Genomic DNA, 72,089 nt, shown 5'->3' with positions numbered 1-72,089 from the left:
ATGAGCCGAGGCCATGCCACTGCACTCCAGCCTGGGCGAAAGAGGAATTTAATGGAAAGATCTATTATCTGCTTACATTGAATTCTGTCATCCCTGTCATTATTTACTGAATATTTACAATACACATAACTAGCTATATGAGTTTGATTTTAAAGAGAAGAGAATGCTTTTTACATTTGATTCCTAGAAATCAGTACTGCTGCCTTAATTTATAATGAAAAAGAAAAATACCAATCAAAGGAAAGGTATATTTTCTTTTTTAGCAGAGCTGTGCAGAACAGTAACAGCCCAAGCGTAGAGTCTGGGCTCATAGCCTGAGGCATCCCATGTGGGGCCTGGGGCTGCCTATGAATGAACACCACACGCCTGAGGCCAGACCACACTCTTGTGCTTTATTTACACTTGTTAGTTCTCATGAACTATATCATAAATATATGTGGGTTTTCAGCCAATTTTTGGTAAGACACTTTGTGTTTCAGGGCATTTTATCTACAGAATTTGATTTAAACATTATCAGATATTTACACATTAAAAAAATTATATACGACACTAAGTAAAATGTAAAATACATCGAATTAATTCACTATCTTAGTTTAGAAATAGACTTGAACTGTTATGAATGCGAGTTGTCAGCTGCCAATGATAGGATGACTAACTCATTCTGGTTTTCGCACTGAAAGTCCCACGTCCCAGAACTCAAACCACGAGGTAATTCTGCCCATCAGAACTCAACAAGGAGCAGCTCAGGTTCAGATCCACATGCTGAGCTGTTTGCTACACTAGCTGTTAGAACTCAGTGTCTGACTGGGGCAGAAGTTCACGTAGCAAAGAGATCACTTGGAAAAGTGAATCATCCATGGTCATGACAATTGATAAAATATTAAGGTTGTACCAATCACAGTTTGCCCGTGAGTAGCGGAGAATATGAGAAAGGCAGAAAAGGCAGGTAGGAAGGTATGCAAAAAAGACTGGAGGAGGAGCTTAGGAGGCTTGACGTGATAGTTCTAGAGCTTCCAACTGTTTGTGTATTTGTAAAAGACAAACAGAGCAGACCGAAATAAAATGGTGAGATGGAAGTGTCTGATCTTCTGATATCCCACCCTTCCTTATCCTCATTATCTCTCTCCACACCTATGGTAAGGGACGATTCCAGTTAAAAATCCTCATGCATGACATTTTAACCTTTTTTCCTTCTTATGTACTATATTAGTCAGTTCTTACATTGCTATAAAGAAATACCTGAGACTGGGTAATTTATAAAGAAAAGAGGTTTCATTGGCTCATGGTTCTGCAGACTGTACAGGAAGCATAGTGGCTTCTGGGGAGGCCTCAAGAAACTTACAATCATGGCAGAGGGTGAAGGGGAAGCAGGCACATCTTACATGGCAGATGCAGGAGCAAGAGAGAAAAGGGGGGCTAGGCATGGTGGCTCATGCCTGTAATCCCAGCACTTTGGGAGGCCGAGGCAGGCAGATCACTTGAAGTCAGGAGTTTGAGACCAGCCTGGCCAACATGGTGAAACCCCATCTCTACTAAAAATACAAAAATTAATCAGCCAGGTGTGGCGGTGCATGCCTGTAGTCCCAGCTACTTAGGAGGCTGAGGCACAAGAATTGCTTGAACCCAGGAGGCAGAGGCTGCAGTGAGCCAAGATTGCGCCACTGCACTCCAGCCTGGGCAACAGAGTGAGACTCTGTCTCAAAAAAAAAAAAAAAAAAAGGGAGAGAGAGAAAAGGGGGAGGTGCTACATACTTTTAAACAACCAGATCTCGTGAGAACTTTATCACAAGAACAGCACTAGGGGAATGGTGCTAAGCCATTCATGAGAAACTGCCCCCATGACTCAATCACCTCCCACCAGGCCCCACCTTCAACACTGGGGATTACAATTCGACATGAGATTTGGGTGGGGACCCAGATCCAAACCATATCATGTACTATGTCCTATTAAGTTTTTTGTTAATGTTTTAAAATAAAATATTTCAAACGTACAGAAAAGTGGACAGAATTTTATAATGAATGCCCATATACCCACCACTTAGACTATAAAACTAACATTTTAATATACGTACCTAATTTATCCCGTATCTTCTATCTCTCCATCCATCAATCCATCTTATTTTTTGGATGCACTTCAAAGCAAGTAGCTTCAGCTCTAAACACTTGGACACGCATACCATTAACTACAGTTTAGTTTTTTTGGTGGGTTTTTTTTCTCTTGAGATAAAGTTTATACACAATGAAATATACAGATCTTAAGTGTATTTTCCCATGAGTTTTGACAAATGTATTCATGTGTATGACCCAAACCCATATCAAGATACAGGACACTATCATCACACCAGAAAGTTCTCCTCATGCCTTTTCCAAGTGAATCCCTATCAGGATCTCCATCTTCCACCTACTCCAGACAATTACTGTTCTCTGATTGTTTTCCACTACATATTACTTTCATCTGTTCTAGAACTTTGCATAATCAGAACCAGAGAGTATGTACTCTTTGGGGTCTGATTTTCTTTGCTCAGCATAATGTCTGTGAGATTCATTCATGTTCATGGTTATATCGGTAGTATTTCTGGCCAGCATTCCATGGTATGGATGTATCATAATTTGTTCATTTTCCTTTTAATGGACATTTGGTCAATTTGCAGTTTTTAAATATTATATATGAAGTTCCTATGGACCTAACTATACAAATATTTTAGTGTAAGGTTTTCATTTCTCTGGGGTAAATACCTAAGGAGTGGAATCCACAGCATTATTTTAAATAGTTTAGCAGAGGCTTATTAGAAGGTGGCATCATGCCTCTACCTCTCCATCCATCTTGTTTTTCTCCTTTTCTATTTTCTTCTTCCTATTACCCCCCCCCCCTTTTTTTTTTTTAGACAGAGTCTTGCTCTGTCACCCAGGCTGGAGTGCAGTGGCCCAATCTCAGCTCACTGCAACCTCCGCCTCCTGGGTTCAAGCAATTCTCTGCTTCAGCCTCCCAAGTAGCTGGGATTATAGGCTTCTGCCACCACGCCCAGCTAATTTTTTTTGTATTTTTAGTAGAGACGGGGTTTCACCATGTTGGCCAGGCTGGTCTTGAACTTCTGACCTCATGATCCACCTGTCTCAGCCTCCCAAAGTGCTGGGATTACAGGCGTGAGCCACCACACCTGGCCCCCTCTTCTTTTTTCTATAAGCCACTCATTTTCTTCCCTTTTGTCTCTCCTGACAGGGTATAATGTTTTGTTACTATTTTCTCACTGTCCTCAAAATTCTTCCAGAGAGAGGCAGCACAGTGTTGGTGAAAACGCCTTGACTGTTGGGCTACTTTCAAGATAAGCCTCTGCCGCTTTGTAGCAGGGTGAGTTATGTTACTTCTCTGGGTTCCAGGCTCCTTAACTGTTTGTTCATTCAAGAGGTTGGGGGAGATAACTCTGGAGTTCCCTTTCCAGCTCCATCACTCTGTAAATCTATGACCTCTTTTTCTAAGACACAAATCAGGCACAGAGAGATGAGATAGGAGGACAGAAAGATGAAGGTAGAGATGGAGAGGGCAAAAAAGAAAAACAAATAACTTCCTTCCTGCAACTTGGCCAAACAGTGACATGGTCTCTGGGGCCAGGTCAGTCCCCTCCCAAGGTCATCTTCCTTTCCTCACTCCTGGTTTCATGGTTAGGCACCCCAACTGGCCTTGCCTTGTCCTCTGCTGCTGTGTACCCCCATCTTCTCTGTTTCCCCAGTTAATATATATCAGTTTCATGTTCTGGATATGCTCATTGAGCCTCCAAAGAGAGCACTGTAAACCAATTTATGCCAATGAACCAATAAGGCAACCAAGAGAGGTCCCTTCTTACCAAGGTAAATATATTCAATTTAATAAGGGCTTTGTAGATATAATGCACTCATTTTCATTGTATAAGCTAGAGGAAGGACACTCATGTCAGGAGGTTTAGGTACAAGAAGTGAAGAAACATCATGGTGGGCTATATGAGGAGCCTCTTAAGTGCACGAGCTGCTGCATTTGAGATCTTCTTCATATGATACAGGTACCGAGACTATGAGAACTGAATTTTATTGTATTAAGTCTCAATTTAAAAATTTTATTCTGCTGCTCCCCAAAACAGCCTCATACTTATTGGAACACATATGCCAATTTTGGCTCAGAAAATGTGGTCTCTGTGCATGTTGATGGATATCATTTTCAGCACATGTGCTCTCTTGATACCTTGGGTATATCCTACCTTAGAGTAATTAGCATATACGTCATTTCAAAAAGGAAAAGTTTCATCTTGGATTTAGGGAAAGGTTAAATGAGGAGAGAAACTACTAAAGAAAGAGGAAGAGAAACATTAAAAAAAAGAGAGAAGTAGTGTAGAGTGAAAAGGAGTGGGAAAAGATGAGCCCGTGATGAACAGAAGATGAAGAAAAAAATGGGAAGAGTGCAACAAAAATGTAAAACCCTTAAAAAACACGATTTTATGGTAAAAAAAATTCATTCAAAATTTTGTCCCAAGCCAGAAGTAAGAGTAAAACGTAAACTTTGAGACATAGCGCCCCCTGGCATACCTAATTGCAACCTCATTGTCTTCAGATCTCTAGTGTATTTTGTTTTCTTTTTGTTTGTTTTTGCTTTTGAGATGGAGTCTTGCTCTGTTGCCCAGGCTAGAGTGCAATGGCATAATCTCGTCTCACTGCAACCTCTGCCTCCTGGGTTCAAGCAATTCTCCTGCCTCAGCCTCCTAAGTAGCTGGGATTACAGGCATGTGCCACCATGCCTGGCTAATTTTGGTATTTTTAGTAGAGATGGGATTTTGCCACGTTGGCCAGGCTGGTTCCAAACTCCTGACCTCAAGTGATTCACCTGCCTTAGCCTCCCAAAGTGCTGGAATTACAGGCGTGAGCCACCGCACCTGGCCTCTAATGTATTTTGATATACTCAAAATATACTCATATTTAACAACAAACCCAAATTAATTATAGTTCAGAAGGAACAGAGTTAGGCTTTCAATTCAAGCTGTAATAAATCATATTAGTGATTATTTTTCTGTTTCTAATATATCAATTAAGCTCATTAGATTCCAGCTAATTAAGTTACAAAGATAAGGGACTCATATCATACCCTAAGGATGGAATGAGCTCTAGCTTTTTTTTTTTTTTTTTTTTTTGAGACGGAGTCTCGCTCTGTCGCCCAGGCTGGAGTGCAGTGGCCGGATCTCAGCTCACTGCAAGCTCCGCCTCCCGGGTTCACGCCATTCTCCGGCCTCAGCCTCCCGAGTAGCTGGGACTACAGGCGCCCGCCACCTCGCCCGGCTAGTTTTTTTTTTGTATTTCTTAGTAGAGACGGGGTTTCACCGTGTTAGCCAGGATGGTCTCGATCTCCTGACCTCGTGATCCACCCGTCTCGGCCTCCCAAAGTGCTGGGATTACAGGCTTGAGCCACCGCGCCCGGCCGAGCTCTAGCTTTTAAATAATTATCTCTCTGAGGTTGAGGCTCTTCAGTTTCCTACGTTCTGCCAATAGATTGAGTTCAACAGTCATTTGCAGGAAAAGCAAAAGGCATTTAGAGAGTTCTAAGATTGTCCGTCCTCGTCAGACACTGGGTATGAGCACTGTAACTTTGAGACTCAGGGCCGTGCACCTGTGGGAGCTGGACCACACATATGCTGAAAAGAAGGCCAGCCACAGCTGAGAGCTATGCTATCCCCCTTATCACTGTCATCTAAAACCCTCTTCCAGCGAGGGAGGAGGACTGTAAGCTCCAGGTATATTTAGGAGCCACTTGATGTTTAACCCCTTAGAAGAAAGGCTTTGGAAGACAGAGCAAGCAAACAGAGATTCTAACTTTACAAGTTACCAAGTTTAAGATAAGGAGAAAGATCAAATAAATGAGGTCAGGGTCAAAATCCCTCAGAGCCAGGACTTGGGTATGAGGAGATGAAAAGGAAGAGAGGGCAGAACGTCTTGTTTTGAGGACCCAAACCAGCAAGGCTGGTGAACTGGGGTGGAGGGTGTGCATCCGCAGAGGTGGATTGAGGGAATCTTCAAGAGTTGGAAACATCTGCCCGTGTGGCCTTTCAAGTCAAACTTGGGTACAGAGATAACCACATCCCCTACTCTACTCTACCACAACTAATTAACAACTAACTAGCCCACTTCCTTGTTAAACCCTGAGAATGTCTACCAGAAATCTGCTTGAAGGGTTTTTTCTTTTCTTTTTTTTTTTCAGACGGAGTTTTGCTCTTGTTGCCCAGGCTTCAGGGCGATGGTGCGATCTCGGCTTACCACAGCTTCTGCCTCCTGGATTCAAGCAATTCTCTTGCCTCAGCCTCCCGAGTAGCTGGGATTACAGGTGCATGCCACCACGCCTGGCTAATTTTTTGTATTTTTAGTAGAGATGGGATTTCACTATGTTGGTCAGGCTGGTCTCAAACTCCTGACCTCAGGTGATCTGCCTGCCTTGGCCTCCCAAAGTGCTGGGATTATAGGTGTGAGCCACTGTGCCTGGCCTTTTTTTAAATTTTATTTATTTATTTATTTATTTATTTATTTATTTTTAATTCTTTAAAGAAGAGAAACTTTCAGTTTTGTTTTTTTTTTTTTAGACAGAGTCTCACTCTGTTGCCCAGGCTGCAGTGCAGTGGTGTGATCTCAGCTCACTGTAAGCTCCGCCTCCCAGGTTCATGCCATTTTCCTGCCTCAGCCTCCCGAGTAGCTGGGCCTACAGGCACTCACCACCATGTCTGGTTAATTTTTTTTTGTATTTTTAGTAGGGGTGGGGTTTCACCCTGTTAGCCAGGATGGTCTCGATTTCCTGACCTCATGATCTGCCTGCCTTGGCTCCCAAAGTGCTGGGATTACAGGCGTGAGCTACCACGCCTGGCCCACTTTCAATTTTTAAAAGACTAATAGCTATAAGCCAGTCACACTTGGCATGGGCTGCCCTGAGAAGAGATAGCAATGTTGAGCAAGGCAGTTTCCTGTGGTTAAGAGCAATGCCCAATAAGGAACAGAGTTGGAAGACTTTAGCAGCTTATATTTCAAGCAGCTAGAGGATAGATGCATGGTCCTGCAGAGGGAACCTGAGTGAGCTCCACAGTGTCCACTACAGTCCACCCCTTGAGTGACTTGGCTCCATTTACTTCCTATACAGTAGGAAGTTTGTCTTATCTGGAAACAGCTTATCTAGGATTCTGGTTGGTCCGGTTCCCTGAAGAACTTACAAGGGAAGTGTTAGTGGGATGTACTAGAGTACCTGCTGCTATAGTTGACCTCAAGGCTGTAGCTGATACTCCTCCTTCCCCTCCTCTGCTACTCATTCTAGATTTCTCTTTGCCTTGAGTAGCATTCCTGCCATTCTGTGAGGCTTGCCCAGTTAAGTAATTCTCATGCTCACCCCTGAAATGTGTAAGCCTCTGGTTACCTTGCTTATCTCAGGCTGTATCTTCTCTGCTTGTCCATTTACGTTTAAAACATGGCATGGGTATGCCAAGAGCTGTTCTGGTGGATTACCTGAGTGCCAAACATATGGCATATGTATGTAGCAGCAGACCTACCTACCTACCTACTTTCTACTGATGCTCAGAGGCAAATTCCCCTGCTAATATGATGACTCCTTTCCTTGTCTGCTGATCTCTTAGCACGAGGACTCTAAAGTGACCAGGCAGCAGCCATAGCTTAAAGTTCAGTGAAATTCTGAATGTGTCCCCAGGCAGAAGTGTTTCCACCACTGGTATAGGTACTTCAAGATTCACAATGCTTAAATTTGTAGGGTAGGAAGCACAAATTCCTCAAGTGGGTGATTGGGGGTGATGGTAAGTGGGGCCACTCCTATTTTTGCTCCTTGGTTCCTAGAACCATGCATTCTACCTACCAAGACCACAGGAACATAGAATGCTTGTTGATTTAGGATATGTAGCACATCATGGAGGATGATGTCCCACCCTTGCAAGGTGTCATCTTCAAGCTGGTGCCCCAGCTTGAAGAAAGCATCCACTGCTTTCAGAGGCCATTAAACAGCCTCTTAAATGGCCATATCTTTAAGAGGCCATTCTATTGCTTTATCAGGCCAGTGGCTTCTAGGAGATGTGGTTTGTGAGAGACCAGTGGGTCTCAGGTCATGTACCATTGCTGCAGCCCCTTTGGTAAGTGGATCTCAGGTGATGTACCATCGCTACAGCTTCTTTGCTGTAAGGTAGGACCTTTGGTTCTACTTTGTCATGAGAGATTTCATTTCAGAATAGTAGTGCTTCCCTAAGCCATAGAGGACTGGAAAGAAAAATCCATGTCTGGAATTTGTGTCACCTAGGCAAGATGAATTTCTGTCTTTCCCAGGATAAAAGGGGTCTAATGTAGTCAACCTGCTATAAAGTGATTGGTCTTTTCAAAGGGTAGGGCCACATTGTGGCTGGCAGTTTGGACATTCAGCAGCAGCAGGAACTAAGTCAGCACTGGTGGATGGGGAGCCAGGCACATACAGGATCCTACCCATCCAGATAAGAGTTGTCACTGTAGGAAAGCCATCATGGGGAGGCACAATGTTTGTGAGACTCATCTGTGTTGTTGGGTGTGTATCAGTAGTTTTTTCCATTTTATTGTTGCTGTGTTTTGTAGTATTCCACTCTATGACTGTATCATAGTTTGTCTGTTCATCTCTTGATGGACATTTAGGGTTTTTCCATTGTTTTGTCTATTAGGAACTTTCATGTCCAAGTGTTTTAGTGGGGGTACATCTTGGGAATCTGTATTTTTTTTTTTTAGGACAGAGTCTCACTCTGTCACCAGGCTGGAGTGCAGTGGCATGATCTTGGCTCACTGCAACCTCCATCTCCTAGGTTCAAGCGATTCTCCTGCCTCAGCCTCCCCAAGTAGCTGGGACTACAGGCGCACACCACCATGAATGGCTAATTTTTGTATTTTTAGTAGAGATGGGGTTTCACCATATTGGCCAGGATGATCTCGATCTCTTGACCTTGTGATTCACCCGCCTCAGCCTCCCAGAGTTCTGGGATTATAGGCGTGAGACACTGTGTCTGGCCAGGAATCTGTATTTTCAATGATTAATCTCAGGTGTTTCTTAAGCGTACTCAAGCTTGAGAATTTGCTGTTAGTATGGCTCCTGACATTTTCCGAGGCGATTGAGGAGATATGGTCTAATAGGCTGAGCCTGACTCGGCAGTCATATCTTGACATGGACTTGGACTTTACTTTCACTCACTTCTAGTTTGTTCCTCAGACTGAGGACCTACCGTGAAACCAGATTATAAGAGATAGGTGGTAGATTTGACTCTGAGTTTCTTGGTGATCAAGATGAAAAGCAGGTATATTTTGGAATGGAATTCTCATTGTCCTGGAGGGACAAACAAACAAACCATACCAGTGTCTTAGGAGAAACAAAGCAGGTCCCCAACCCTTAACTCTAAAGAAATTTTCTTCCTGACAGATGTGGCAAACACGTCCTCAAGAACATTCGTGTAGCAAATGCAGTTCTGGATGATTAGTGAGGTAAATGATAATTTGCAAAGGCTACTGTTTTAAAAATTAGTCAGACCTGGGCAGGCATGGTGGCTCATGCCTATAATCCCAGCACTTTGGGAGGCCGAGGTGGGTGGATCACGAGGTCAGGAGTTTGAGACCAGCCTGGCCAACATGGTGAAACCCCATCTCTACTAAAAATACAAAAATTAGCCAGGTGTGGTGGCAGTCGCCTATAATCCCAGCTACTCGAGAGGCTGAGGCAGGGGAATTGCTTGAACCTGGGAGGTGGAGATTGTAGTGAGCCGAGATCATGCCTCTGCACTCCAGCCTGGGTGACAGCAATACTCCGTCTCAGAAAAAAAAAAAAAAGGCCGGGCGCGGTGGCTCACGCCTGTAATCCCAGCACTTTGGGAGGCCGAGGCGGGCGGATCACGAGGTCAGGAGATCGAGACCATCCTGGCTAACACGGTGAAACCCCGTCTCTACTAAAAATGCAAAAAATTAGCCGGGCGAGGCGGCGGGCACCTGTAGTCGCAGCTACTCGGGAGGCTGAGGCAGGAGAATGGCGTGAACCCGGGAGGTGGAGCTTGCAGTGAGCCGAGATTGCGCCACTGCACTCCAGCCTGGGCGACTAAGCGAGACTCTGTCTCAAAAAAAAAAAAAAAAAAAAAAAATTAGTCAGACCTGAGTTTGAATCCCAATGTAAATTGCTTTTACCGCTTGGGTAATCTCCAGCAAGTTATCCTTCCACAACCCATATCATTCATTATTTAAACAATTATGTCAGTAATACATTGCCATCATAAATGGTTCTAGAAATATACGACTATAGGGTGAAATACAAACCTCTCCTCCTCCCATCCTTACCTTCCCCTGCTTCCCCCACACCTCCCCCCCTTGCCTGAGGTAACCACGGTTAACAGTTGAGCTACATCCTTTCCAGCTTTTAGAGCATATTTTTGTTTACATGTACATATTATCATGAAAGTTGCTTCTTTTGCTGAACAGTATATCTTGGAGGTAAGTATGGATTTATCTAACTCATTTTTAATATGGCTTAATATCCCATAATGTGGATATATTCTAATTTATTTAACCATATCCTCTTATGATGACTCAGATTTGTCACCCTTTCTTCCTTCCTTCTTTCCTATTCCTTTGCTAATACAGGGTTTTGCTTTCTTGCCGAGGCTGGAGTACAGTGGCGCCACCCTAGCTCACTGCAGCCTTGAACTTCTGGGCTCAAGCAATCCTTTGGCCTCAGCCTCCCAGGGACCACAGGCGTGAGCCACTGTACCCAGTAGTAAACCTTTCTTTAGGATAGATTCTAAAGAATGAATTGGGTCAGAGGATATGCATGTTTTAAATTCGGATTGATACTGCCAACCTGCCCTCTCAAATAACTTTTTAAATTTATATTTGGGCAAGTTATTTAATTTCTGTGACCCTTTGTTTCCTCAAGTATGCAAATTCAGTGTGGTCACATCTACTGCATGGGATTGGTGAGATGATTAAATGAGAAAAACAGTGTAACAACACTACTTGGAATGTGGGTGTTCCTTTCTTTCTTTCTTTTTTTTTTTTTTTTGAGATGGAGTTTCGCTCTTGTCACCCTGGCTGGAGTGCAGTGGTGCAATCTCAGCTCACTGCAACCTCTGCCTCCCGGGTTCAAGCGATTCTCCTGCATCAGCCCTCGAGTAGCTGGGATTACAGGCGCCCAGCACCATGCCCAGCTAATTTTTTGCATTTTTAGTAGACGGGGTTTCACCATGTTGGCCAGGCTGGTCTCGAACTCCTGACCTCAGGTGATCCACCCGCCTCGGCCTCCCAAAGTGCTAGGATAACAGGCGTGAGCCACCGCGCCCAGCCAGAATGTGGGTGGTTCTTATCATCCTTACACCTTAGAATCAGATAGAAGAAATCTATTTTCCTATAATGTTTAGTCTATTTGTTTGTGGAGACTGAGGAAGGTCACAACTCTCCTTGTGGGATGTCTTCATACTAAGTACGTTTCAGAGGCTAAACATTTTTGGAGATTACTAAACAAAATGATCCAACGCATAGAAGGTAGCCAAAAAGATAGTGGTGTGACTTTTATTGTTAGGCTAGGGTTTCACTAACAAGCCTATATAAGGATCACTTGACTCTCTTGGCAAATACAATTTGATTTAACTTCCTATTAGCTAATGAATAGGGCCCAGGCATTTTTACAACAAAAGTTAGATGTTAATATGTAATAAATTGATATAATAAAAATTATTTTTGTCTAATAATAATGCCAATTATTTCTGTTCACTAGAGAAAAAAACCCTAAAGATGATAGTTTATTGCTCTGTAGAACACTGATGAGTTTTAGTATTTAATAATTTTATTCTAGCTTTCTTCTCTTTGATAGAAAATATGTACATTCGTTTCTTGTATCTGCCTTTGAATCATTTTGACATTCTGTTTGTTCCCTCATTAACGAGCTAAAAATAACCTTGACATATGCTCTTCTGTATACGTGTTGTTTAACATTTTGAAAATTCTACTTTTAACAGTACTCAAGATCAGACCATGCTACTGCTTTCACTCCCTGCAGATGGTCATATTTTTGAGGCCTTCATTCATTTAATTGTCTCTTTTGTGTTGTCTCTAAATTCTCCATGGCTCTGGACAGTAATTAAACATAAAGGAGAGAAGTTCTCCCGCCGCCTCTGCGTCACTCCTTCAGTTCTCAGCTTAGATTTCCTCTCGTTTGGAAACTTTCATCGTCCTTCTGTCTTAACACCCCATGATTTCCCCCTTGCAATGTACTTATTACACTGTATTGAAATCGCTTCTTTCCTCTTGCTCTGTGAATTTCTTGAGAGCACAGTCTACATTTTGTTTAACTTTTTATCCCCAGCTTTCAGCACAGCGCCTGGCTGTAAGTACTCAATAAATATTTTGGATGAATACATTATGGGCTAAATGTTACATCAGTCTTATTTTGTGTGTTCAAGGGTGCTAAATAATAGTCACATATAATTTATTGTTCTAACAATAGCAGTGGCAATCTTTACCTTGTGTGCTCCTTGTAGACCGTCCTTTTGGGGATTGGTGGTGCATTTTTGCACAACCAGGTCTTCATCTTATATTAGTTGTTTTGGTCCCTTCCATAATATTTTCAGAATACTGCTCCTTTAAGACTGCGGAAAGCCTGCGGGTGGAGGAAGAGGTCCTGCCACTGAACAAAGTGTCTGTGTAGATTTAGCTACACCCATTTGATGTGCTTCTTAGTCTCGTTTAACTTGCCTATTCATATATCCCTGTCTCATTTGTTCTTAGATTTGTCACAAAGGCTCTGGTTTTTGGCTTGTCCTGGTTTGAACTTGGTGTATCTGGCTCTTGACTCATTTTCTGACCTCAGGCCATCCTTAAATCTGCTTTTCTACTTTGTACCAGGCTTTGGCATCTCCAAGTACCTGACCTCAGCTCAACCTGTCTTGGGTTTTCTTCTCCTCCCTGACATTGACAACCCAGCCCTCCTAGGCACAGAGAGATGGAGCTGAGTGTGGTTTTCCTGAAATAAAGCTTGCATTATGAGAGGGAATAAACAGGTACAAAGTGTTTTAGAAGGGAGCATTTTAACTTCATGTAGGCATTGTTTTCATGATAATTTTCTTTTGTTTCTCCTTTTGTTATGAAATATGCATTTTGCCAATATTAAATGGAATATTCCAGAAGTAAGAAAAAAATAGTAAGTAAAATCTTGGTTGCCTTTCAGTAAAATAAAGCTCTATTTTTAGTTTCTTTTCCAACTTCCTGTACGAAAAAAGGAAAACTTTAGATTTTGGGGGAAATTTGGAGCTAGCCTGTTGGTACTGTTGAGCTTAGTATATCTATAACTATATATTATTTTCATGTTTTATTCCCTAATATCTTAACAAATACTTTATACAGATATTTTCATAAATTACAGCAATCCTGGCTTTAGACGACTGAAAAATGGCCATTTTTAATCAAAGCTAATTTCTAGCTTTTTATGAGTTTGGTATTAAGCACAGTAGTTTCTTAGAAAGTCTCCAGGGAATGCATTTTGCAAAATAAAAATCAGCTAATGACCCAGGAAAGCCTCTTCACGCTTGTTTACAACTTTTTAAAAGTGGCTCTTTTCAAACGTCAGGGGTTTTTTTTTCAGTCGCTCGATGAAAAATTACAGAAACAGTCACATCCAGTCAATTGGTTGCTGTGATTCCAAAAGATTTAGACAAAGTGAAGAAAGCTTACCCACCGGAGGCCATGTGATGTCACGGGCATGTGGCGAGATGTGCATGTTTGTGGTGGGCCGGGTGCTTGATGTGAGAAGTGCTGGCAACCAGAAGTCAGCCTGGCCCAAATAACCACAAAAAACCCAGATTTCAGACAGGCAGCTTTACAGTTTCCCGCTTGTTCTTTCGCCAACTTCCAGCCACTTCTTTCTCTAGCACTGATCAAACAAAACAAACGATCATTCTGGAAATGTTCTGAAAATATAGGTCACTTGTTTCTTTTTGTTATCTTTAATCTGCTGTGTATTGACTTACCTTTCCACACTGATCCACTCAATTTACGTTTAAATAAAGCTTTCAAATTAACTGCCTAATAAAAAAATAAGCTAATTAGGGGGATGAAGGCTGTTAAAAAATGTCTTGTCTTTTCTTCATTGCGATAAAGATCGAGGTGACCAGCTTTTTTTTTTTTTTTTTTTTTTGGAAACGGAGTCTCACTTTGTCACCCAGCAGGCTGGAGTGCAGTGATGCCACTTCGGCTCACTGCAATCTCACCTCCCAGGTTGAAGTGATTCTCCTGCCTCAGCCTCCTGAGTAGCTGGGATTACAGGCTGCGCACCACCACGCCTGGCTAATGTTTGTTTGTTTGTTTGTTTGTTTGTTTTGGTAGAGACAGGGTTTCACTGTGTTGGCCAGGCTCGGGGGTGATCAGCTTTTACAAACAGCCTGTAAAATGTTTTTCATTTTAGCCACAGCCAGTTCTGATATTTTCCTGAAACCGTTGCTCAATATGTAGCACACCTGCCATAAATTTTTTAAATTTGATTTTTATTAGAAAATTCTGATTCGCATTCACAAGAATAAAAAAGAATCTGGAGCGAGTGTTTCAGTCTTCTTTCTTATTGATTTATTTCTCTCCCACGTGGCTGTATTTTCACAGCGGCACCATCTGTCAATTCAGCAACAGCTCTGCATAAGCAGTAAAACCAGAGGGCGTGCCTTGCCACAGGGGACGAGCTTGTTTGTTGAGGGACACGGGCTTTTGGAGAAGTAGCTTCTCATTCAGCCCTCAGGCTTTTGTGGGGAGTGCATTTTAAAACTGCAGACCGAGATGGAGAGCCGGAATTACAAAATGACAGTGTTTTGAGGATTCACTCCAGAATCTTTCTCTAGGGTATTTCTAACAATTTATTTCCTTTATTATTTCAAAAACAGAGTTTTCTTCTAGTCAACAATAATGCGTAATGCACTTAAAACATTTGTCAAGAAGGTAGAGCTCATGTTAAGTGTTCTTACCACAATAAAATATTTTAATAAAACGGTTTTTATTAAATTATTTTAAAATTTACTTTATCAAATATTGAATATACTCAAAATACCCTCTAATAAACAATATTGGAATAGATAACTTTATCCCTGATCATTTCACACTTATGTGGGAATATTCATAAAATCAATGTCTAGCAGTGGGACTGCTGGAACAAATGTACATGCATTACAATTTTGATAGATGCTGCTAAATTGCCACAGGCATTTGACCAATTTACATTTCCACCAACAATGTGTGAGAGGGTCTGTTTTTGATGGCCTTAGTGACAGGATATGTTACCAAGCTCTTAGATTTTTGCCAATTTGATAGGTGAAAGCGATGTTTCAGTGTAGTTTAACTGGCATTCGTATTTTATGAGGCTGAATATCTTTTTTTTTTTTTGAGATGGAGTCTCGCTCTGTCACCCAGGCTGCAGTGCAGTGATGCGATCACGGCTCACTGCAGCCTCCGCCTCCTGGGTTCAAGCAATTCTCCTGCCTCGGCCTCCTGAGTAGCTGGGATTACAGGTACCTGCCGCCATGGCCGGCTAATTTTTGTATTTTTAGTAGAGACGGGGTTTCACCATGTTGGCTAGGATGGTGTTGATCTCCTAACCTCGTGATCCACTTGTCTCAGCCTCCCAAAGTGCTGGGATTACAGGCGTGGGCCACTGCGCCCGGCCGAGGTTGAATATCTTTTATATGTTTTAGAGCTGTTTGTATTTTGTTTTTCGTAAACTGTTCATTCCTACGTATACGTTGCCAACTTTTTTATTGGGTTGTTGAGTTTTAAAAACTCATTTTGTAGCTGCTCATTGTATGTTAGTGAGCTTAACCCCTGGCCTGGGAAATAGAAAATGTACTCCATTCCTATACCCCTGACAAGATAGAGGAGAAAACAAATGCAGTTTCTCCTACTATGCTCTCACACCACAGATCACTTCTGACACAAGATGTGGAGACTGATTTGAGTGAGAATAAAACTCTGGTCTTGCACACAGCTGGCTCTGTGTGAATTACTCTTTCTCTTTGGTAATTCCCCTGTCTTGAGAAATTGGCTCTGTCTAGGCAGTGGACAAGGTGAATATGCTGGGCGGTTACACAGGAACCGCCATGTGTTTGGCCATCTGGAAGCTCTATCAACCTTTTTTTATTATTATTCTTTTTAAAAAATTCTTTTACTTTTACTTTCTCCTCTTTTGGGATTTTATGGAAACTTCATTACATAGGCATGATTGATTAAGTCATTGGCCACTAGTGACCAAAGTAACCTCTAGCCCCTCTTAGGAGGTGGGGGGTGGGGCTGGAAAGTCTGAACAAGGGGAGGAGGATAAAAATGCCAGGTGTCGCAGCACATGAAGTCACAAAAGATGTACACAGAACCAGGTGTGAGATAAAGGTCAGGGAGTTTCCGAACCAAATCTGTGAATGTCAGGTTTGTTCAAATGCCGATGTTACGAGCATACATGATAGCTTCAGTGAGCTCTGCGGGGCTGGACTATCTGTGAATGCCACATTTAACAGGACTGGAGAGAGGCTGGGTGCACACAACTCAAGGGGTGCTGAGGGCTGGTCAGACCCAACGAAGTGGGTGAATGTCGTGATCAGTGCTTTAATATCAGGAATATGTGCGTAGTTCAAGGAAGTGGTTGAAATCAGGCAGGCAGAAATCTGAAGGTTAATCAAGAGAGGCAGCAGGTCGAAGGTCAGATAACAGTCAGGAGCCAAGGACTTTCCAGGAACTAAAGGGCCAAGCCAGATGAGGCAAGGCAGTAAGTCAGCAGGAAGGTGAGTGAACAGCTAGCAGACTGGACCACACAACAGAGTGAGAACCAGATGAGGAGACTGGGCAACGCCCAGCTGAACGCTAAATTGACTCTTGGTCATCCCAGCCAGGAAGCCTCTACTGACATTTCTTACTAGAGCAGAAGCTAACTAACTATTGTGGCAGTGGGGTTTCACGGGAGACAGCAAAAAGATGAAGTGCTTGTGCTTGAGTCAAAGGGCAGCTGGAAGGGCGGATGCTGATCACAGCTCATCCACCAAGCAGCCTTCTCTCTCCTGGCATGCGCAGTTTCTGTTTCTCTAAGGGAGATCCTAGGGCTAAATGAGTTTGGTTTTGTTCCTGGGTGCCACTGGTGGCTCCAAGGAATGGCTTCCTCTTCTTAAGAGGTGTCAAGAATCTTCATCTGGGGAAATAGTACCCCAAGCTGATTTGGTTTGAAAAAGAATATGGGCCGAGTGCGGTGGCTCACGCCTGTAATCCCAGCACTTTGGGAGGCCGAGGCGGGTGGAACACGAGGTCAGGAGATTGAGACCAGTGGCTCATTGGCTAACATTAACTCATTGGCTAACACAGTGAAACCCCGTCTGTACTAAAAATACAAAAAATTAGCCAGGCATGGTGGCGGGTGCCTGTAGTCTCAGCTACTCAGGAGGCTGAGGCAGGAGCATGGTGGGAGGCAGAGCTTGCAGTGAGCCAAGATTGCGTCACTGCACTCCAGCCTGGGCGACAGAGCCAGACTCCGTCTCAAAAAAAAAAAAAAAAAAAAGAAAAGAAAAGAAAAAAAGAATATGGACAGTCTTGGATTACTCATTTACTAAGTTTTTATTTTGAAAAATTTCAAACCTACAGAAAAGCCTCAAGAATGGCAGAACAAACTTCTATAGACACATCAACAGATACTTAACCAAAAATATGTCCTATTTGTCCAAACCTCTTGCCAGATTGTAATATCAGAGGAACTGGAGAATCCCGAAATCTAGGACTCAGGGAAATCATTAACGGCAGATTCTGAGAAAAAGAAGCTTTTGCTGGGTTCAGGGGACAGAATAGCAGCTGCTGCTGCTGCTGCTTTTTTTTTTTTTTTTTTTTTTCTCACTCTGTCGCCCAGGCTGGAGTGCAGTGGCGAGATCTCAGCTCACTGCAACCTCTGCCCTCCCAGTTCAAGCGATTCTCCTGCCTCAGCCTTCCAAGTAGCTGGAATTACAGGCGCCTGCCACCACGCCCAGCTAATTTTTTGTATTTTTAATAGAGACGGGTTTTCACTATCTTGGCCAGGCTGAATCTTGAACTCCTAACCTTGTGATCCACCCCCCTTGGTCTCCCAAAGTGCTGGGATTATAGGCACGAGCCACCGCGCCTGGCCAGGAGCTGCTTCTTATATTGCAGGATGTAGGTTTCCAGGATGCTGGGGGTCCAAGAAGGGCTTCAGGAAAACAGGTGCATGGGTTTCCTGAGGCTTTAGGAGATGGAATAGACAGGTGTTCTCAAGTTTATGATATAGAAGGAGTAGACTTTACAGACATCCAGGGGTCAGGGGCCCCAGAAGGGATGAGTCTTTTCTTTCTTTTTGTTTTTTTGTTTTTTTGTTTTTTTTTTTGAGACAGAGTCTCACTCTGTCACCCAGGCTGGAGTGCAATGGCGTGATCTTGGCTCACTGCAGCCTCTGCCTGCCAGGTTCCCAGTGAATCTCCTGCCCCAGGCCCCCGAGTAGCTGGGATTACAGGCCTGTGCCACCAAGCCCAGTGAATTTTTGTATTTTTAGTAGAGATGGGGTTTCACCATGTTGGCCAGGATGGTCTCAAACTCCTGACCTCAGGTGATCGCCTGCTGCGGCCCCTCAAAGTGCTGGGATTATAGGCATGAGTCATTGCGCCCGGCTGGGATGAGTCTTTTCAACCAAAAGGAGTGATTTTCAGAGATCAGATACACATCTAGTAGGGGAGAGTGCAGCTGAACGTAGGCATGTAGGTCCTCAGTCTTCCTAGCAATGTTCCTTTAATGACTCGTAGAAGCCTCCAAACCCACAATTCCCCCTTTGCAGCAGATGACTTCGCGTCCTACTTCGTAGAGAAAATAAACGCTGTTAAAGAGACACTATTAGAGCACTCTAAACAAAACTGCATTTACAGGCAGCTAAAATGGGAGAAGCACGCCTTTTCCTCTGTAAGGGTCTAGTTCCATGCCGTTGACCTCACTGGGGAGACTGCTCCATACATGATCCATTTCTCCTCCTCTTTCTTTTTTCTTTTTTTCTCATTCTCTCTCTTTCTCCTTTCCTTTCCTTTCCTTACCTTCTTTTTCTTTCCTTCTTTCTTTCTTTCTCTCTTTCTTTCTCTCTTTCTTTCTCTCTTTCTTTCTCTCCTTCTTTCTCTCCTTCTTTCTCTCCTTCTTTCTCCTTTCTTTCTTTCTTTCTTTCTTTCTTTCTTTCTTTCTTTCTTTCTTTCTTTTTCTTTCTTTCTTTCTTTCTTTCTTTCTTTTCTTTTCTTTTCTTTTCTTTTCTTTCTTTCTTTTCTTTCCTCTCTCTCTTTCTTTCTTGACAGGTCTCACTCCCAATGCCCAGGCTGCAGTGCATTGGTGCAGTCTTGGCTTACTGCAGCCTCGATCTTTTGTGCTCAAGAGATCCTCCCATCTCAGCTTCCGAAGTAGCTGCGTTACAGGCGCCCACAACCACGCCTGTATAATTTTTGCATTTTTACTACAGAGGGTTTCACCATGTTGCCCAGATTGGTCTCAAACTCCCGAGCTCAAGTGATCTGCCCGCCTTGGTCTCCCAAAGTGCTGGGATTACAGGTGTGAGCCAGTGTGCCCAGCCTCCTCCTGTATCTTTCATCTCTACCTCTTCACCTTATTGACTTGAGCGATTAAATATGCTAATTTTTTCCATCCTAAAAAATTTTTTCCCATTGTACCCCCTGCAAGTAGAAGTTTCAACAACAGTAAAAACATTAGACATCTGCATTCTCAGAGATCCCAAAAGTCTACATCTAGGAACTTATTGAAAGGAAATCAGCATTGTAGATACTTTAAAGATCTGAAATACAATGATGTTCTTTGGTGATATGGTTTGGCTGTGTCCCCACCAAAATCTCATCTTGAATTGTAGTTCCCGTAATCCCCACGTGTTGTGGGAGGGACTAGGTGAGATAACTGAATCATGAGATCGGCTTCCCCCATCCTGCTCTCACGATAGTGAGTTCTGATGATACGTGATGGTTTTATAAGGGGTTTTTCCCCCTTTTGCTTGGCACTTCTCCTTCCTGCCACCATGTGAAGGACGTGTTTGTTTCCCCTTCCACCACAATTGTAAGTTTCCTGAGGCCTTCCCAGCCCTGCTGAACTGTGAGTCCATTAAACCTCTTTCCCTTTATAGATGACTCAGTCTTGCATATGTCTTTATAAGCAGTGTGAGAATCGGCTAACACAATAGGAAAGAACACAAATGTCCAATGAATGTGGATTGACTAAATAATGGTGCACCCATACAGCTGAATACAGTGCAGCCACTAAATAGTATGTTTCAAAGGAATGGCATGGAAGTAAGCTGACATCTTGTTAAGTGAAAAGCTAGTTATTAAACAGTTTGCAGTAGGTCAGACATTGTGGCTCACATCTGTAATCCCAGCACTTTGGGAGGCTGAGGAGGGTGGATCATCTGAGGTCAGGAGTTTGAGACCAGCCTGGCCAACATGGTGAAACCCCATCTCTACTAAAAATACAAAACTTAGCTGGGCATGCTGGTGTGCGCCTGTAATCCTAGCCACCCTGAAGGCTGAGGCAGGAGGATTGCTTGAGCCTGGGAGGTGGAGGTTGCAGTGAGCCGAGATCATGCCCTTGCACTCCAGCCTGGGTGACAGAGCGAGAATTTGTCTCAAAAACTACCACCACAACAAAAACCAGTTTGACTCCATATTCTAGGACATAAGGACACACATAAAAAATAGTTTACTAATTTGGGGTTGGTGAGTATGGTTAGAATTAAAAACAAAAATTCTGTTTGGTTGCTTGAGCCCCATGCACTGTAGTAGCAGGAAACCCAGCCTTTCTGTACTGTGGTCCCTGGTATCCTTTCCTTCTTTCTCCCTCCTCCCTTCTTTCTCCTTTCTCTCCTTGCATGAATCGATCAAGCGCCTTGAGCTTGCCTGGGTTCAAGTCGCACATTCTAGCTGTGCATGACCCTAAGCTCGTTTTTGGGCTCCTCATCCGTAAAATAGGACCTCTCTTTTAGGACTGTTGTCCTAGAAGATTAATGAAATAATACATGTAAGAACTTAGGACAGTGCCTGCCACACAGCTATCTCTGGAAGTTGTTGTTGTTATTATTATTACATAATGCTATCACTGTTGCTATGGTTTGTCTCTGTGTCCCCACCCAAACCTCACCTCTAATTGTAATCCCCACATGTTGAGGGAGGGCCCTGTAATTCCCATGTGTTGAGGGAGGGAGGTGATTGGATTGTGGGACAATTCCCCCATGCTCTTCTCATGATAGTGAGTTCTCATGAGAGCTGACTGTTTTAAAGTGTGGCACTTCCTCTTTTTTGCATGCCCTCTCTCTTCTGTCGCCTTGTGAAGAAGATGACTGCTTCCCCTTCCGCCATAACTGTAAGCTTCCTGAGGCCTCCCCTGCCGTGTGGAACTGTGAGTCAATGAAACCTCTTTCCTTTATAAATTACCCAGTCTTGGAGATTTCTTTGTAGCAGTGTGAGAACAGACTAATACAATTGTTATCAGCTGAATTGTCTCCCCAAAATTCATATACTGAAGTCCTGACCGCTGGTACGTCAGAATGCAACTGTATGTGGAGATAGGGCCTTCAAAAAGGTAATTAAGTTAACATGAGGTCAGATGAGTAGACCCTAATCCAATGGGACTGGTGTCTTCACAAAAAGAAGAGATTAGGGCACAGACATGCACAGAGGGACGACCATGTGAGGACGCAGGGAGAACGGCCATCTATAAGCCAAAGGGCCTCAGAAGGCTCTGCCCATGCCTTGGTCTCTGATTTCTATCCTTCAGAACTGCGAGGATATGTGCGTCTGTTGGTTAAGACCCTCCCCCAACCCCGGTCTGTGGTAACTTGCTAGGCAACCCTCGCTGACAAACACAATATTATCACAGAGTAAAGAAGTGGCCAAACTGCATTTCAAACTGGCAGAATTCTCCCTCCTGCACACTCAATATGACGGTTTCCAAATAATTTGAGGTCAAGAGTTCGAGACCAGCCTGGCCGACATGGTCAAACCCCGTTTCTACTAAAAATACAAAATTAGCAGGGCATGGTGGTGCACACCTGTAATCTCAGCTACCCGAGAGGCTGAGGCAGGAGAATTGCTTGAACCCGGGAGGCAGAGTTGCAGCCAAGATCACGCCATTGCACTCCAGCCTGGGCGACAAGAGCAAAATGGCGTCTCAAAAAAAAAAAAAAAAAGAAAAGAAAAGAAAAAGAAAAAGAAAAACAAACACAAAAAACCCGTCGTCGGAACATAAATCTTCATCAAGATACAGTAGTTCTTAGTTTGGTGCGATCGTGGGCAAACTTCAGGAACATTACCTTGACTTTTGATTTAATCTCATTATGCTCTATTTTCAGTGAACTCTTTTTAAAGAGTACCCTGGGCTGATGTATGGCCAGCTAGTTTTTCAGGCTCCTGCCCTGTACCTGCAGACACACAGATTGCTGTTGCAAGGGTGATCTGTGCCGTTTCTTACTACTTCCTCATCCCTTCCACTTTCATTTACTTTTTTAAAAAATTAGGCCGGGCACGGTGGCTCATGCCTATAATCCCAGCACTTTGGGAGGTCGAGGCGGGTGAATCACCTGAGATCAGGAGTTTGAGACCAGCCTGGCCAACATAGCGAAACCTCGTCTCTACTAAAAATACAAAACTTAGCTGGACATGGTGGCAGGCACCTGTAATCCTAGCTACTCAGGAGGCTAAGGCACGAGAATTGCTTGAACCTGGGAGGCAGGGGTTGCAGTGGGCTGAGATCATGCCACTGCACTCCAGCCTGGGCAACAGAGTGAGGCTTTGTCTCAAAAAAAAAAAAAAAAAAAACAAAAATTAAAATTTTTTTTTTCTTTAGAGACAGGATTTCACTGTGTTGCAGAGGCTAGACTCAAAGTCCTGGGCTCAAGTGATCCTCCTGCCTCAGCCTCCCAAGTAGCTAGGATTAACACGTGCAAGCCAACATGCTTGGCCATTTACTTTTTTAAAAACTAATTTATTAGGCCAGGCACGGTGGCTCACACCTCTAATCCCAGCACTTTGGGAAGCCGAAGCAGGCGGATCACCTGAGGTCAGGAGTTCGAGATCAGCCTGGCCAACATGGTGAAACCCCATCTCTACTAAAAATACACAAAATAGCTGGATGTGGTGGTGGGTGCCTGTAATCTCAGCTGCTCAGGAGGGTGAGGCAGGAGAATCATTTGAATCCAGGAGGCGGAGGTTGCAGTGAGCCGAGATCGCGCCATCACACTCCAGCCTGGGTGATAGAGTGGGACTCTGTCTCAAAAAAAAAAAAAAAAAAAAAATCACTACTTTATTTTTACTGAGGTGATAGTCACAACATTAAATCAACCATTTGTAAGTGAACAATTCAGTGGCATTTGGCACATTCACAGTGTTGTCCAATCACCACCTCTGTCTAGTTCCAAACATTTTTATCACCCCAAAAGGAAACCCTGTATCCATTAAGCAGTTACTCCCCATTCCTTCCTCCCCTCAGCTCCGGGCAACCATCCATCTGCATTCTGTCTCTTTGAATTTACTTACTCTGTGTGTTTTATATAAATGGAATCATACAATGTGTGACCTTTGGTGACAGGCTTCCTTCACTCAGCATAATGTTTTCGAGTTTCATGTGCACTGGACCATGTACCACTACTTCATTCCTTTTCATGGCCAAATAATATTCCATCACATGGATATGCCATGTTTTGTTCATCATTCATCAGCTGATGGACATTTGGGTTGTTTCTACCATCTGGCTGAGGTGAATAATGCTGCTATGAACATGCATGTACAAGTATTTGTTTTAATTCCTGCTTTCAATTCTTTTGAGTTTATACCTATAAGTGGAATTGCTAGGTCATGTGATAATTCTATGTATTTACTTATTATTATTTTTTGACACAGAGTCCTGCTCTGTCACCCAGGCAGGAGTGCAGTGGCACGATCTCAGCTCACTGAAACCTCTGCCTCCCAGGTACAAGTGATTCTTCTGTCCCAGCCTCCCGACTAGCTGGGATTACAGGTACACACCACCATGCCTGGCTAATTTTTGTATTTTTAGTAGAGATGGGGTTTCACCATGTTGACCAAGCTGGTCTCGAACTCCTGACCTCAGGTGATCTGCCCACCTTGGTTTCCCAAAATGCTGGGATTACAGGCATGAGCCACTGCGCCCAGCCTGTATTTACTTATTTCTTTTTAAACTTAGGCATGCTTATTAACTTTTTCTTCTTCATTTTCTTTTGTGTTTGTCTTTTCCACTTTTAGTGAGGTATAATTGCCCAAAAAAATTATATATGGTGTCCAGTAAGATGTTTTGATCTATGTGTACACTGTGAAATAATTATCATAATCAAGCTAATTAGAAATCCGTCTCCCTTTGGAATTCACTTGCACTGAAGAAGTAATACACACTGGTGTGAATAATTCGAATAGAACAAAATGTAATGTGGGAAAAGGAAATCTGTCTCCCACTTTGATCTCCACCTTCTTGAGAAGTAACCACTGGTTCCAGGGTTAACAGTTTCCTTCCATACATTTTCTTTCTTCCTTCCTTTCTTTCTTTTTCTTTCTTTCTTTCTTTCTTTCTTTCTTTCTTTCTTTCTTTCTTTCTTTCTTTCTTTCTTTTTCTTTCTTTCTTTCTTTCTTTCTTTTTCTTTCTTTCTTTCTTTCTTTCTTTCTTTCTTTCTTTCTTTCTCTTTCTTTCTTTCTTTCTTTCTTTCTTTCTTTCTCTCTCTCTCTCTCTCTCTCTCTCTTTCCTTCCTTCCTTCCTTCCTTCCTTCCTTCCTTCCTTCCTTCCTTCCTTCCTTCCTTCCTTCCTTCCTTCCTTCTTTCTTTCTTCTTTCTTTCCCTCTCTCTCTCTTTCTTTTTCTTTCTTTCTTTTTTTTTTTTTTGAGATGGAGATTTGCTTTTGTCATCCAGGCTGGAGTGCAATAGCACGATCTTGGCTCACTGCAACTTCTGCCTCCCAGGTTCAAGCGATTCTCTTGCCTCAGCCTCCCAAGTGCCTGGGATTACAGGCATGTGCCACCACGCCCGGCTAATTTTTGTATTTTTAGTAGAGATGGGGTTTCACCATGTTGGTCAGGCCGGTGTCGAACTCCTGACCTCCAGTATCTGCCTGCCTCGGCCTCCCAAAGTGCTGGGATTACAGGCGTGACCCCCTGGGCCTGGCCCTTCCATACATTTTCTATGTGCATAAAATCTCTGTCACCCTTCCCTGTTGTACATAACTTGGAGCAGTGGTGTTCACTGATGTGCAATCTACTTCTTTTGAGTGCAGTTTAATCTGTGGGTGGTCTGCAGCTAGAAGGAGCAGGCCCCAAGCAGCAAGCGTGGTGTATCGCTGGTGCTGTGTCAGTTTCTTCTCCCTTCTCTCCCTCACCTGTGTGTTGGTCTGGGCCTGATGGCAGCTTGCCCTGCTGTCTACACAGCCCTGCCCTGAACACCAGCTCCATCTTGCCCTCTGGCTCTAAGGCAGCTGGTCCAGGAATATGTCTTTATGCTGTGGAATGCCAGGACCCCAACAGCACTCTGTTCATCTGTAAGTCCCCAAACACAGTGTTCTTTTGGACATACTTTGAAATTGAAGAGCTAACAAGTAAGTTAGAGCGGTCATTTATGGTTAGAAAAGCTATCTTTCCCCAAGAATTTCAAGGATTTTACCAACATATCTAGTGACTTGTTCACTCTTTGAGGACAGGTCTGTGTTTTATGCGTATCTCCTGGATGGTACTTTGAACCATAATGGAGGATCAGCCCATGTCTGTTGCATGACTACAGTGATTTTTTTTTTTTTTTTTTTGAGATGGAGTCTCACTCTGTTGTCCAGGCTGGAGTGTAGTGGCGCGATCTCTGCTGACAGCAACCTCTGCCTCCCAGGTTCAAGCGATTCTCCAGCCTCAGCCTCCCGAGTAGCTGAGGGAGAAATCCCGAGTAATCCCACCCACAGATTAAACTGTGCTCAAAAGAAGTAGATTGCACATCAGCGAACACCACTGCTCCAAGTTATGTACAACAGGGAAGGGTGACAGAGATTTTATGCACATAGAAAATGTATGGAAGGGCCACGCCCAGGGGGTCACACATGTAATCCCAGCACTTTGGGATTACAGGCACATGCCACCATGCCCAGGTAATTTTTGTAATTTTTTTAGTAGAGACAGGGTTTCGCCATATTGCTCAAGCTGGGACGACAGTGATTTTTACTTTGAAAACAAAATACCTCTTGAGGACACCTTTGGGGATCAGCCTCTCAGCAGCTGGGCAGGTCTCCTCTCTGCTCTCCCAACACTCACATAATTGCCGTCAACCCTAGAGAAGCGCTTCTGCCCAGATGCACACCCTTGGTGCCCTGTCCCCTGGGCTGCCCTGGGGCTCTGCTTGCACCCCCAAGCAGGGCCTGCTCAAAGAACGAACTGCAAAATGTAGGGCTTAACACAACAGAAATATGGTCTCTGAGAGTCCTGGAGGCCAGAAGTACAAAACCAGGGCATCAGCAGAAGCCGGTTCTCCCTGAAGCTCCGGAGGAGGCTCAGTCCTGGCCTGCTCCGAGAGTCTGGTGGTTGGTTAGCAGCAACCCTTGGTTATTTGGCTCGAAGATAAATGACTCCAATTCTGTCTCTGTTGCAATGTGGCTGTCTTTTCTCTGTGCATCTCTTTGTGTGCAAATTTCCCTCTTATAAGGACAGCAGCCACATTGGACTAAGGGCGCACCCTAATGATCTCATTTTATTTATTTATTTTTTTTGAGACAGAGTCTCATTCTGTCACCCAGGCTGGAGTGCAGTGGCACGATCTCCGCTCACTGCAACCTCCATCCCCCGGGTTCAAGCAATTCTCCTGCCTCAGCCTCCCGAGTAGCTAGGATTACAGGCGCGCACCACCAAACCTGGCTAATATTTGTATTTTTGGTAGAGACGGGGTTTTACCATGTTGGTCAGACTGGTCTCAAACTCCTGACCTCAGGTAATTTGCTCACCTCGGCCTCCCAAAGTACTGGGATTACAGGTGTGAGCCACCGTGCCCGGCCAATGATCTCATTTTAACTCCCTATTTCCAAATAAGGTCACATTCACAGGTACAGGGATTAGGACTTCAACATATCTTTTTGGGGGATGCGAGTCAACCTGTAACACTCCAAAGGCTCTTTAAGGTCTAGAGAGCTCTGCCCCCACTGAGGGGGCTGACCAGGTATCCCTGGGGCCGAGGGATGAAAGGCCACCGGGCCTCAGTTCCCTAGAACAGGGCTGGGCACGGTTGTCACCTGGACCAAGCCCATGGGCCTGTCCTCTCTTAGTTGTTCTTTCACAGCGATGGCCCTGCTGGCCCTCCCCTTTCTGGCTCACTCCTCTCTGGCCCTCCCAGGCAGCCCTCAGGAACCTCTCTAGGCCCAAGACTTGGGGTTGGCCTGGCCAGGGCAGAGGAGCAAGCACACCAGAGCGGGTCATCTTTCCAGAACACACTTCAAGCACAATGGCTTTTTAATATCTAAAACCTCAAGTCTGAGTTCCTCTGCTGACCTCAAGACACCTGCTCTTTCCACTTGCCCCACTGCTCCTCCCTGTGTCAGCCCCTTCTGGTCTCATCAGGGCCTTTCCCTCTGGGTTCGAAGAGATTAGGGTCCATCTTACCTTATTTGTTAAATGCTCTTCTCTCCTTCTTTCTGGCTTTGCAAACTGTACCTATCTTACAAAGCCCAGTTCTAGACCCCTCCTTGTAAAGCAGACTTTCTTTTTGAGAGGAGCTTTGCAGGTTCACAGCAAAATTGAGCAGCAAGTATCTTCCTCAGGTGCTTAAACCCTGATCATCCTGTCCGACATGCCTCCTTACCGAACATATGATTTTCATTTGTTTAAACTGGGACATTAAAAAAACATAAAAGGCTGGGCGTGGTGGCTCACGCCTGTATTCCCAGCACTTTGGGAGGCTGAGGCAGGCAGATCACCTGAGGTCAGAAGTTCCAGACTAGCCTGGCTAATGTGGTGAAACCCCGTCTCCACTAAAAATACAAAAATTAGCTGGATGTGGTGACAGGCACCCGTAATCCCAGCTACTCGGGAGGCTGGGGCAGGAGAATCGCTTGAACCTGGGAGGCAGAGGTTGCAGGGAGCCGAGATCACACCATTGCACTCCAGCCTGGGCGACAAGAATGAAACTCCGTCTAGAAAAAACCTCAGAAAACATAAAAGAATTAACTGAGAAGAATGAAATCCACACAATGAGATAAGTTGCATGGCAAGTTTTACTGAATACATGTTTTACTTAGACATACCAGATATTACAAATAATATCTTAAATGACTGTGTGTTTCAGGTGTAAATTCTAGAGTCTCATCACTGGGAGCACACAGCAGACAATGGTCATGAAAACATCTCTATCCAGGTCCTCTGGGGATCGTCCTCTCCCTTTAGAGCCTGGTGGCTTGTCACTCTGTGGTCCTCTCCTGGACGCCACACCAGTGCACAAATGCTGCACAGATTCCTGCGGGTGCACATGGAACTTGGGCTCACGATCAAAGAGAATTATCAGCCTGTCTGCCAGTGTTCAAAGTTCAGACTTCAGACTACCAAGTTTTCATCAACTGTTATTTCCATAACTCCCGCTATTTCTCTTTTTTTCTTGCAAGAAGAGATTTCACAATCTACACAAATTTAGAGGTGTGACTCTTCAATTCTGCAAAATTCTTAACTACTGCCAGTTCTGGAAATCCTTGTGGCCTCAGCAGAATTCTGGAGCTTTCTTCCTTCATGCCCACGTACCTACATGTGGACTACAAGGACTTCTGTTATCTCAGGCTGATTTACCTTTTCCCTAGAACATCAATAGCACAGTTTAAAACACTGTCTCAGCCTGGCATGGTGGCTCATGCCTGTAATCCCAGCACTTCGAGAGGCCAAGGTGGGTGGATCGCTTGAGCCCAGGAGTTTAAGACCAGCCTGGGCAACATGGCAAAACACCAAAATATAAAAATTAGCCAGTCTCATAACCTGGTCTCAAAATAAATATATAAAAATTTTAAAAAGTATTTTAAAAAATCACTATCTCTACCAGTTCCCACCAGTTCCCAACAAAATCAATTTCACCTACTTCATCTTCCTGTTTATTAATGCTCAACCTATTTGATTTGCTTAGAACTGTAGCATTTTCCATGCAAGTTTTCATTTATGTCAAAGATTTAAAGTGATACAGGCAACAATAATTTTAGAGAAATCTCATTGCTTTATTACTACTAACAGTATTTAAAATTTTTAGGCTCAAGTTTAAAAATCCTTACTATTGACGGATTACTTTTTAAGTTAGCAGTTCCTTTAGAGATACTGTGGTTTGAGGCACCGATTTCATGGAACTTTATGTGCTGAGTGGTTATACGGGCTCATGTAGGACTGAAGCCATAGCTTCCTGTAGAGACCCCATCTGCAAGTACAATGCCAGCTCCGAAATGGCATTTGCATGAACAATTTCCATACAGGATTCCCTTTAGTGAGCTCTTATTTTGTTAAAGTTGCCTTATGTTCTCTTAATAACATTAGTTATCTAGTTCTAGATCCTTGAGGAATCGCCATACTGTTTTCCATAATGGTTGAACTAGTTTACAATCCCACCAACAGTGTAAAAGTGTTCCTATTTCTCCACATCCTCTCCAGCACCTGTTGTTTCCTGACTTTTGAATGATCGCCATTCTAACTGGTGTGAGATGGTATCTCATTGTGGTTTTGATTTGCATTTCTCTGATGGCCAGTGATGATGAGCATTTTTTCATGTGTTTGTTGGCTGTATGAATGTCTTCTTTTGAGAAATGTCTATTCATATCCTTTGCCCACTTTTTGATGGGGTTGTTTGTTTTTTTCTTGTAAATTTGTTGGAGTTCTTTGGGGATGAGTTTGTGTCCTTTGTAGGGACATGGATGCAGCTGGAATCCATCATTCTTAGCAAACTATCACAAGAACAGAAAACCAAACACCGCATGTTCTCACTCATAGGTGGGAACTGAACAATGAGATCACTTGGACTCGGGAAGGGGAACATCACACACCGGGGCCTATCATGGGGGGGGGGGGCGGGGGGAGGGATTGCATTGGGAGTTATACCTGATGTAAATGACGAGTTGATGGGTGCAGCACACCAACAAGGCACAAGTATACATATGTAACAAACCTGCACGTTATGCACATGTACCCTACAACTTACAGTATAATAATAATAAATAAATTAAAAAAAAAAAAAAAAAAATAACATTAGTTATCATTAATATAATGGAGAAGGTGCTTTCAGAGCATCTTGGTAAGGGCTGTTTTCTTTTATCCTAACATAAACCACTTTGGCAAAAAAGCATGGGAACAGATCAGTTTCATGCTGGATATTCAGAAAATATGAAACATCCAGGCATGCAAGAATGCAACAATCCAGCCGGGCGCGGTGGCTTATGCCTGTAATCCCAGCACTTTGGGAGGCCGAGGTGGGCAGATCATGAGGTCAGGAGATCGAGACCATCCTGGCTAACACGGTGAAACCCCGTCTCTACTAAAAATACAAAAAAATAGCCGGGCGTGGTGGAGGGCACCTGTAGTCCCAGCTACTTGGGAGACTGAGGCAGGAAAATGGCATGAACCTGGGAGGTGGAGCTTGCAGTGAGCCGAGATCGCACCACTGCACGCCAGCCTGGGTGACAGAGCAAGACTCCGCCTCAAAAAAAAAAAGAATGTAACAATCCCTCCAAGTCTTCACTTTCATGGAAGTTTCAGAGCATCTCATGGGTTTCCTTAAACTTGCGGGTGCTAAGACCCTTCAGAGCTTACATTTAGGTATGAACTTGTCACTCTCCTCCCAGGCTTGTAAGAGAGAGTTAGCAGAGCTAGATAATTGGAAGACAAGGTGCTGACAACTGGATCTGAGGACAAGCCCATCCTGGTGCCTGGCCTGATTCTAACTGATCTCTGGGCATCCGTGGGGCCTGGAGAAAAAAAATGCCACAGGGCACCGCATTTGGTGGGAGCTGACACAGGAGCAATAAATTCCATTCCCCTGTTCATGTTTTGGTGTGGGGTTGGCTTCTGGAAAAAACAAACAAACAAACAAAGTGGGTTAAAAGGTGGAAAGATGGTGATCAATAAGCTACCAATTTGTTCTCACATTTATTTTGAGGCTACTAAGTAGCTGTCAGACACATGAAATAGCCTAAAGATTATAGACAAAGGTATTTTGGAAATTTTGGCAACATTTGCTTTTAGAATTAGTTGGTTCCAAAATTTTAAAACACATCATTTTAATTTTTATTAGCTTTATTGAGCTATCATTCACATGTAATACACTAATTCAAGGTTTACAGTGGTTTTCAGTATATTCAAGGAAATGTGCACCCATCACCACCGTCAATTTTAGAACTTTGTCATCATTCCCCAGAGAAATCCTGTACCCACTAGCGGTCACTCCCCATTTCTCCCTAAGTTTCCCCAGGCAACCACTAATCTACATTCTACCTCTATGGATTTGCCAATCTGGACATTTCATATAAATAGAATCATACATGTAGTATTTTGTGACTGAATTCTTTCACTCACATGATGTTTTCAAGGTCCGACTATGTTGTAGCATAAATCAGAACCTCATTCCTTTTAATTGCCCAGTAATAGTTCATCATATGGGTAGACCACGAATTATTTATCTATTCATCATTTGGTGGACATTTGGGTTGTTTCCATTTTTTGAGTAATATGAATAATGCTGCTATGAATATATTTGTGTACAGAGCTTTCGTGTGGACACCTATTTTCACTTTCTTGAGTATATACCTAGAAGTAGAATTGCTGGGTCATTATGTTAAGTGAAATCAATCAGGTGTAGAAAGATAAGTATCACATGTTCCCCTTATACGTGGAAGCTAAAAAGAAAATTTGAGCCCCTGGAAATAGAGAGTAGAACACTGAGTCTTAGGGCCTGGGAAGAGTGGTGAGGAGGAGACTGTGGGGAGAGGTTGGTTAATGGATACGAAATGACAGCTAGATAGGAGAAATGAATTCTGGTGTTCTGCAGCACCGTAGGGTGAAGATGGTTAACTGTAATTTATTGTATATTCTCAACAAACTAGAAGAGAGGGTTTTGAATGTTTATGGCACAAAGAAATGATAAATATTTTAGGTGATAATATGCTGATTACTATGATTTGATCATTATACATTGTATACATGTATGGAAATATCATTCTGTATCACATAAATATTATGTGCCAACTAAAAGTAAAAGGGAAAATATCTAGTAACTGTTTAATATTTTGAGGAAGTGTCAAAGTGGCTGGCACCATCCTGTATTTCCACTGGCAATGGATGAGGGTGTCAATTTCTCCACATCCTCGCCAGCCAGCACTTGTTATTATTTGCCTTTTTAGTTATAGCCATCCTAGTGGGGATGAAGTGGTTTTAATTCTGGCTTTGATTTGCATATCTCAAATGGCTAATGCTGTTGTGTATCTCTTCATGTACACACTGGCTATTTGTAATCTTTTCTGGAGACATGTCTATTCATATTCTTTGCCCATTAAAAACATTGTGTTATTTATTGAGTTGTAAGAATTCTATATTTTGGATATAAGTCCCTTATCAGATATGATTTGCAAATATTTTCTCCCATTCTGCAGGTTGCTTTACACTTTCTCGATGATACATTTTGTAGCATAAAAGATTTTAATTTTGATGAAGTCCAATTTTTCTATTTTTTCTTTTGTCATTTGTATAGTTCCAACATTTTGAAAGAAATATCTAGCTCTTCAAGGTAGAGATGAAAGAGTTTCAACTTATAGATCTGATGGGAAGTTCATTATTAATGCCACACTTAGAAGATGAGGAAATAAGATACTTAGAAGCAAGAAATAAGAGAACAGCAATGGAAATTTAAAAAAAAAATTACCGGCTAACTTCAGTTGACTACAAAGATCTCTGTCAGTCATGGTCCAGGCCGGAAGCAGGTGGAATATTCAGACGGGCTGACTGGGGAGAACTTAATCAAGGGCCTTTTCTATAGAGGCATTGATAGTGCAAGGAAACCAGGCATTACGATGAAGCCCCTAGGGCTGGCAATGCTTCAAGGTTGCTATCCCAGTGTGGTGAACAGGGAGGGAGCAGGTACTGAAAGCTAGTGAAGTGGGAGAGTTCCCTGATTCCCCCTGCAGCACATGGAACAAGGGTGTGGCTCACCTGCTTGGTTGCCCTACAGCTCAAACCCCTAGGGGAGCATGTAGACTGGTAGGTGCAGAGGATGGGATGAATGCTTTGGGCTCTCGGCCCCATAGCAGTGTCTAGGTGTGGGTGTCTGCAACTCCCAGGCGGGCACGTGTAACCCAAGCTCTTTCGGATTTGCCATCTGCAGATGGCTTGTGTGCCAATCAGCTCAATGGACCCTCTGCCTTATTGCAAGAGCAGAGGGCCAGTGTGACAGCCTCTATATCCTGAGCTCTGGCCCAGTGTCTCAGAAGAATCGGATCACACATGGGCTCCAATGATGAGTGCAAGTTTTTATTGAGTAGTGGAGGCGATGCTCAGCGAGATGGATGGGGAGCCAGAAGGTGGAGGGGTGAGGGAAATAATCTTTCCCTGGAGTCGGGCTGCCCAGCAGCTGGACCCTTCTCTAACCACGCCGGCCGACCTTCCCTCGGCATCCAGACGTCCCCCTTTTTTTCCTCTGCTGCATCGTTCTGCTGTCACTGGTCTGCTGGTCTCGACATTCAGCTGCTTGTGTGCATACCCACTAAGGTCTCGGGTTTATATGGGTACAGGATGGGGGGCTTGGTTGGCCTGAGTGGTCTTGGAAAATGCAACATTCGGGCATGAAAACAGGAGTGCCTGTTCTCACTTAGGTGTGTGGCACAGGCTTGAGGGTGGAGCCCTCACCAGGGACGTGGCCCTTCTCTACCCAGCACTTCCCTGCCCAACTCCCATGTCACTAGTTATAGGGAAGGGCTGTTTGGAGAAAACCATGGCTTTTGCTAGAGGAATATGGCTACTATAGTCTGCCCACCTATAGTCTGGCAAGGAGGACGCTGGAGGAATCATACCTCCAACTCTCTTTCTTCTCACTCTGTCATCTCCTGCCCATGCCATCTTAGCCGAACCCAACTCACACCAGGAAAAAGGTGGCCTAGTTGATACAGTCCACAAGGCCAGCCTCTGGGGCCACAGAACAAGGTGGAGAAGAATGAGGGGTGGATTGTGGAGCAGAGAAGCCACTAGGTGGTGAGTCAGACACTTTGTCCTTTTGGTGGGGGAGCAATTTACACTGAAGATAATTCCCTCATCTTGTTTTTTAACTAGCCCTGCCCCATTGCTGTCCCTTTACCCAGAAATACTTGTCCCTCATACTATGTAAAATGTGATCTCTCACAAGGCTCGGCTCAGAAGCCACCTTCTTCTTGCTGCCATTCCTCAAAATTTGCTCAGAAGTGATCTCCCTCCTCGGAAGTTGTATTAGTCAGGGTTCCCCAGAGCAACAGAACTAATAGGGTATATATAAAATATTACATGAAGGGGAGTTTATTAAGTAATAACTCACATGCTCACAAGGCTCCACAATAGGCTGTCTGGAAGCTGAGGAGCAAGGAGAGCCAGTCCAAGTCCCAAAACTGAAGAACCTGGAGTCTGATGTTCAAGGGCAGGAAGCATCGAGCACGGGAGAAAGATGTAGGCTGGGAGGCTAGGCCAGTCTAGTCTTTTCACGTTTTTCTGCCTGCTGTATATTCAAACTGTGCTGGCAGCTGATTAGATGGTGCCCACTCAGATTAAGGGTGGGTCTGCCTTTCCCAGGCCACGGACTCAGATGTTAATCTCCTTTGGCAACACCCTCACAGGCACACCCAGGATCAATACTTTGCATCCTTCAATCCGATCACGTTGACAGACTTAACCATCACAGAAGTCTTCCTTGTGGATCAAACTTCCCACAAAGTGATTCTACCTTTTATTGTTATTTACAGATACCCCATATGACTCTCACTGTGCAATAAAGTCCAGACGGAACCGTTTTTATTTATCTTTGTACCTCTTGCAGAACCTGCACAGTTTCCTGATGTTACACAGTGCCTCAGCTCAGACTGATGAAAGAATGGATTTGGGATCAGGCATTATTGAGTCTTCTTGGAATCTGCTAGTTGGAAGGGTCCTCACATGTACTTCCAGTTTTAACTTAGCTATTTCAAGTTCCTACTCAGCAAAGCCTCTCCCTCCAGGTGGGGGACACTGTTGGTAGCCCACTCAGCATTTCCCCTTCTTCCTCGAACACAGCCCTGACTTTTTTCCAGCCTCCACCCTCCACTAAGTGGCCAAGTGTCAGAGGGAAAGCTTATCCTAGGCTGAAATAATTTCAGGATAATATGTTCCCTTTTGTCAAAAATTGGTTTAGAAATGGAAATGTGACCAAGTTGTGGCTGCAGAGCCTTGAGGAGAGATTTGCTTGTGATTTCCAAGGAAGTCCTTCCTCCCTCCTTAGAGAAAGTGCAGTTGTTATTGGCAGCCACTTGACACCTAGGAGGAGAGCCAATTTCCAGATGAAGATGTCAAATATAGATTGTGGGCTGGGATTTGAAAATCTAGGATGTTGCTAACATCGTTGAGGGCAACCTAAAGTCTGCTTTATCTCTGAAATTCTCTTTTTATGAAAAAGTATATTTCCTTTTTGGAAAGACCTTTGAGTTGGGGTTTCTGTTACTCCGTATCTGAAAGGAGGCCCATACACCCTGCCATTGTTTTCCTCTTCAACTCTGCTGATGTAGAAGCCAATATATAATTGAAGAGTTCTACGAATGTTTAGACTAGCTCTGTGCCCAGGAATGTAAGAATGGTTTGTAACAGAGACCCTGTCAAGCCTGAAACATTATATCTCATTTTACTAGCAGCTAGTACTCTGGGGAATGGGAGTTAGTACTGTATTTATTCCAGAATCTTGTTGATGTGCTGCCTCTTGTCCCTTACATTGGGCCTGATTTTTTTTCTCAGAATAGTGTCTGTAAAATGTGAAAGGTATTTTCTATTCCACACACATGAAAACCCCTTTGCTTCCTCAAGATAAGAATGGGCCTTTAGCTCTGATCCCAGGGTCGATCAGCAACAATATTTGCCAAAACAAAGCCATGTTCCCCAAAGAGGCCTTTCCACCCAGCACTCTTAGCAGGACCTGATGCTTCACACTAGGGAGGCAATAGGGCTGTTTATACAGCAAATGGACAAGCCACATTCACAGTGAGATTTGTTTGGCCTTTCCTTGCAATTTGTTTATTTCCTGAGATGGAGTCTTGCCCTGTCACCCAGGCTGGAGTGTGGAGGTGCGATCGTGGCTCACTGCAACGTCTACCTCCCAGGTGTTCAAGCGATTCTCCTGCCTCAGCCTCCCCGAGTAGCTAGGACTACAGGGACGCACCACTACGCCTGGCTAATTATTGTATTTTTACTAGAGACGGGATTTCTCCATGTTGGCCAGGCTGGTCTCGAACTCCTGACCTCAGGTATCTGCTTGCCTTGGCCTCCGAAAATGCTGGAATTACAGGCATGAGCCACTGAGCCACTGCAATTTAGATGGGAAGTCAAGCCAGCTCTTAAGTAAAGTCCATGCTGAGTGATTACTGGAGTCACTTCGGCAGGCAAGGGGAGTGGGCTTATTATTATTATTATTATTTTGAGATGGAGTCTGACTGTGTCGCCTGGGCTGGAGTGCAGTGGCGTGATCTCAGCTCACTGCAACCTCCGTCTCCCAGGTTCAAGCGATTCTCCTGCCTCAGCTTCCCGAGTAGCTGGGACCACAGGCGCGCACCACTATGCCCAGCTAATATTTTTGTATTTTTAGTGGAGACAAGGTTTCACCATGTTGGCCAGGATGGTCTTGACATCTTGACCTCGTGATCCGCCCACCTTGGCCTCCCAGTAGTGCTGGGATTACAGGCGTGAGCCACCGCCACAGCCCGGGGCTCATTATTGGCAGAATTTCTGGTGACCTAATTAGCGATTTCCAAGTATTTGTCTTTCTGGGTAGAAAGATCTCATTTTCCTCCATCTATTTCTTTAAGCAGGAATGGACAAAGCCTTGTAATTGGCGTTTGAGAGGGAGTGAGGTAATACGCTGGAAGTAAAGGCAGGGAATGAAGACCATTTTATTGGGTGCCTGTGGCTGAAGAATTGAAAAAAATTCAATTAGGAAAGGGAGAAAACTAGGAGTTTGGAGCCAGGAAAGAAGGAAGAAAAATGTATTAAGAGGAAGGAAGAATATAGGAATACGAAAGAGAGTTAAGTGTCAGGCTCACCTGGGTACGATTAAAGAAACATATTTAACATTAAAGAAACATATTTAAACCCGTTACCACAAATAAACATATTTGTGGGAACAGAAAAAAATACATTTATTGGTGGTTCCTAACTGAAAATATCCTGCAGGACTTTTTTTCAAGGTTGGCCAAAAAAAGTCAAAGAAAAAGATTTTTCGAGTCATGTTTTTCTAAAGGCTGTGGTCTTCTGATCAATCAGATAAGAAGCATTTATTGCCTAAAATCAAGTAGGAAGGATCTGTTCTTTTTCTGAAGTCCCATAGTTGCATAAAACTGACCTCCTAAGCAATTCTTCCTTGTCTCTTTTTAACCAGTAAATCTACATTCTAGATTGAAATTGACCATTGCTTCCAGACATGTGTGGGAGTCCAGAATATGCCACTCCAAAAGAAGGAGGATTGTTGAACTGAAGACAATTAAGAAGAAACAGATGCAGAAAAGCTCACTGCCCTCCATTTGCTTAAATGCAGGACAGAGATTTACAAAGATAAAAGGCATCCTGCCCCTGTCTCTTACCAGGGAGAACAAAGGTTAACCACTGAAGACAGTTTTAGACCATTATCTGCCAGGAGTTGGAGCCAGAGGAATCTACCTGGACATGCATTACCAACTTGCCTTTATCTGCCAGTTACTTGCTTCTCTGCCGAGAAGCCCCCTCTAGAGACCCAAACTCCTTTTCCTTTGTCCTGTCACTTCTCTAAAAATCACTATTCTTTGTTGAAGATGCTATACAAGCTGGAATTCAAAGCTACTTCTTTGAGAACTACTCCTTCCCTGGTGTCTGCCATGTAGATGTGAAATATACATGTAAATAAACTTGTTTTTCTCTTGTTAATCTTTTTTTTTCTTTCTTTCTTTTAATGGGGTCTATTCCAACTAAGAACCTTATGAAGTGGCCAGACGCAGTGGCTCACGCCTGTCATCGCAGCACTTTGGGAGGCCAAGGCAGATGGATCACCTGAGGTCAGGAGTTCGAGACCAGCCCAGCCAACATGACGATATCCCGTCTCTACTAAAAATATAAAAATTAGCTGGCATGGTGGTGGGTGCCTGTAATCCCAGCTCCTTGGGAGGCTGAGGCAGGAGAATCACTTGAACCTGGGAGGTGGAGTTTGCAGTGAGGCAGTGAGCTGAGATCATGCCACCACACTCCAGCCTGGGCAATGGAGCAAGACTCCGTTTTTTTTGTTGCTGTTGTTTGTGTTGTTTGTTTTTTTTGTTTGTTTTTTAAAAAGACCTATGAGGATTGAGGAAACAATTATTTTTCTTCCCCTACACATGATTTTGTGCCTGCTGCATAATTTTTTTTGTTTGTAATATCAATGTTTCTCAAAGTGGTCTGTGGGCTACCAACTTCAGAATCACCTGGGATGCTTGTTAAAAAGTATATGTTGTAGGCTCCACACCAGCTGCAATGGTCCAGCATCTCCAGAGATGAGGTTTTTTTTTTTTTTTTTTGAGACGGAGTCTTGCTGTGTCACCCGGGGCTGGAGTGCAGTGGCCGGATGTCAGCTCACTGCAAGCTCCGCCTCCCAGGTGTACGCCATTCTCCTGCCTCAGCCTCCCATGTAGCTGGGACTACAGGCGCCCGCCACCTCGCCCAGCTAGTTTTTTGTATTTTTAGTAGAGACGGGGTTTCACCGTGTTAGCCAGGCTGGTCTCGATCTCCTGACCTCGTGATCCGCCCGTCTCGGCCTCCCAAAGTGCTGGGATTACAGGCTTGAGCCACTGCGCCTGGCCGAGATGAGGTATTTTTAACAGTATCCCAGATTTTATTAAATTCTAATGTTAAGAAACAGTGGTCTAGATTTTAAGACAAGATCCATGTCATTTATTTTTGTTCCCTTCTGATGCCTAGCACATAGAAGGTACTTGATAAATATTTTTTGGAGAGATGAATCTAAGAAAAGTGAAACTGTCTAAAAACTTGCCTCTGAATTTCTTTACTGTCCTGTCCCTATCTATCTGCAGAGTGAGCCTTACCTGTCTGTTCAAATCCTCTGCATGTTGGGATTTGTGGTGGTGACAGTGGGTGCAGCAATGTGAAAGGCATTAGCAGCGTGTCTTGCCCAGATGATTCCTGCAGGAGGAACATGGCTGGGCTTCCATCTGTTTAAGCCTCATTCTCAGGCCATTCTGTTCATCCTATAAACTACCCAGGATCATTTCAAGAAATTACTTTTCTATTAGTTCACCAGTGTAGACAGGATCTGGTCAAGAGACAGTATACACACAAGTTATTTGAACAGTAAGAACTTCATATAAAAAGTGTTAACTAGGTAAAAATGTGTTCATTATAAAGTTATAACAGGATAAAAAGAGAACTCTAAGGTCTCATAGAGGTAGCAACTGCAGCTTCCACTCCCAGGGTTAAAGAAACAATAAGAAAAGGGAACAAGTAGGAACTCAGAGGAGGGGCACCTGGAGCCCAAACTCAGACCTTCAAGGTGGGAGCTCTGCACTGGTTCTGGTGAATATGAGATGGGCCATATGAGGTCGGGTCTGCAAGTGCTAGAAAAACTGCAAACTGCAAACTACATTCAAATGCTTCTGCAGAAAGGAAGTGCTGCTGCCAGGGTGAAGAAGCATTGCTAGGGTGATACTCACAGTGAACAGACAGGAGGAAACTCATCCTCTCCTTCTCCTCTAGCCTTGCAGTCTCCCTTTTGCTCCCTTTATTGCCAAAGGCCAACCTGGGTCCAGCTGGCAAAGCAAAACTCAGTTGTAGCTGCCCCGACATCACAAAGCTGAGCATAGAAGGGAGGAGTTGGAGCTGAGACATCCATGGCTTAATGATGGGCACAGCCAGGTAGCTCACTATTGCTCACTGTCTTGGATGCTTTTATTCCACTATTCTCCTCTGAACACCTTGTAATTTGGTCTTAATTCCTGAGATGATTTTGTCTTTTCTTTCGCTTTCTTTTCTGATCTAAATAAATTGTTTTCCATCTCCTTTTTGTCTGTTTCTATTAGGAGTTTTTGTTTGTTTGTTTGTTTGTTTTTGAGACAGGGTCTCACTTTGTCACCCAGGCTGGAGCACAGTGGTGCCATCTTGTGTCACTGCAGCCTTGACCTCCTGGGTTCAAGCAATTCTCCTGCCTCAGCCCCGACAAGTAGCTGTGACTACACGTGTGCGCCACCATGCCTGGCTAATTTTTGTATTTTTAGTAGAAATGGGGTTTCAACTTGTTGACTAGGCTGGTCTTGAACTCCTGACCTCAGGTGATCCACCCAACTTGGCCTCCCAAAGAGCTGAGAGTATAGGCGTGAGCCACCATGCTCAGCCTCTATTAGGAGGTTTTTAATTCATGGTTTTTTTTTTTTTTGTATGTGTGTATATACATTGCTGCTAGTTTAATTATATTTAATTCATGTTGAAGCATGTGCTATATAGTTTTTCTCTGCCTTATTTTGGAAATATTTTTATTAGTGGAAAAATTTGGATTCTTCCTGTTTTCTTCTTGTACTAACTTCCTATGGTGGTTGCCTGCCTTTTTCTGTTCATTTTACAGTGTCTTGGAATTATTTTTAAAATTTCAATAGGTTTTTGGGGAACAGGCAGTGTTGGTTACATGAATAAGTTCTTAAGTGGTGATTTCTGATATTTTGGTGCACCCATCACCTGAGCAGGGTACACTGTACCCAATGTGTAGTCTTATATTCCTCACCCCCCTCCCACCCTTTCCCCTGAGTCCCCAAAGTCCATTGTATCATTATGCCTTTGCACCCTCATAGTTTAGCTCCCACTTATAAGTGAGAACATATGCTGTTTGGTTTTTCCATTCCTGAGTAACTTCACTTAGAATAATGATCCTTAGGCTGGGCGTGGTGGCTCATGCCTATAATCCCAGCACTGTGGGAGGCCGAGGTGGGCGGATCAGTTGAGGTCAGGAGTTGGAGACCAGCCTGGCCAACATGGTGAAACCCATCTCTACTAAAAATATAAAAATTAGCTGGGTGTGCTGGCAGACGCCTATAATTCCAGTTACTTGGGAGGCTGAGGCAGGAGAATTGCTTCAACCCGGGAGGCGGATGTTGCAGTGAGCTGAGATGGCTCACACTCCAGTCTGGGCAACAGAGCGAGACTCAATCTCAAAAGAAGAAGAAGAAGAAGAAGAAAAAGAATAATGGTCCCTAATTCCATCCAGGTTGTTGTGAATGTCATTATTTCATTCCTTTTTATGGCTGAGTAGTATTCCATGGGATACATATATCACAATTTCTTTATCAAATCATTGATGGGCATTGGGTTTGGTTCCATATTTATGCAACTGGGAATTGTGCTGTTATAAACGTGTGTGTGCAAGTATCTTTTTCACATACTGACTTCTTTTCTTCTGCCAATAACTACCATCAAATGGTAGTTCTGTAAAGTGTCTTGAATTTTTCTTGATCAGCCATTAGCACCGGTGTCTATGGAGTGAGTGAGGGATTTGAATGACTGATGAGGTTTCTTAGTTTAAGAATGCTCTCTCCCGTTGGTACAGTGAAGTACAGGTTCTTTAACAAATGACTTATTTTCTGGTGCCTGGGAAGGTCAGTGTATTTCCAGTTTTATGACTTCTTTGTTTCTGTGGGATCCATAATTTCCACTGCTTGACTTTCTCTTTTCACTCCAACAGATGCCTCCTCTTCCAAATTCTCACTCAGAAGTGGTGCCTTCCTAATGCTGCCTCCTGAATCCTGCACACTCTCCAATACTTTTCTTCCTTTTGATTCTTTTTTTTTTTTTTTTGAGATAGAGTCTCACTCTGTTGTCCAGGCTGGAGTACAGTGGCATGATCTCAGCTCATTGCAGCCTCTGCCTCCCAGGTTCAAGCGATTTTTGGCCAATCTTTGTATTTTTAGTGGGGATGGGGTTTCACCATGTTGGCCAGGCTGGTCTCGAACTCCTGGCCTCCCAAAGTGCTGGGATTACAGGCATGAGCCACTGAGCCTGGCCTCCTTTTGATTCTTTAGTAGCCAGATCAGCCTGATCTCAGAGCTCTTCTGAAACTTCCCCCATCCTGAGCAAGACCCTTTCATTCTCGGTGTGATGTTTTATCTGTGTTCTGCCACCACTAGGAACCTGACTTCCCTCTTCTCATTTGTGTGTGTTCTCATCTGACTCTGCTTCAGTGTGGGCTCTGGGGTTGGGTCTGCTGGTGTTGTATTTATTTCCTCTCTTGCACATAAATTGACATTTGTAGCGTTCTCTTTGTGATGATGTCAACATGCCTTTTTGGATAGTTTCATTTGCTTTTCTTGTTGATCTTTATGCCTTTTGGAGAATAAATGGAGAATTTCAGACTTAAGAAGTAGCCATTATCCTATAGGAATCTAGAAAGGATGACTCTATTTTAAAAATATATTACTTTTCTAACTGTGGCTGGTAGATAGACATGTAATTGAGTTCACATACTTATTTTGTATCCAACAGCCTTGATAAATGTTAAAATTAATAAAACAGTTTATCTTTAGATTATTTTGGGAATTTTTAGGCAGACAATTACATCATCAGTGAATAAAGGCAGTTTTGTTTTTTCTTTTCCAATTCCTAAAACTCTTGTTTCTTTTTCTTGCCTTACTGCCCTGACCAGGATTTTTGGTACAATTGTGAATAGAAATGTTGATAGCAGGAATCCTTGACTTTTATTTTTTATTTTTTGAGATGAAGTTTTATTCTGTTGCCTAGACTGAAGTGCAGTGGCATGATCTTGGCTCACTGTAACCTCTACCTCCTGGGTTCAAGCAGTTCTCATGTTTCAGCCTCCCGAGTAGCTGGGATTACAGAGATGCACCACCACGCCTGGCTAGTTTTTGTATTTTTAGTAGAGATGGGGCTTCACTATGTTGGCTAGGCTGGTCTCAAACTCCTGACATCAAGTGATCCACCCGTGTTGGCCTCCCAGAGTGGCTAGGTTTACAGGTCTGAGCCACCGCGACCCACCCTTAACTTATTATTATCAATCTTAGAGATAATGCCTTCAACATTTTAGGATTAAATATAATGGTTGCTGTAGATGCCCTTTATCTTATTTTCACATTTTAAAAGAAGAATTTAATGGCGAATGAATACTGAATTTTATGAAGCTTTTTCTCTAAAAACTGAGAAAAATCATACAATTTTAATCTCAGTCAGATAAACTGACAAAGAGAGATTCATACAGATTTTCCAATGCTAAACCACTCTAGCATTCTAGAGATAAACTCAATTTGGGCCGGGTGCTGTGACTCACGTCTGTAATCCCAGTGCTTTGGCGGGCTGAGGCAGGAGGATCGCTTGAGGCCAGGAGTTTGAGACCAGATTTGGGTAACATAGTGAGACCCTGTCTCTACAAAAAATAAAAAAAATCAGCTGAGCATGGGAGTGTGTGCCTGGAGTCGCAGCTACTCAGGAGACTGAGGTGGGAGGATTACTTGAGCCCAGGAGTTCGAGATGATAGTGAGCTATGATTGCAACACTGCACTCTAGCCTGGGCAATAGAGCAAGACCCTGTTTCTAAAACAAAACAAAACAAAAACCCCACAAAAACAAACAAACAAAAAATATGTTCTCTAACCATGTTGCAATAAAATTAAAAACTAATAACAAATAACAAGTGGGTTGTTTAAAAAGGCCCATCTGAGGTGGCTCATGCCTGTCATCCCAGCACTTTGGGAGGCCGAGGCAGGCGGATTGCTTGAGACCAGGAGTTCGAGACCAGCATGAGAAACATGGTGAGACCCTGTCTCTACAAAAAATACAAAAATTTAGACGGGTGTGGTGGTGCATGCCTGAAGTCTCAGCTACTTGGGAGGCTGAGGTGGGGTATGGCTTGAGCCCGGGAGGTGGAGGCTGCAGTGAGCCGAGATTGTGCCACTGCACTTCAGCCTGGGCAACAGAGTGAGACTCTGTCTCAAAAAAAATTTTAAAAAAAATGTAAAAAGCTCACCTATTTGGAAAATAAATAACATGCTACTAAAGAATCATAAATTTTAAAAGGATTTAAAAATCATAAAAATACAAAATATGTAGAACTAAGCAATAATGAAAACACTTTCTTTTAAAATTGGTGGGAAGCCACCAAAATAGTATTTAGCGAAAAACTGTTCACTCAAAATAAATTAGGCAACAAGAAAGGTTAAATCAAATGAACTCAAAGAATGATCTTAAAGAAGTCAATAAAATGGAGAAAGCAGAAATATAAAGATGAATCAAGCCAAAACCTGGTCCTTTGAAAGATTAATAAGATAGAACCCTGGCAAAACAGATCAAGAAAACACACACAAAAAGATGAATATAGGCAAAATAAAAAATTGAAATGGGGAAATGAATATAGGTGCTTAACAGATTTTTATCTTAACGAGTACCGAGAACAACAAAACACTGAGAACTTGAAAACCTCATTGACAGTAATAAATTCCCAGTATTGCCCTTATATCCTGGCAAGAGGGGCCCCTGCTCTGGGCTTAATTTATTTCATTTCATTTTTTATTTTTGTTTTTTGAGACTGAGTTTTGCTCTGTCGCCCAGGCTGCAGTACAATAGCATGATCTCGGCTCACTGCAACCTCTGCCTCCGTGGTTCAAGTGATTCTCCTGCCTCAGCCTCCCAAGTAGCTGCGATTACAGGCACCTGCCACCATGGCTAGCAAATTTTTTGTATTTTTAGTAGAGATAGGGTTTCACCATGTTGGCCAGGCTGGTCTCGAACTCCTGATCTCAAGTGATCTGCCCACCTTGGCCTCCCAAATTGCTGGGATTACAGGCGTGAGCCACTGCGCCCAGCTCTGGGTCTATTTTAGAGGTTCAGTTCTGACCCTCCTCTGATTCTACCCATCCCCAAATGGCCAAAGGTATCCAGAGACAAGAGGATGTGCCCACCGGAGCCTGTAATCCTACCACAAAACTGCGGGGCAGGGGCTGTGAAGTCCTCTAAGCAGCTCTGAGTTCATTTCCAGGGATCGAGGAGGCTCTTTCCCACACGCAGCCTGTCCTCCCAAAGTGGCCGAGGGGTGGCTGTTTATGGGAGTGTAGACGGAGTTTGGACGCGTAAGCTGCGTGTCTATAGACACACACAGGAGGTCCCTGAGGTGCAGGGCAGAGCTGGAGATGGGAAGAAAGTAGTTGTGCTGCAGGTCAAGGGCCAGCTCTCCACAGCCACCCACATTCCAGGATGGACTTTAAGAAATCTGAGAATTCTAGGCTGAGGGCGGTGGCTCACATCTGTAATCCCAGCACTGTGGGAGGCCAAGGTGGGTGGATCACTTGAGGTCTGGAGTTCAAGACCAGCCTGACCAACATGGCAAAACCCTGTCTCTACTAAAAATACAAAAATTAGCAGTGTGTGGTGGTGCACACCTGTAATTCCAGCTACTTGAGAGGCTAGAAGCAGGAGAATTGCTTGAACCCGAGAGGTGGAGGTTGCAGTGGGCCGAGACTGAGCCACTGCACTCCAACCTGGGCGATAGAGCGAGACTCTGTCTCAAAAAAAAAAAAAAAAAAAAAAATTCTAAATTTGGCCTCCCAGCAATTTGGGAGGCCAAGGTGGGCAGATCACTTGAGATCAGGAGTTCAAGACCAGCCTGGCCAACATGGTGAGAATTCTAAATTTGAACCTGGCCTTCCAGGTTGTCATAAAAGCATTTTTGTCAAGGTAGGAAGATAGAAGATATTTAACAGTTTATTCACCTGACTTCAAACTTTTTAATATTTAGACATATTGCTCAGGGGTTTCATTTGTGTTCTTGTCTCAGGCCCTATAATGTTTGAGGTAGACCCGTTTAAGATTTCAGATTTATAGGAATTAACACTATGATATTAGGTACTAAGCTGTGGGAGCAGTTTGCCACAATTTAGAAAGTAGATCATTCTGCACTGGCTCAATAATTTCATTCCTGGCCGGGGGCGGTGGCTCACACCTGTAATCCCAGCACTTTGGGAGGCCTAAGTGGGTGGATCACTTGAGGTCAGGAGTTCGAGACCAGCCTGGCCAATACAGTGAAACCCATCTCTACTAAAAATACAAAAATTAGCCGGGCATGGTGGTGGGCGCCTGCAATCCCAGCTAATTGGGAGGCTGAGGCAGGAGAATCACTTGAACCTCGGAGACAGAGGCTGCAGTGAGCCAAGATCATGCCATTGCACTCCAGCTTGGGCAACAAGAGCAAGACTCTGTCTCAAAAAAAAAAAAAAAAAAAAAAAATTAAAATTAAATAAATAATTTCATTCCTGGATATATTCTCTCTCTTTCTATATATATATATGAATATATATATATGTAATGCACCTATATCTCTATAATAAGTGAACCTATATTTTCTCTCTCTCTCTCTGTGTATACATATATATATCTGTGTGTGTGTATATATGTATGTGTGTGTGTATATATATATATACACATACAGAGAGAGAGAGAAAAAATAGGCTCACTTATTTGCAGAGTGCCAGTTCTGCTATAAGAAGGAAGAACTTGCACCAGAATGTTGTAAATTAACTTTATTATGCAACACAACATCAAGTTTAGCTGATGTTTGTTTCATAGTAAGATTTTCTTGATTAAGGAAGCCCGGCATTGATTTACTAGAAACAAACAGTTCTCAGACCATATTTTGAGTAGCACTGTCCCAGAGAAAGTTTTGCTTAAGTGCCAGAGTTGTCATGTACCAGGATGTTTCTGTTAGTATTGTTTATAATCTAATTGTTGGCAATTGTGGCAACAATCTGGGAGCAACCTAAGTGTCCATCAACAAAGGAACAGAAAACCAGACTGTGGGATGTTTATAGAATGGCACACAAACCAGCAACGAAATTGAGGGAACTGAACATTTCAATACGGATGCGTTTCATAAGCCTCATATAAAGGGTGGGGGCAGGAGAGGAGGAAGGCAGATTGCAAAATAATCCGTGTACAATACGAAGCTGAAAACACGCAAAAATCCACTGTGTTGTTTAAGAATACATGTATAAGTAGAGTATAAGAAATGCAAGGGAAGGGAATGGCCCACAATAAATTCAGAATAATGGTTACTTTTTGGGAAGGGAGATTGGGAAGGACGAGGCTAGTATGCCGGATGTAGCATGAAGATCTTGTTATGTTATTTGATGACTTTTGTCTAAAAAATATTTTTGGGCCGGGTGCAGTGGCTCACACCTGTAATCCCAGCACTTTGGGAGGCCAAGGCAGGCAGATGACGAGGTCAGGAGATCAAGACCATCCTGTCTAATGTGGTGAAACCCTGTCTCTACTAAAAATACAAAAAATTAGCCAGGCATGGTGGCGGGTGCCTATAGTTCCAGCTATTCGGGAGGCTGAGGCAGGAGAATGGTGTGAGCCTGGGAGGCGGAGCTTGCAGTGAGCTGAGATCGCGCCACTGAACTCCAGCCTGGGCGACACAGCGAGACTCCACCTCAGAAAAAAAAAAAAAAAAAAAGATCAGTGGTTGCCAAGGAGTAGAGTCAGGGAGGAAGTGAGTGGGAAAGGAGGGAGGGAGGAACAGATGGAACACAGAGGATTTTTAGGGCAGTTGACATGGTTTGGTTGTGTCCCCACCCAAATCTCAAATTGAATTGTACTCCCATAATCCCCAAGTGTTGTGGGAGGAACCGGGTGGGAGATAATTGAATCATGGGGTCGGTTTCCCCATACTGTTCTCATGCTAGTGAGTAAGTCTCACGAGATCTGAGGGTTTTATCAGGGGTTTCTGCTTTTGCATCTTTCTCATTCTCTATTTGCCTGCTGCCATCCATATAAGATGTGACTTGCTCCTCCTTGCCTTCTGCCATGATTATGAGGCTTCCCTAGCCATGTGGAACTGTAAGTCCAATTAAACTTCTTTCTTTTGTAAATTGCCCAGTCTCGGGTATCAGCAGTGTGAGAACAGACTAATACAGCAGTGAATGAGACTGTAATGGTAGATGCATAACCTTATGTATTTGTCCAAACCCACTGTAATCTAAACTACGGACTTCGGGTGATAATACGTCAATGTCGGTTCATCAGTTGTAAAAAATCTACTACTCTGGTGGGGGAGGTTGATAGGGAGGGAGGTTGTGCATGTCTGAGGGCAAAAGGTATCAGAAATCTCTATTTTCTGCTCAGTTTTACTGTGAACCTAAAATAGCTCTAAAAATATAAAGTTTATTATATAAAAATATATTTTTAAGTCCACGTTTCTGTGAAGACAGTTCTTTTTTTAAATTCAAACTCTGCATCAACTGCAGAATAGAGATTATAACTGGAATGTTTAATATCAACCTAAAATCTATTTGAAAAAAATTTTAATTGCACACAACCTGTTGTAATTTTGTAGTTACTCACTTTCTTGCCAGTATTCTCAGTAATCTGTGATCATGATTAAACATTGGTTACTGTGATAAATTTAATGGTTATGACCTGGGTAAGCCACAGCATCCTCTCGTAAAATGAAGTCCAATCAGCTTTAAGGTCAAGGTAAAATAGGAATAGCTTAGGTTAAAAGAAGCAAGCCGGCCAGGCACAGTGGCTCATGCCTGTAATCCCAGCACTTTGGGAGGCCAAGGCAGGAGGATTGCCCAAGCCCAGGAGTTTGAGACCAGCCTGGGGAACACAGCAAGACTCTGTCTCTAAATATATAATATATATATATATCATATATATAAAATAATACATATATATAAAAGACAATTAGCTGGGCTTGGTGGTGTGCACCTGCAGTCTCAGCTACTCAGGAGGCTGAAGCAGGAGGATCGATCGCTTGAACCCAGGAGGTCAAGGTGCAGTGAGACATGAATGTGCCACTGCACCCCAGCCTGTCTCAAAAAATACAAAACAAACACACAAACAAACAAAAGAAAACCTGACCTGGTGAATATTCAGAAACTATTAAGTGAAAAGCTGGTGCTCACTGTTAGGTGGTCAGGACTTTCTGCTTCTTAAGAGTCCCTAATGATTCCCAGGGCCAAGCATGCTCAGATGGGGACGCTGTCTTGTGGCTCACTGTTATCTCATGTAAGCAGGAGTGGCTGGGAGTGCAGGCTGCAGGCTGCACTTGCTGCTGGGTTCCTGAACCATAACATTAACACAGACATTGTCCTTCTTTTGAATAGAAGACAAATGATCCACAGTGGCACCATGCCAAACCTCACTCTGTAAGGATATATTGGACTGAAATATATTGAATATATTCCCAAATTCAAATATATTGAATTTCATCCTATTTTCCCTAAACCATTTGGTTTCACATTTCCCTAAACCATTTGGTCGGATTATATCTCCCTACAAACTGTCACCCTCCTTCTGCCAAGCAAATGAAATGATAACTGTTCTGCATTTTACTTGGATGTCATCTTAGTACCCTTACTGGTAAGTTGGTATCATCTTTCCTCTTACTTCTTGCATTAGGCTGTTCTTTGCATTGCTGTAAATACCTAAGGCTGGGTAATTTATAAAGAAAAGAGGTTGGCCGGGCGTGGTGGGTCACGCCTGTAATCCCAGCGCTTTGGGAAGCCGAGGTGGGCAGATCACGAGGTCAGGAGATTGAGACCATCCTGGCTAACATGGTGAAACCCCGTCTCTACTAAAAAATACAAAAAATTAGCCTGGCGTGGTGGCGGGCACCTGTAGTCCCAGCTACTTGAGAGGCTGAGGCAGGAGAATGGCATGAACCCAGGAGGCGGAGCTTGCAGCAAGCTGAATCGTGCCACTGCACTCCAGCCTGGGCGACAGAGTGAAGACTGCCTCAAAAAAAAAAAAAAAAGAAAAAGAAAAGAAAAGAAAAGAGGTTTAATTGACTCACGGTTCTGCAGGCTGTGCAGGAAGCATGGCATCTGCCTGGCTTCTGGGGAGGCCTCAAGGAGCTTTCACTTATGGCGGAAGGCAAAGTAGGAGCAGGCACATCAAACAGCAAGAATGAGAGCAAGAAAGCAAGAGAAGATGCCGCACACTTAAACAACCCGATCTCGTGAGAACTCACTTACTATCGCAAGGACAGCTCCAAGGGGATGGCACTAAACCATTCATGACCAGTCCACCCCCATGATCCAATCACCTCTCATCAGGCCCCCTCTCCAACACTGGGGATCACATTCCAACATGACACTGAGCAGGGCAAATATTCAACCCTGTCACTTCTTTTCCAGCAGGCATCTCTCTGGGCTCTGACCCTCTCCTGTCAATCCCAGCTGGGAGTCTCCATTTTTATAATCCCCTCTAAACTGGCTTTTTCCCCCAACCCTGGTTTCATGCTCAGCCTTTCCTAAATGCATTAAACACCTAGTCAGAGGAAAAGCATTTTAACTTCAAATGAACATTTAAAATAAAAAACTAACTTTAGGCCGGGCGCGGTGGCTCAAGCCTGTAATCCCAGCACTTTGGGAGGCCGAGACGGGCGGATCACGAGGTCAGGAGATCGAGACCATCCTGGCTAACACGGTGAAACCCCGTCTCTACTAAAAAATACAAAAAACTAGCCGGGCGCGGTGGCGGGCGCCTGTAGTCCCAGCTACTCGGGAGGCTGAGGCCGGAGAATGGCGTGAACCCGGGAGGCGGAGCTTGCAGTGAGCAGAGATCCGGCCACTGCACTCCAGCCTGGGCGGCAGAGCGAGACTCCGTCTCAAAAAAAAAAAAAAAAAAAACTAACTTTAAAGCAAGTTTTTATGAAGGCAATATAGATTCTCTAAAGAAATTCAGGCCGGTTGTGGTGGCTCACGCCTGTAATCCCAGCACTTTGGGAGGCCAAGGCAAGCAGATCATTTGAGGTCAGGAGTTCGAGATCAGCCTGGCCAATATGGTGAAACCCTGACTCTACTAAAAAGACAAAAAATTAGCCGGGAGTGGTGGCAGGCACCTGTAATTCCCGCTACTTGGGAGGTTAAGGCAGGAGAATCACTTGAATCCGGGAGGCGGAGGTTGCAGTGAGCCAAGATGAGCCATTGCACTCCAGCCTAGGTAACAAGAGTGAGATTCCATCTCTAAATAAATAAATAAATAACAAAAATAAAGAAATTCAGAATGTTCTGAGCTCTGGAAAAATAATATGTAACTCATAGTGCCATCCATAGACAACCACTTTGAGACTTTGCTGTATCTTCCAGTGTTCTGTCAGTCAGAACATGTTGGCTCATCATATCAGTCAGGCATGTTGGCTCATGCCTGTAATCCCAGGCCTTTGGGAGGTGAGGTGGGCAGATCACTTGAGGTCAGGAGTTTAAGACCAGCCTGGTAAACATGATGAAACCCTGTCTCTACTAAAAATACACAAATTACCAGGGCATGGTGGTGGGTGCCTGTAATCCCAGCTGCCTGGGAGGGTGAGGCAGGAGAATCATTAGAACTCAGGAGGTGGAGGTTGTAGTGAGCTGAGATCATGCCATTGCACTTCAGCCTGGGTTACAAGAGCAAAACTCCATCTCAAAAACAAAACAAAAAAAAATTAAAAAAAAAAAAAGATTTAAATCATATCTACCCGGCCGGGCACAGTGGCTCCCACATGAAATCCAGCACTTTGGGAGGTCGAGGCGGGCAAGTCACCTGAGATCAGGAGTTTGAGACCAGCCTGGCCAACATGGTGAAACTCTGTCTCTACTAAAAATACAAAAATTAGCTGGGCATGGTGGCGTGCATCTGTAATCCCAGCTACTTGGGAGGCTGAGACAGGAGAATCACTTGAACCCAGTTGGCAGAGGTTGCAGTGAGCCGAGATCACACCACTGTACTCCAGCCTGGGCAACAGAGCTGGACTCCATCTCAAAAAAAAAAAAATCCTATCTACCCTATATGCTCCACTCATCCACTTGTGGTGTCCTTTAAAAGGAAGGTTTAGGCAGTGATAATCTTTCCTCACCTTCTTTTAAGCACACATACGTCATTGATTATCATTTATATTCATCATTCAGAGACTAATTGTATTGGTTCACATCAAAGTACTCCTGGCTGAGGAGGTATTTTCTTCTTTTTACTCCTCTAATGCTAAATGGGCTTTCCCTGACATGGGCTGTCTGCAGCTGACCTTAGCAGCAGGCAGACACGACCCCTTTGCTGACCCTGCAGTTCATGCAGCTGTTCTCAGGGAAAGGTCACGAAATCCTCTCTGCCCTCGAGTGACCAGCCAGAAGCTACTCTGAGCCTGTGGCATGTGTCAGTTTGGGGCACTGTGCCACAATGAGGGTGTGGGCAAATGGGAAGAAGCCAGGAACTGCAACATGGGAGAAAACAAATTAGGGCTGGAGAACTAGGTGGGGACACCTGTGGCTGGTCCCCATCAAACTGAACACCCAAAGCTGGAGATAAATACAAAGTGGGAGCTCATACTTTAACCAAAAATGCCTGCCTAGCAGGAGGCAGGGGCTTGGGTGTCAGGAGGTGTCAAAGATCAAAGACAGGCAAAGCGTTAAATATCCAGGTCTTGCTGGGCATGGTGGTACTTCAGGAGGCTGAAGTGGGAGGATCGTTTGAGGACAGGAGTTCGAGACCAGCCTGGGCAACATGACAAGACCCCATTGCTACAAAAAATAAAAAAAATTAGCCAAACGTGATGGCACATGGCTGTAGTCCTAGCCACTCGGGAGGCTGCTCTGGGAGGATCACTTGAAGCCAGGAGGTTTATGCTGCAGCAAGCTATGATATTACACTGCACTCCAGCCTGGGGGACAGAGCAAGATACCATCTCTAAAACAACAACAACAACAACAACAAATCCTGGTCTTTAAAGCGAGAGAAGAGGCAAGAATCTAGGCAAGGAGAAGGGAACAGGTGCAAAGCTTATGCCAAAGGGCGACCAAGATAGAGGCTTCCTGTGGACCCATCTCCAAGGCAAGACATAGTCTGAGAACAAGCCTATTCCTTCTACCACACTGTGTGAAAATATACAGTTTTTACGTTGCAATTTTTCAAGTCAACCTGACTCAGGCTAAACACAAGAATACTCAATGGAGTGTTTTGTGCGGATTCTTTTCCCTAAGAAGATTCCAGGCCTCCTTTGGGGCAGTGAATTAATCGCTGTCTCTCTCTTTACTTAAATGTCCTTAAGCCCGGTTCCGTAACACATACTAGAGAGTCAAATACATTCGTGGATTGAGTGAATGAATTCTCAAGAGACCCTGACTAAAAGAGCAGTTGATTCATCTTAGAATCATTAACTTACCTTATGTCTTCCCGTGGCATATGACAAGTTAAATTGACCTGGACCACCCCTAAAGTGGACCCAAACAGTGACTGCCCTCCCACTCAGGCGAAGGTCACTCCGGCGTCTTGCCCCACTGGGCAGAAGGGCTTCACATTCACATTCGGGGCCTGGAAGTCCCCAGGGACCCTCTTCAAGGCTGAGGCTTTGAACTTCCACTTGCATTTTGGCAAAGGTAATTACCTTTTCCTGGATGCTGTCAAGGAGAGCGACACTTCACCACCAATATCTAAGATCAAGTCGCATGGATCCCCAGGGTCAGTAGGAGGATTCAGACATGGGCTGGGTGCCTCTCTCCTGACCACTGGATTGGTATCACCACAAGTAAGGTCACAGCTAAGTAGAAAATGCCTGAGGCAAAGTGGGGGTGAAAGAGGGACCACCGGGCAGGGTGACAGGCAGCCCCTTCTGCCAGCTCATTATCCCCACCTGCTCCTGTCGTCGCATAGTAGAATCCTAATGCAAGTTTACGGAGAGTCAGCTGGAGCTTGTCCTCCATGTAATTCAGATCACGTTGCCTGCAGCTCTTAGGTACTCAAATAAACAGAAGGACTAATATTACTACTGAAAATGTAATTAAGGGCATTCATTGTAAAGTAATAATGATTACCTCACCCTCACCATATGGCCAGAACTGATTAACACCTAGAAGAAATGATCTAAAACCTCTACAGTCAGAATGAATGTCTCAGGTCATAATGAGAAACATTTTGTGTGTGGGGAGTTGGGGCTGAGGGAAGAAAAAGTGGTTGGGAGTTTACTAAACCAAGAGGCACAAACAAAATAGGATAACATCCTGAAAAATCTCGTTCAGATTAGACAAGTTGTGTTTTTAGTGTAGAACCCATATCACAAATGCAAAAATATTATAAGATTTACACATTGGAATTGTCACTTAATTGGATGATTTTTTCCTCCGTTGTTTCTTTTCTAATGATGAGGAATTGATGGAGGAGTCTCCATCGAGGCTGGCAGTTTCTTAAAACCACCAGGGAAGGGCTTAGCCCCCTGATTGAAAATCTTTGTATCGTAAATTACTGGTTAAAATGCTGTTTGTTGTCAGGAGTATCATGGAGTGTGATTTAATCTCTTTAGATTAAAGTGGTAGAAATGTTAGCATTTCTGGGTAGTACCAAACAGGTTAGCATTACAAACGATGCCTAGAAAGACACGGACCCATTTGGAAGACAGGGTTGCTGTAAAAGCCAGTTTGCAGGTGCACCGTGGGGGGTGACAGGATGCCCCGGGCTGTTCTCGATTAGTGTGTGTGCCCTAGGGCCATATGGTGAAGCATAAGGAAGCAGAATTTGGGATATTTTTCCACCAGAATCCTTAAGGTTACTCTGTGTACTGCTGGGGAAAGCTTAATGGGCTCAACACCACCCTTGAGGAAAGGCAACAGTGGAATCTTTTTTCTGCAAATACTTCCTTGGGTGGTGGATCATGATTCCCTGAGACAGGATTTCCTGCGGCAGAGCTGGAGGGGCCGGAGGGGCCGGAGGGGCTGGTGGGGCTGGTGAGTCTAGAGGCGCTGGAGTTCCAAGAACTTGGCCTGGAATCTTGAACCTGCAGCCATACATTCGGACTCCAGCTTTGCCTTTTTACTTCTCTGTCTTTGACCACTAGAGAAATAAACAAACCTCATAACATTATTTCCTCGACTGCCTCTTAAAAGTCAAAATCTTAAGTTAGGGACACCTCACATTTTGGTCAAGACCAGTGGCCCTAGGTAAGAGTAAATCAGAGAATTCCCAAGGTGGAAGAAATTATTCCTAGACAATGAATCCCCTGGATTTGGGCTGAGGAGTGAGACAGCTGGTCACCCTGGGGGTGAACGGAGCCAAACGCATACGCCTCATTGTTGTTTTAATAACCCAAGTTGGATTCAGGGAGTACCTGTGCAGTTCTGTGATTAGCACATCTGCAGTGAGATTTCCCCATGTTGTAGCTGAGAGGCGGGCTGCTGAGATGACCCCTTCGGGAAAAGCGGAAAACTGTGCCTCTAGAATGGAGATCTGGCTTTCTCTTCCACTGCTCCATCTGAGCTCAGGGATTCTGTGCCCCTCTCTCTCCGGACAGTTTTTACACCAGATGATCTTCTAATTGCTGTGAACGCAGCCTAATCAGCAAGTCCCCAACTGGGGACATTATCAATTTCAAACCTTGGTCAGTCATGAAGCCCCACTGGAGGACTTCATCCTGAAATCCACGAACAAAGAAAGAGATCCCGCAACGCTGTCATCTAAAATGCCTTAAAATGCCAGTGCTGCGACAGATGGCCCTGCTCGGTGTAAGTGACAATGCCCCCAGCAGGCCATTGATTCTGTTTGTGAAATTTAAATATCTGAACAATGACTGATGGTGCTAGAGAGAGGTTGTAACTTCAATCCCCCCGACTCCAACCCCCACCAGGTTTCAGCATATCTCAGTAGTCCCAGTAAAAATAGGTCAGTAAACAGCCTTATTTATGGCGAATGCTTGGGGTGCCTAGGTCATTGAGCCACGATCACTCATGGAACTGAGGTGTGGCTGGGGATGGGGGTTGGAAATAACTCTTTAAGCAGAAAACAGTGTATTCCACGTGCACAGAATACAGAAGGAACTGAGTTGGCAGCGATCGAGACAGTTCATGGGAGGAACTCAGAGAGGAAAATCAATGCTTTCTCTCTGTGAGAAAGTTTTGAATGTTTTTCCCTTTAAGAAAAGTGAAAACTGTAGTTTAATTTTAAGGAATGCGATCATTATAAAAACCTGGACTCTTTCAAATTACCAAGTTTTGTTTGTGAAAGCAAGAGTTTGAGATTTTCCTTTAAGATAGAATGGGGAAAACCAGGATTATATTAAGCCTTGTTTATCAACAATTCATAACAATGTGTGTTTCTGCATGCTTTTCCCTTACTCTGAAATAGGTTTTACTTTGCTTAAATTAGTAATTAGTAAATATTAATGCTTTATTGGTTTAATAATACATGTATTAAAAGCAGTTTATTTTCACAAAAAAGCCCAATTCTTTGGTATTGTAAGACACAAAAGAGAAATGCCATAATTCCCACTGGAGACTGTGGATACTGGACCCCATAACCAGGTGCCAGAGTTCACGTGGTGTTCAAAATCCAAATCATAAGCATAGTGCCAAGGACTCTCAGGACGACTTCTGCAAAACTAAGTCTTCGGAAAAGGGATGGAACAAGAGAATGAGCGCCAGCATGGCTTGGATGGTTGGCGGTGCTTTGGGATGAAGAGCCTCTAACTGTGACACAGCTGGAGGCTTCCAACGTCAGCTCTAAGTATATGCACAAAGTCAGAGTCTCATAGCTGAGCTATTAAAAATAAAATCAACACCAAGATATACCTGAGAGTGACTCTTTTTATCACTTCCTTTTATCATCGATTACACATGCCTTTGATCTTTGTCTTGTGTGAAAGTCTACTATAAAAATGTTTATCATCACTGTGTCTATACTGATGAATTTAAAGGGTCTAGAAAATAATTTCAGAAACAAGGTTTTGGCAGCCCCCCAGGCATTAGCACCTGACTTAGAAACACCCATGTGCAAATGCAAAGCTCCAAAAGCGACTTTTGACCCTTTCCTTCTGTGTTGATTGTTGTATGGATGGCAGTGGCAAGGTGGAAAGGCACATGGGCTCTGCAACATTAGGGTTAAAACCCTCCGTGGGATTAGACTGCCCCAAGCAGCCCAGTGTCTATTCTGGGCTCTGGTCTGTAGGCCTCCTGGGGGCTGACAACAGCTGCCTTCAGGCTGTCAGGGTGGGGTCCTTCAAGGAGCAACTGAACAGCTGCTGCTCTCCATCTTTCTCTTGCCCATCCTGGGAGAGCTTCTTCCGCTCCCGCTGTCCCTTCCATTCTGGCTAAGAGACCATTCTCCTAACGGCGGGCTTCCTGCTTCCTCCTTCAGCATTGGATGCGTCTGTCTCTGCCAGAGCAGTAACAGCCCCTGCCTGGAACATTTGTATTATAATTTAAAAAAACTGATATCTACTGTTTCTCGAGCTCTCTGATGCTAAGTGCTTCAGATGAATTATCCCTCCAAACCACCTCACACTCACAATTCCAGATCCATAAGTTATGGGTTGATCCTACAGTTACTGGACAGGGGTCCAGATCCAGACCCCAAGAGAGGGTTCTTGGATCTCGTGCAAGAAAGAATTCAAGGCGAGTTCATAAAGTGAAAGCAAGTTTATTAAGTAAAGGAATAAAAGAATGGCTACTCCACAGACAGAGCAGCCTCGAAGGCTGCTAGTTGCCCATCTTTGCGGTTATTTCTTGATTACATGCTAAACCAGGGGAGAATTATTCGTGCCTCCCCCTTTTAGATCATATAGGGTAACTTCCTGATGTTGCCATGGCATTTGTAAACTGTCATGGCACTGGTGGGAGTGTAGCAGTAAGGATGACCAGAGGTTACTCTTGTGACCATCTGGGTTTTGGCCAGCTTCCTTCCTGCAACCTGTTTTATCAGCAAGGTCCTTATGACCTGTATCTTGTGCCAACCTCCTATCTCATCCTGTAACATAGAATGTCTTAACTGTTTGGGAATGCAGCCCAGTGGGTCTCAGCCTCATTTTAGCCAGCTCCTACTCAAGATGGAGTTGCTCTGGTTCAAACGCCTCTGACATTAGGGTGATATGACTTCTTTTTCATGTAGCTCTTTACACGAGATATAGAGAAGTCTCCAGGACTATAGGAAAGATACACAAGCCCAACCTTCATCTGGAGAAAAGGAACTGGGTTTGGCCAGGCTAAACCCTACGTGGCCTGAAGTCTTGGTGTCCCATTCATGATGTTATTCCGGACTGAATAAGCCAGGTGCTGGGAAGTCTGATACGTGCTGAACTATGATGTGAATGTCTTGTTGAAATCCTATGGCCAGAGGGCACTGTTGGCAGGAATTGGGAATTTTTCCCAGAGGGAGTGGATATTCCCACCATCAAAGATCTTGAGGAGATCAAATAATCCCAGGACAGGGAACGAGGCCTGGGGAAGTGGCCCTTGGCGTGGGAGAAGGCATGGAGAAACTGCCCTTTCTCCGGGCCTCGTGGGCGAGTAGGGACCCTGTTGAATGGTCCGTGCCTTACAAATTCTGAAAGCAGTCCTATCTAGAATTCAATTTGAAAGAATTTCTGTATTGCAATTCTTTCCTATTATTCTCAAGAGTAGCGGACATTTGTTTTTGCCCTCCTGATGTTCAACTCACCCTTTTTTGGTAACAGCACCTTCGCTTTTCCTGGGGGAGATTGGATTCCCCACTCGTCCCATGGGTTTCAGACAGGGCTGGCCCCATCCCATGGCTTCGTGGGTGCACAAGTGATGCAGAGCTGACCAATGAGAGTACTGTGCACCCCTGGCCATGGTGATTGGTTCATGGCTGAGCATGTGACCCCAACTGGGCCAATCAGAGCCAGGCTTAGGTCTTGCTAGGACTATCAGGGAGAGTCATCCTCTTACCTCTGGAAGGAATAAGCCTAGAGCTTCCGGGGGCAACCACTTGGAGGATAAAGTTCACAGAGCAAAACAGAGCCAAGAAAGAGCTTGAATCCTGAAGACATGCAGCCATGACATCAGACTGAAGACCGGAGCCTCTGAATCCTGCCATGCCCAAACTAAGAACATGCCTGTACTTTTGCAGCTTTGTGAACCAAAGAACTCTCTCTTTTTGGCTGAAGTCGGTTTTGATTGGGGTTTCTGTCATTTTCTTCTAAAGATATCTTATTAAATGTATAAGCCATGTCTCATCTGTCACCGTGGGAGGTTCAGGAAGGGTCCTTGCCCATGCTTGACTAAAGCACACTGTGTGAGAACAGCAGCAGCTTGAGAAGCTGATGCAGACCCTACAGGAAGTCATCTTCAGCAGGGAAGTGGACAGCGGCAGTCCGAGGCCTTGTCCTACCAAAGGCTGCAAGCTTCCCCCTGGACAGATGTGTGGAACATGTCATTGTACTTGTAGATCCTCAGAAATACCTGGGAAAGGCATCTAGTTAAGAGGCTCTGGATGTCATAATAATTTGGGCATTAAAAGCTAATGTTTATACCCATGTTCACATCAGCATTATCGACAATAACCAAAAAGTAGAAACAATGCAAGTGTTCACACACAGATGAATAAATAGACAAAATGTGTTCTATCCATACAATGGGATATTGTGCAGCTTTAAAAATGAAGGAAATTCTACCACATGCTATGACATGGATGAATTTTTAGGACGTTATGCTAAATGAAATAAGCCAACCACAAAAAAACCCCACAAAATATTTCATGATTGTACTTACAAGAGGTATGTAGAGTAGTCAAATTCAGAAAGTAGAACAGTGGTTACCAGGGGCTGGTGGAAGGGGGAAATGAGGAATTCTTGTTTAATGGGTACAGAGTTTCAGTTTTGCAAGAGTTCTGAAGATGGATGGTGGTGATGTTTGCACAACAATGTGGTTCTACCGAAAACGATTGCACTGTACACATGGAAATGAGAAAGATGGTACATTTTGTGTAGGTACATTTTACTGCAGTTTTTTTTTGAAGCGAATGTTATCTCATTCTCATTGTATTTCAGGCAGTGAGGCCAGTCAACGCTTGGATTACACAGCTAAATGTTTTACATTGTGCCAGGGATGAACAGACAGAGTGGACTGGGGTGAGAAGGCTGAAAATAGGTTCTAGGTTTCTTCAAGGAGTTTCAGATTGGAGACAGGTCCTGAATCAGTAACAAATATTATAGGAACAGTCCATACATTTAATTTAGGATACCTACAAGTTCTAGAAGTTCATTCTTTTCTTTCTTCCCTCACTCCCTTCCTATTCTCCTTCCTTCCTTCCTTCCTTCCTTCCTTCCTTCCTTCCTTCCTTCCTTCCTTCCTTCCTTCCTTCCTTCCTTCCTTCTTTTCTTCCTTCCTTCCTTCCTTCCTTTATCTCTCTCTCTCTCTCTCTTTCTGTTTCTTTCTTTTGACAGGGTGTCTGTCTTGTTGCCCAGGTTGGAGTGCGGTCATGCCATATCATAGCTCACTGCTACTTCAACCTCCTAGGCTCAAGCAATCCTCCCACTTCAGCCTCCTGAGTAGCTAGAATTGCAAGCATATGCCACTACATCTGTTTTTTTTTTTTTTTTTTTTTTTTTTTTTTTTTTTTTTTTTTTTTGTAGAGATAGGGTCTCACTGTTTTGCCCAGGCTGGTCTGAAACTCCTGGGCTCAAGTGATCCTCCTGCCTTGGCCTCCCAAAGTGCTGAAATTACAGTTGTAAGCCACTGCACCCAGCCCTTTCTGAGAAAATTTAATACACTTAGAGGTGAGATCTAGCCATGTTGGAGCTACAGTCTTAGTTTTTGTTTTTGATATTTCCACTGTGAATCTGGATCACCTGTAGAATGATCGCAGTGGAGAGGTAGAGGAACTGGTGAGCCCCTGTGTCATGGTGGGGTAGGTAAGAGTGCTTCAGGAGTAATGAGATCCTTGCTGTAGGGAAAAATGTAGGAAAGGTCTGGGGTTCTTGGTGTTCCTTTCATCCTTTATTTCTTACCTTCCTTGCTCCAGGCACCTTTTATCCTCTGCATAAAAATTGCATTAAAAATAATTTTCAGCCTTTAATCCCAGCACTTTGGGAGGCTAAGGTGGGTGGATCACTTGAGGTCAGGAGTTTGGGACCAGCCCAGCCAACGCGGCAAAACCCTGTCTCTACTAAAAGTACAAAAATTAGCTGGGCATGGTGGCGCTCACCTGTAGTCCCAACTCTGAGAGGCTGAGGCAGGAGAATCGCTTGAACCCAGGAGGTGGAGGTTACAGTGAGCTAAGATCATGCCACTGCACTCCAGCCTGGGCGACCAGGGCAAGACTCTGTCTCAAAAAAGTAAATGAAGCTGGGCGTGGTGGCTCATGCCTGTAATCTCAGCACTTTGGAAGGCCCAGGCAGGTGGATCACGAGGTCAGGAGATCTAGACCATCCTGGCTAACACGGTGAAACCCCATCTCTACGAAAAATACAAAAAATTAGCCAGGCATGGTGGCACACACCTGTAGTCCCAGCTACTTGGGAGGCTGAGGCAGGAGAATGGCGTGAACCCGGGAGGCGGACGTTGCAGTGAGCCAAGATCACGCCACTGCACTCCATCCCGCCTGGGCGACAGAGTGAGACTCCATCTTAAAATAAAATAAAATAAAATAAAATAAAATAAAATAAAATAAAAATAATTTTCAAATGCTTCCCTTTGAAGTACAGAGGACCGAAGTGGATAAGCCCTGCTGACCTTGAACACAAGAGGCAGCATGCCAGGACCCCGCGTGAAGAGGCCTTTCTCGCAGGGTGAAAATCACGCTTACCAGCCTGAGCCCCAGCGGCTTCAGCAAGATGAACTTAGTACTGTGGATAGAGGAGTGATGGAGAAGGAAAGAGGAAGGGAGGTAAGCCTCAGGGACTTCCAGGTGCCTATCTCAGGAAGGCAGGCTTTCCATATGCTCGAAATATTCCTAGCAGGACCTGTAACGACTGTATTTTGTACCATTCTCCAATTGGGTTAGTAACTATGTATGTTCCATGTGTGACTGTGTACTCTTTCAGGTGGTATGAGGCATCATGGCAGAATGACGTGTATGTATTTTATTCCTCTTCATTAAAATAGTGATTCATCGGGTGATGGGTGCACCAAAGTCTCACAAATCACCCCTAAAGAACTTAATCATGTAACCAAGCACCTCCTGGTCCCCAATAATCTTTGGAAATAAAAGATTAAAAAATAAATTAAAAAAATTTAAAAACCAAAATTCATCTCAAAAACAAACAAACAAACAAACAAAACCGAACAGTGATTAAAAATGGTCAGGCTGGGCGCAATGGCTCATGCCTGTAATCCCAGCACTTTGGGAGGCTGAGGCAGGTGGATCACGAGGTCAAGAGATCAAGACCATCCTGGCCAACATGGTGAAATGCCGTCTCTACTAAAATACAAAAAAAATTAGCCAAGTGTGGTGGCAGGCACCTGTAGTCCCAGCTACTCGGGAGGCTGAGGCAGGAGAATTGCTTGAACCTGGGAGGCAGAGGTTGCAGTGAGCTGAGATCACACCACTGCACTCCTGCCTGGCAATAGAGGAAGACTCCATCTCAAAAAAAAGGTGGTCAATGAGATGAAGAAAAAGACAAAAAAGCAAGGGGGTGGGAATAGAGACTGATGAAGGAGTTCGTTTTCTGCCGGTATGCAGCAGACTGCATTTCAGGAGGTTACACCATAAAGTTTCATCCACAAGATGAAGTGAAACCCAGGGACTTTAAAAAGTCCACATTTATTTTAACACATAGGTCATTTAGGGGAAAGGAATTGAGTTTCAAGAAATTGAAACTTACGGGATTGCTTAAAACCTTGTTGATGGAAATAGAGCTAGAAAAACTCCATTGACTTGTCAAATCAATGATGTCCATTCAGTGGGTTTCATCTCAATAGTTTCTGTGGAGCATTTTGTTAAACATCCTGAGGAGCGATGCCCCCAATGATCTGGAAATTCTTTGATTCTGAATTTTCAATCAGTTAACCTCCTTAAAATCATTTCCCCAGGAAGATATTTTTTAAAAAGTAGAGAGATGATGTGATGTTTAAAACTGAGTGTCAACTTGACTGGATTGAGAGATCCAAAGTATTGATCCTGGGTGTGTCTGTGAGGGTGTTGCCAGAAGAGATGAATATCTGAGCCAGTGGGCTGGGAAAGGCAGACCTTAATCTGGTGGCACAATCTCATCAGTTTCCAGCTAATATAAAGCAGGCAGAAAAACGTGAAAAAGAGAGACTGGCCCAGCTTCCCAGCCCACATCTTTCTCCCATGCTGATGCTTCCTGCCCTCGAACATGGGACTCCAAGTACTTCAGTTTTGGGACTCGGACTGTCTCTCCTTCCTCCTCAGCTTGCAGACAGCCTATTGTGGGACCTTGTGATCATGTAAGTTAATAATAAACTCATATATATATAGCCTATTAGTTCTGTCCTTTTAAGAGAATCCTGACTAATACAGATGATGAAGAAATTAATTCACATTTTAAGGTGTGTTTATTTGTTATTATGTTACCTTATTTTATTTTTAGAGATGAGATCTCACTCTATCACCCACGCTGGAGTGCAGTGGCAGAATCATAGCTCACTGCAGCCTTCAAACTCCTGGGCTCCAGCAATCCTCACGCCTCAGCCTCCCGGGTAGCTAGGACTGCGGGCGTGTGCCACCTTACTTGGCTAAATGTTTGGCAGTCTTAATGGTTTTATTTAAACATAAATAAAGTGTGCACATGAGCTGTGTATTCATTTTGTTTGCTGCACAGCCTGGCATTGGGGTTGGTGACTCTGAGGGCAGCGGGGCCGTTCTTTCCATATGGCTTTGCGGTACTTGGAGGAAACACTGTGAGCCATCTCCGCACAGGGAGGTTTGTTGCACATCAGCGGCACTTCCAGCTCCTTGACATTGTGGACCAGGAACTTCCAGAAGCCACTGGGCGGCATGTGCTTTGTTATTTTTGTTCCCATAACCAGTGTTGGGCATCAATATCTGGCCCTCGAATCTTCTCCAAACCCTGTTGTCAGCACTTCTGGGTTTCCACCAGTTACACTTAATTTTAACATATCGACCTGACTGGTGCAAGATGAACTTCTTGGTCCTCTTTTTGACAATCTTGGGCTTCATGAAGGGTCTGAGGTCAGCCATCATGTCAAGCAGATGGTTGTCACCTCTGTAGGCAGCATGGAGGAAGAGACACTGGCTAACTTTTTAATTTTTATTTTTGTAGAAATGGGGGGGGGGGTCTCACTACGTTGCCCAGGTTGGTCTTGAACTCCTGGCCTCAAGCGATCCTTCTACCTCACTCTCCCAAAGTGCTGGGATTACAGGTGTGAGTCACACTGCATTCAGTTTAGGTGTGTTTATATAGGTGTGGTAATAATCTGTAATCTTGAGTTCTTTGAGTATTCTCTGGTATTTAGACAATCATTGCAACATGTAAGCAAATTTGATCTACTACATTTACTATTATGATTTATGAAAATCACTTAAAAGAGTGCGGAGTTTTTGCTTTCCGCGGCAGATGCTGTCATTGCTCTTGGATCCTTTTTCCATTTCAGACTTATTAATTCCAGTGATTGTCTCTCTGACCCCCAGCGAGTACCTGCATAGGGAGGGTAGTTACTTCTGAGTGGGCCCCAGAGCAAGAGAGGACTTAGCAGCAGGTCCAAGCTGTGGAACAAATGATCCTGCTACTGGGGCCATATGGCTCGGCAGATCCCCAATGCTAGAGGAATCCACGCTTGATAAAGACACCGTCTCTTGGCAAACCCCATTAAGAGCGTGTCAATGTAGACTCCAAAATTCTGAACAAGGCCATGCCACCTGGGGAGGGGAAATATACCTCCTTGGAAAAAGCTCTTCTTATGCTGTTGGGCACTGGTATGGTTGGGCTCTGTGTCCCCACCCAGATCTCACCTTGAATTGTGATCATCCGCCCCCACCTGTTATGGGAGGAGCCTGGTGGGAGGTAATGGAATCATGGGGACGGGTTTTTCCCATGCTGTTCTCATGATGGTGAATAAGCCTCATGAGATCTGATGGTTTTATAAAGGGGAGTTTCCCTGCACAAAATCTCTTGCCTGCCTCATTGAAGACATCCCTTCGCTCTTCCTTCATCTTCTGCCATGATTGTGAGGCCTCCCCAACCATGTGGAACTGTGAGTGCATTAAACTTCTTTCCTTTGTAAATTACCCAGTCTCAGGTCTGTCTTTATTAGCAGCGTGAAAACGAACTAATACAGGCACGAAGTATATTTTGACTATGGATATCAACTGACATATGACCAGAGCGCCTATCACAAGTTGGCTGCTGTGCTGCTGTCAGGTCTACCAAGTCATAAAGTGGCGTGAGCGCAGAGTGGTCTAGGATAAGGTGAAAGTGCTGCATCCAGGATGGAATCTGAGCATGGCTGGGGCAGAAGTAAGTTACACAAAGAGGTGGTCCAGACCCCATGTCATTCAGTGCCCTTGCATCCATTCTTCTCCCAAGCTTCTATCCATGGCCCTGTGGGGTGCTCCCTATTGCCAACTGATGGAGGAAACAGTCTGGGCCTGGTTTGTGGAAGGCTGGACTCCTACTGCAGGACTGCCTGACTCAGAAGTGGTCCTGAAGTTTGCGGTGAGCGCAAACCCTCTCCACAGAGCTGCTGCTTCGCGTGGAGAAAAGTGTCCCGGGTAAGGATGCACTTGGCCTCCTGAGCAGTGGCTAAGGCTTGCCTGGTTTGTCAGGACCCTGGAAGAAGTGGTCTGCGAAGGAGTTTGGGAAAGAGGCCTGCAGGTGGACCTGGGGAGTCACCCAGTGTGTGAGACTTCTGGTATCATCATCGAGGCCCAGCCAGGAACATCCACTTTAGAGGAGTCACTGGATAAGCAGATGGACAGCATGACTCACCTTGATGTCAGCCAGCTGCTGTCCTCTGCCAGCCCAGTGTTCACACCATGGGTTGACCAGGGGAATAACTTTAGTGGGAGAGGTAGAGGTTGTGAATGTGCCTGACAGAATTGGATCACTAAGGCTAATTTGACTCCTACTCTGCCTGTCAGCAGCAGACACTAATACTGGGCTCCATGACATGGTACAACCTCTTTTTTTTTTTTTTTTTTTTTTTTGAGATGGAGTCTCCTTTTGTTTCCCAGGCTGGAGTGCAGTGGCGTGATCTCGGCTCTCTGCAACCTCCACCTTCCGGGTTCAGGCAATTCTGCCTCAGCCTCCCAAGTAGCTGGGATTACAGGTGCCTGCCACCACACCCGGCTAATTTTTGTATTTTTAGTAGAGACAGGGTTTCACCATATCAGCCAGGCTGGTCTCAGATTCCTGACTTCAGGTGATCTGCCCACCTCAGTCTCCCAAAGTGCTGGGATTACAGGTGTGAGCCACCGTGCCTAGCCAACATGGTGCAATCTCTTGAGACCACTTAGGCAGTTGGTGGCAAGTCGATTATACTAGAGACTTTTCACCCTAGAAATATGTGGCATGATTTCTTTGTGATCAGAATTGGTATGGCTTCTGGATATGGGTTTAAATTTTCTGCCACTACTGTCTAAGGGCACACAAAATACCCAATTTATTGATAGGAGATCTTGCAAAACGCTACCTTACATGAAGGAGCTCACTTTATAGCTAAGTAGGTGCAACAGTGGACACATGACCAAGGGATCCACTGGCTACGCCCCTCTCATGTCACAACTTTTTCTCAGACTGCCTTTCCCCCATCAGCCAGTCTTCATCCTCCCATGCTCCTGACGACCCAGCCAAGTCCATGTATATTCGTATCCTGTCCTTGGGGCACATTTCCCTTCATGCTGAGTGAAAGGCCTGCTACTGAAAGGCTTTTCCCTCGCCACCCCTTCTCAAGGTCACTTTTGAGTTGGGTTCTAGCACTGTGGCAGCCCATTTTTAGCTAAACCACCCTTGAGCCAGGTCCAGCTTTTGACCTGGAAGAATATTGGAGTGTCCTTTTAAAAACATATCTTAGGGGGAGCTGGTTAGTTCAGTTGGTTAGACCATGGTGCTAATAAAAGCATATCTTTTTTCTTTTTTTTCTGAGACAGGGTCTCCCTCTGTTGTCCAGGCCTGAGTGCAGTGGTGTGGTTGTAGCTCAATGCAATTGCGAACTCCTGGGCTCAAGTGATCCTCCCGCCTCAGCCTCCTGAGAAGCTTGGACTACAGACACATGCCACTGTGCTGGCGAATTTTTAATTTTTTTCAAAAGTAGAGGCCAGGTACGGTGGCTCACGCCTGTAATCCCAGCACTCTGGGAGGCTGAGGCGGTGGATTGCCTGAGGTCAGGAGTTCGAGACCAGACTGGCCAACATGGTGAAAACCCATCTCTACTAAAAATACAAAAATAAGCCAGGCATGGTGACAGGCACCTGTAACCCCAGCAACTCGGGAGGCTGAGGCAGGAGAATCTCTTGAACTCGGGAGGCGGAGGTTGCAGTGAGCTGAGATTGTGCCATTGCACTCCAGCCTGGGTGACAAGAGTGAAACTCCATCTCAAAAAACAAAACGGAACAAAAATAGAACCCACCAGGGCACATCTTACTGCTCTGCACTTATAACTGTAAATAGACAATTATAGCAACTACAGTGTGACAAAGGGGTGACAACGAGGGGTGCAGGCTCCTCAGAGATGACCCATCAGACAAATACTGGCCTAGAATGAGGGAAATTTAGAATGGAGAGTAGAGGAGAGAGAAGAAAATCAGTTACAGTCTGAGGACCAACCAGTAGGAACTTGTTCCACTCATTTTTCTCTTCAAAGCCTTGTCTTCTAGAAATTGTGACTAGCCACTGTCGCAGAAGATTACCTTGACAGGCACAAATGGATCTGGCAGGTGCAACGGGTGGGCAGTACTCTCCCCATGACCCTTGTGACCTTGTACCATTTTTGGGCACACTAGTTCCAGAGAGTTTTCTCTCCTAGCAGGAAGGACCCACATCTATTTGTTGGAGGGCTGCCCTCCAGCGGCCACAGCTGGAAATGCCTGATAATTTATTAGTATATTCCCTCGGGGCCGCCCTTGGCCAATAGTTGATGGCTACTGGGGTATAAATTATCTGCTCTTTTGCTGCTAATTAGGACAGTTCTCAAGTGTGACCTATGTTGTCTCCAGAGCTCTCTTGGATTGAGTTGGAGGTACTCTATATGCGACTTTGACATTGTTACTCTTACTTGACCTCCTCGCCTTCCTATCCCTAATTCTCCATTCCTCTACCATTTTTTCCTAATTACTTTTACATGAATGATTACTATTATTATTATTATTTTGAGATGGAGTCTGGCTCTGTTGCCCAGGCTGGAGTGCAGTGGTGTGATAGCTCGCTGCGATCTCCGCCTTCCGAGTTCAAGCGATTCTCCAATCTCCGCTTTCCGGGTCCAAGCGATTCTCCTGCCTCAGTATCCCCAGCAGCTGGGATTACACCAGGCCTGGTTAATTTTTGTATTTTTAATAGAGACAGGGTTTCGCCATGTTGGCCAGGCTAGTCTCAAACTCCTGACTTCAAGTGATCCAGCTGCCTCAGCCTCCCAAAGTGCTGGGATTATAGGCGTGAGCCACCACGCTCAGCCCACTTTTACATGAATTCTTGTCCGGACACTTTCAATAGGGAATACAATATGCTTTCCACCGTACCTAACGCTGTGGGCGCCAACTGGTCAGGTCATTTGGTCTCCTCCTGGCAGTGGACAGCAGGCAATGAGGGAGTCAGTATGATGACAGATGACAGGTTGTCATGAGAAGACAGCCTTACTGCTACCTGATGGGGGCAGAGAACTTAAGCTAAGACATTTTCCTAGGTGTTTGAAGTGAGAGAACCAGATGTGTTAATTTTGTAATCAGAGTTTAGGTGTCTAAGGGAATTTAATTTTCTAAGTCATGTTAAACATTTAAAGATGATTTGGTCAGGTAAGAGTTCATCGAAATATTAACAAAGGGACAAATAAAAGTGGCTGTTCTTTTTCATATAAAATTTGTTAGATTTATAAATAAAATAGCAAGATTTAGAAATAGAGCTTAAAGTTTTAAAATAAATTATGTTTCTAATTCATAACTAATACAGTTGACTTGAAGAAAACAAATATTTTTAGAAATTGCTTTTCAGGTTGGAGAGTACTTTTCGAGCAGCAAAAGCTCATTATACTTCGAAGAAAATAAATATTGAATGAATAAATTCTAGGCTTAACTTTATGTTTATAAATATCTGTAGGTATATTCTTCATTGTAAGTGTGAATTATCAAAGATATCCAGCAAGGTATATAAAGTACTCAAGTCAATATCAAAATGTCAAGCCTGAACTACAAATTAGAAGTACTCAAGCCAAAATTGGCAAATGGGATCTAATTAAACTGAAGAGCTTCTGCACAGCGAAAGAAACTATTATCAGAGTGAACAGGCAACCTACAGAATGGGAGAAAATTGTTGCAATCTACCCATCTGACAAAGGTATAATATGCAGAATTTGCAAGGAGCTTAAACATATTTACAAGAAAAAACAAACAACCCCATCGAAAAGTGAGCAAAGACGATGAACAGACACTTTTCAAAAGAAGACATTTACATAGCCAACAAACATATGAAAAAAAGCTCAACATCACTGATCATCAGAGAAATGCAAATCAAAACCACAAGGAGGTACCATCTCACGCCAGTCAGAATGGTGATTATTTAAAAGTCAGGAAACAACAGATGCTGGAGAGGATGTGGAGAAATAGGAACGCTTTTATACTGTTGGTGAGAATGTAAATTAGTTCAACCATTGTGGAAGACAGTATGGCGGTTCCTCAAGGATCTAGAACCAGAAATACCATTTGACCCAGCAATCCCATTGTTGGGTATATACCCAAAGGAATATAAATCATTCTACTATAAAGACACATGCACATGTATGTTTCTTGCAGCACTATTTACAATAGCCAAGACATGGAGCCAACCCAAATGCCCATCAATGATAGACTAGATAGAGAAAGTGTGGCACATATACACCATGGAATACTATGCAGCCATGAAAAGGAATGAGATCGTGTCCTTTGTAGGTACATGGATGAAGCTGGAAACCATCATCCTCAGCAAACTAACACAGGAACAGGAAACCAAGCACCTTATGTTCTCACTCATAAGTGGGAGTCGAACATTGAGAACACATGGATACAGAGAAGGGAACAACTTACACCAGGGCCTGTTGGAGGTGGGGGGTGAGGGGAAGGAACTTAGAGGATGGGTCAGTAGGTACAGCAAACCACCATGGCACACGTATACCTATGTAACAAACCTGCACGTTCTGCACATGTATACCTTTTTTTTTAGAAGACATAAAGAAAAAAAATTAGAAGCACTCATAAATTATCCCAGGTACTCATTTACCAAACTAGACAACTAATTACAATTATGCTCATCAATGCATATAAAATAAGTAGTTCAACATAAAAATGAATCTATAAAAAGGTGCATCAATAATCATAAATGCAAGATATCATTACACCCCATTCTGGTAATCATCTGAGATAACTACAATTTTAAAATCTGAAATTTCACCTTGAAAGGTGAGATAAATACAGTTGAATATATTTTCAGGTGTGTCTGTTCCTAAGTGCAATGTTCGGTCTTACTGAAGAAAATGAAGGCAAAATTCAGAAAATGAAATAAAGCAGTGTTCATTTTTGTACGAAAACAGGCAGTGAAAATTTTATTGGCATTTTCCTAACTGTATGAAACTTAGTAAAACACTTCATGCTTTAAGAAACATTTCTGTTGTTGATAAAAATTTAGGGCTTAAATGCTTATCTTTGGTAAATTACTTTTACCGTCTGATGATGATGACAGATCTTTCATAGCTTAAAGCAGAACTTGTCTCTATTTACTTCGGTCTTTGATTTTATAACAAAGTGCGGGCTGAATATAAATATTCTTACATGTCCCCCTTTCTCTGGGGAAACAAAGGAGAATGAATTATAGGGGAGAAACATGGAAGTATAAATATTACTCTGTCTAAATTATTGGGCAGTTATGCTAGTCTGTATTTTGAAAACCTAAAAATGTAAACATTCAAATTTGTTCCTCAGTACGTGAATTTTGAAGCAAAATGTATAGTTTTTTTTTCCACAGAGAACCACGCATGATGTATCTGTTAAATTTTTTTATGTAGTTATTCAGAAATATTGGAGAAATAGACCAGGTAAACAAGTATAGGCAATTCTATAATTTATGTAATCATAATGTAATTATAAATATTAAGTCTGATTAGAAATATTTCAGAAACAGATTTTCTCTTTCAGTTCAAAAATATTTCTATAAGCATATATTAATGGAATATGTCATAATTGAATAAATATAGGTCCTACTTTAACGAAATTCATTTTATATACTTCCTACAGGGAGAAGTAAAAAAGAGAAGAATGAGAATCAGCGAATGGACTGGAATGAAAAGAAAGCCACACTCTAAGTGTGAAAAAATACTTTTCCACCAAGAGAAGCAAAAACCAGAAATTTCATGAAAGGAGAATTAAATGAACCCAAGAGAAGTTTCCAAATTTATTTAGTAGACCTTGCTAAAAAAAAAAAAAAAAAAAAAAAAAAAAATGAAATGAGGTGGCTTCACTGTCTGGGGTAAATACGCAGGGTTCGTCATCTCCCAAGGAGAGGATTAACAACAGGGACATATGTGGGTGGGTTAAGGAGCGGAAAGTTTAATAGGCAGAAGAAAGGAGAGAGGGGGGCAGCTCTCTCTCTCTTTTGAGAAAGGCATCTGAAAGGGAAAAATGACCTGTGGTGGAACGCAGCAGGTTTTTTAGGCAAGCTTGAGGAGGTGGCGTCTGATTTACATAGGGCCCCCAGATTGGTTCGACCAGGTGTGATATTTACATAGTGGCGGGGAAGGCTGGTTGCCTCACCCTAATCTTATTATGCAAATAAACTTTCCACTTGGCCAGCGCCATGTTGTCTACTCCATACTGTACACGTGGCTGGCAAAAAGAGAAGATGGAGCTGCCGTTTTGAACATGCCTAGTCCCAGGTAGTCTTTTCCACTGGGGCAACTGCTGGCATTCACTTGTGCAAGCTTCCAGCTTGCTTGCCTATGTTTGCAGCTCGATTTTACAGGCTGCTCTTTGTTAG

General features: G+C 43.8%; 1 protein-coding gene and 1 pseudogene across 1 annotated transcript; both read right to left on the bottom strand.

The window, feature by feature from the left end:
• Positions 1-28,245: 28,245 nt before the first annotated feature.
• On the bottom strand, positions 28,246-53,965 carry C3H7orf33 (chromosome 3 C7orf33 homolog). The gene is made up of 3 exons (XM_025381160.1): positions 53,400-53,965; positions 30,818-31,072; positions 28,246-28,780 (listed from the first exon to the last, which is right to left on the bottom strand). Exons 1-3 carry the CDS (start codon positions 53,601-53,603, stop codon positions 28,706-28,708), a joined length of 534 nt encoding a protein of 177 aa, XP_025236945.1. The 5' UTR covers positions 53,604-53,965; the 3' UTR covers positions 28,246-28,705.
• Positions 53,966-63,680: 9,715 nt separating this feature from the next.
• LOC112621736 lies at positions 63,681-64,120 on the bottom strand (annotated as a pseudogene).
• Positions 64,121-72,089: the final 7,969 nt, after the last annotated feature.

This window comes from Theropithecus gelada, chromosome 3 (assembly GCF_003255815.1).
Source record: "Theropithecus gelada isolate Dixy chromosome 3, Tgel_1.0, whole genome shotgun sequence".
Lineage (NCBI taxonomy): Eukaryota > Metazoa > Chordata > Mammalia > Primates > Cercopithecidae > Theropithecus > Theropithecus gelada.
The sequence above is the reverse complement of the archived record's forward strand: the minus strand, read 5'-3'. Positions and strand labels throughout refer to the sequence as shown.

Coding starts and splice junctions, on each gene's coding strand:
- C3H7orf33 (XM_025381160.1), bottom strand. CDS start 53,603: ATGCAAGTGGAAGTTCAAAGCCTCAGCCTTGAAGAGGGTCCCTGGGGA. Junction 31,073..53,399: donor ATGCCACGGGAAGACATAAG/GTAAGTTAATGA, acceptor TGTTTTTTCCAG/AAGCCAACCCCACACCAAAA. Junction 28,781..30,817: donor TGACAAGTTCATACCTAAAT/GTAAGCTCTGAA, acceptor GTCCACATGTAG/GTACGTGGGCATGAAGGAAG.